Genomic DNA, 65,967 nt, shown 5'->3' with positions numbered 1-65,967 from the left:
AGAAGTGAAAGAACTTCGTAGAAGAGAAAAGTCAGGAAGAATATTGTTATCACACTTGTAGTACACGTGTTCCCATAAAAATAATATAAAGTAATAAGATAAAATTAGTAAATTATCCTTAAAAGAATACAACTATGGTGCATTTTGTACAACTGCATATAGCAGTGTTCGTATACCCTCAAGTGCTACTAATAATATAAAGATAAAGAAGATAAAGATTGGCTGGCTAAGTATAAAAAGACAAGACACATGTGACCAAATAGAGTACAGATGTCCTCTATTAAAATGAATTGACCAAAAGTAATCTTGACAATACCAAAAATGTCCTTATTTGTCTCATCACATTTTTCAGCACAAGGTACAATTATTTTAAGCTATGTTAGTCCTTTAGAAGTGACACTTCTAAATAAGCACAAGGTACAATTACTTTAAGCTATGTTAGTCCTTTAAAAGTTTCACTTCTAAATAAGGGTAATATAAATTCATTTCCTTTCGATCACTTATTGAATCATGACTTTTCTTAGGCATGTTTGGAAGGATACCCTGATAATTGGATTTGGTGTAATTGGTGTAATTACATTATCTTGTCTTATTTGGAAGGACATGTAATTACTTAGTCAGCAGGTAATTGGTGTAATTGGCAGGGGGTAATTACACTCTACAATTCATAGGCTGAGGTTGTGAATTGCTGGTAATTACACCACTGATTACTTTTAAATTTCTTTTTTTATTTCTATTTTTATTTTTTTGTTTTAATTTTTTTTACTTCTATTATTTTAAGTTTTTTATTTTATTTTTATTATTCTAAAAATTTGTAAAAGTTTATTTTTTATTTTATATATTTCATTTTCTTCTTGTTCTCAACTTTACTTTACGTGATTCTATGTAATTTTCTCGTATTATCTATTTCTTTATGACATGCTTATTTTCTCATTAGCATAATTTTATTAGTATTCTAATTTTTAAATTAAAATAGAATTTATTGTTAAGTAAGGTTATAGACTTACGTTTTCTTTATTAAGAAAAAATAAAAATAAATCATATTTATTGCTATGTTGAAATTTGTTATAAGAGTATTATGTTAAATTTTTTGTTTTGCATTTATAACGCATGTTATATTTTCAGTTTCATTTGTTTTAGTAATATTGAATTTACATTGCACGTCATTTTTTAATTAGACTTGATAGATTATATTTTTGTCAAACATTTAATAATTTATGACATTTTATTTATATATTATTCTTTTTATCAAACATGCATTTCACGATGTTCGTAGAAACTTCATACTTTTAGTTGTTACGATCAATTCAATTGAAATATATTAATTTGAAAAAATATAAATCAATTATTTTTTTCATAATATTAGTTACAAAAAATATGTTTATTAATTAATAATTTTCAAAAAAGAATATATATCTTAAATATTTAATTTAATGTCATTTATAAAGTTTCTTATCTGTCTAATATAAATTTTAAATAATTAATTTTTATTTTTAAAATTTATTATAATTTTATGATTGCAATTGTGCATTCAAACAGAACATGTGTAATTGCACTGTGGCATCCAAACAAGACATGTGTAATTACAGTGTAATTACACTGTGCCAACCAAACATGTCAGTGTAATTACTACCCTAGTAATTACACCAATTCCAATTACCAAGTGGCTTTCCAAACATACCCTTAGTAATCTGTCATATAATTTTCTACGTTAATAAACATGATGCGGAGATTTCTTCTGTTCCTCATAAATATCCATTATCACCATAACAAAAAAAATCGGAAGCAGAACAACATTTGAAGTTTATAAATTAAAAGTTCTAATTTTCTTAAGTTATCGATTTTTAATATAATAATTTATTTATATCAAAAAAAATTCTCAACACGTATATCGATATATATATACACTAAAATTATTGTGTTCGATCTAACTAGAGACACGATCTCTAGCTCCGTCCCTGACTAGTATAAAGTTAAATTTGGTTCTCCATCACCCTATCCTATCATGCTTCCCGATGTTCCGTCGTATCGTTTTCAAAAACTTTGAAAATCTGGTTATTGTTTTTATACATTGGAAATAACTTTTTTTTCTTCAATTGTTGCCATCTTTTTCCTTCATTAATTAAAGGTTGAATATAGTATTCCCTATGTCCATAATTATTTATTCATTTTTCCTTTTTTTAGTTGTTCTTAATTATTTATTTATTTTGACAAATTAAAAAAGTACAAACTTTTTTTACCTAGTACTCCCTCCGTTTCATAAAGAATGACCTGGTTTGACTTGGCACGGAGTTTAAGTAAATAAAGAAAACTTTTGAATCTTGTGGTCCTAAATTAAAGTTATGTCAAATGTACAAAATTGCCCTTAATCTTGTGGTCTTAAACATGCCACGTGGAAAGCAAAAAGTAAAATGTTACCAAAAAAGGAAAGAGGTCATTCTTTTTTAAACTGACTAAAAATGAAAGAAGGTCATTCTTTGTGAAATGGAGGGAGTATTTAATTTTAAATTGTCTATTTTACTCTTAATAAAATTATTTATAGTCACACAAATTTCTATCATTCACTTTAAACCACAAGTTTTAAAAATCTTTCTTTCTTTCTTAAACTCTATGCCGAGTCAAAGTACCTTATATAAAATGAGACGGAGGGAGTAGTATTTTTGAAAAGGTCGAACCTCTTTAATGAGTAAATTGATTTAGGTATTCTATCAATATATTAACAGGGGTAAAATAGTAAATTCACTATATCAATTATTATTTTCTTAATAGGTGTATCAAGTCAAAAATGAACCAGCAAGCAAAGACAGAGAAAGTATTAAGGAACATCTACTTATAGTAAGGATGACATGTAAATAGAAACGGATTAAATACTTTAAAAGTTCTCAATTACTCTCTTTGTTCACTTTTAGTAGTGCAATATTTCAAATACAGATTTTCATATTTACTTACTATTTTTTAACACACAAAAAATATATTAATTTTTTCCATACTTTATCTGTAGCACTAATACTAATTCTGAGGGGCGGCTCAACATATATATATATATACTAGATATGGAACCCCGTGCCAGCACGGGGCCCAATATATGTTACTGTTTCTGTTTTAATTTATGTGGTACCTACAAGGAGAGAAAATTCATTGTGGTTGAGAAATTTATAAGAAGGCAGATTAGTGTTTCAAAGGGTAAGAAAAATTATTTGGAGAAAAAATCATTCTATTTATGGAATTCTTATCAAATTAGGAGGAGAATAAGCAAAAATTTATTTTGTGATTTGAAAAGAGAGAAAATTAGATATTATTTCTTTCAACCTCATTATTCTTCTAATTTCTTTCTTCTTTTATTTTGTCTTGATTTTTTGTATCTTTAATTAAAGTTTTTTTTTCTTATTTATCTTTAATTAAAGTTTATATATATTTTCTTAAAAAAGAATTTAAAAAGATGATCATATTTAGTTCCTTTCCTCATCAATGCTATTAATCTCATAATTAGTGTTATTTATATTATTTTCTTAATTACTTTTTTTCTTACATTTAATTATTTATTTGAAGAAATTAGTTATTATAACTTTATAAGAATTACACATGTATTTTTACATAATTGATTTGTTATTTTAAATTTTTTTGGATCATTCTTCATCTTAAAGTTTCTATCTATATGTATTAATAAAGCTAAAATAGAAAATGTGGGGTGATACCTTCTTAGCAATAGATACTTATTTATTCTTATCAATGTTTTTGACATTTTTTGTTATTTTTTCCTTAAAATAATTGTTGCCTCGATTTTTAGTTTTAGTTTTTTTTTTTTTAGCTTTTTCTAATTTTAAAAGACTGAAAAATTCATATTGAAAATTTATAAAATATAAAAAATGATTTATTTAACTCCTATCATCGTCAATATTATTATTAATTTCTTTTACTTCTTTCCTTTATCTTCATTTCATCATTAATGTAATTTATATCATTTTCTTATATATATATATATATATATATTTATTTATTTTTTATTTTTTTTATTTATTTATTTTTAATTTTATTTTTATATTTTTTTTTATTATTATTATTTTATTTTTTTTTGTGACATTTCTTAAAAGTTAGGATTACTATTTACTTAATTTTTAAAAAAATTGAATTCTTTTGTCATACTAAATACAACATGTTTTATTATAATTACATTCAATATATTAATCAATATGTTGTACGAATGAAAAGAAAATTATCATTTCACAAAAACAAAGGTTAAAATATAATTTATTATGATTAAGGAAAGATAAAAATATTATTCCAATATCCATAACCATATTTAATAGATTAAAAATTAATTGAAAAGCTGTAAATGGAAAAGGAATCACCATTTAAAGAATCATTATTTTTAAATTTTTGGATCATTTCTTCTTCTAAAAGTTTCTATCCATATGTAACAATAAAGTTAAAATAGAAAATGTTGTGACACCATTCTTAGTAATAGATACTTATTTATTCTTATCAATTTTTCTGACAATTTTGATTATATTTTTCTTTAAAATAATTATTGCCTCGATTTTTATTTTTATTTTTAACATTTATTTTTAATTTTAAAAGATTGGAAATTTTATGTTAAAAATTTAAATAATAGAAAAAATGATTTATTTAACTTTTATCATCATCAATACTACTACTTTATTTGACGTTTTTTCTAAATCTTCATCTCATCAATAATGTTATTTATATAATTTTGTTAAATCACTTATTTTTTCTTTTTTAACTCTTTTATATATATATATATAAAAGTTGGATATGTAAATGATGATGTGACATTTCTTAGAAGCTAAGATTACTATTTATCTAATTTCTCAAATTTTTGAGTTATTTTATCATACTAAACACAATATGTTTTATTATAATTACATTCAATATAGTAAACAATATGTTCTAGGAATTAAAACAAAATTATCATTTCAGAAAAATAAATGTTAAATTATAATTTTATTATGATTCAGGAAAGATAAAGATATTATTTCAATATTCCATAACCGCATTCAATACATTAGAAATTAATTGGATATAACTGTAAATGGAAAATGAATCACCATTTAAGGAAAATAAATGTTTGCAATACCATAATAATTAAGGAGAGAGTAAGATATTATTTTAATATCCTAATTCGGAACTTTTAATCTACTACTCAATTAAAAAGAAAATGCATTTAATAACATAAAAAAGTTATGAGTTTAATATTTTTTCTCATTCTACTAATTCAATTCACTCAAACTTAATTTGAAAGATAAAATAACAGCTCCATTTTAATTGTTATCAATATATTTAAAAAAATTATCGTGAAAAGGCTTTTCTTGCACCTTATTTTAATTTTCATATACTATTATTATTTTTTCTGTCATTTTTCAATGATTTTTTATTTTGATTTAAAATTTAATGTTTATTCTTAAAACTCTGATGGTACAAATTAAGGTGGAGCAGAATATAATAAATGATGATTCTTCTACTAAATAACAAGATATAACAAAATTGAAAGGGTGAATATTTTTTTTCAAAAAAATAGATAGGAAATTCTATTAAGGTATTATTACGTCATTATTCAATATATTTTTAATATAAATTTCATTTGCTGATGCATTTGTTTAGTACTTCCTCTGTCCCTAATTACTTGTTAACTTTTCCTTTTATAGTTGTCCCTAATTACTTGTCCATTTTAACAAATCAACAAAGAGCAATTTTTTTTACCTATTATACCCTCAATTAAATCACTAATTACTTTGAAAATTGCAGAACTTTTCATCTACTTCATAATTAATAGGAATAAAAATGATAAACTCACTGTGTGATTAATTGATTTCTTAATAAATGTGTCAATTTAAAAGTGGACAAGTAATTAGGGACAGAGGGAGTATTACAGTGTTATTTCACATTACGAGATATTTCTTAGACATTTAAGGAGAATGGTACACCGAAATATATATTATATATTAAAGGATCAACTTCATGCAATGGAAGAATTTGTTATTAGCAAATATATTTGAACTTATTTGATAAAAAATATATTCTTCCTCATTTAATAGATGTAAAATTTGAAAAGCTTTATTTTTTTCACAATCTTCATAGTACTAAAACAAACAATAATATTACGACTAAACAACAGAGTAAATATAAAATTAATCAAAAATATTTAATTTTTAATGATCGCGCGAAGTGCGACCAAATTCTCTAGTTTAAAACAAAAAGGTAAAATTTAAATGGGTCTACCATAGAATTCCTAGAAATCCAACTTGAAAAATTATGTTAAAAATGGAAAATAAAAAGTGAAATAAATTTAATTGAGAGTTATCCTTCGTCTGTCCCATTTTATGTGACACTTTTTATTTCTCGAGAATCAAATAGTTTAAGTTTGATCGTAAATTTGCGTATGGTATCTTAAATTTTTTAAAATAAAATTTATATATTTGTAAACTACGTAAAAATCAAAATATTATAATTCATAATAATTAATAATTCAAAATATTTTAAAGATCTATGAAAAATTTAAGATCAAAGATAAACTAAAGAGAGTAAAAGGGGAGAATGGAAAGTAGAAAAAAAGGGAAAAAATGAATATGTATAGAGAGAAACTGAGGAAAAAAAGTAAGAAAAGTAATTATTCATGTGGGTTGTTGTATATGTAGAAAGACATGTGTACAATTAATGAGCGACAATGAATTTTATAGTACAATTTGAAATGCTTTGTGTACAACTTTGTAGTGCCATGTTCGTCCTCTAAAGTCTCACTTCTAATAAGGAGTAAAGTAAAGTAATATATATATATATATATATATATAATTTATTCTAAATTATAGTAATATTATTCTTATAATTAAAGTTAGATTTCCAAATATGCCCTTGGTGGGTTCTAAAGCAAAAGTTGATCATGGAATATTTTATCCATTAGTGGACCCATTTCAAAGGACCATTTACTGTTGCCTCTTCACACATAACTCCTTCCGTCATATAGTACCATATAAACTGCTTTTGGTACCATCCATTTGTGTTGTGTTAGTCCCATCAACTCTCTCTTCTATATAGGCTAGATGAGTGTTGCCCGTGCTAAGCACGGGCCCAACATTTTACGCTTTAAAGTAGTGGCGGCATGAACATATATACACAACTAAAAGGATTTCCAGCTATATTTATGCAAAAAGATTGTTTAATAAGTTTATGCGGGGAATGTCTTCATAGATCATATAGGCATAATGTTATTTGGTGTTCCTTCTCCGCCACCCTCCAATGTCTCCAATTCTACAGAAGCTGAACCACAATATTACATACACACATAAACAATATATCTAGAAAGTCAAAAACAAACCAACAACCAAAGCTGCTCCCATTAATATTACAGATACAACATTTCATCTTCAGCTAAAATGGTGCACATTGACGATAAAAATTGAGCTAGGAACATACTAAACAATGACAAAAAACACCTACCTTAGGGACTCCTTTGTAAACATCCTCACCAGCAGGATTATTAATGATAACTCTGGTCTTGGATTCTCTTCATTGCAAGCAATGCATGTCATCTTACATGAAGACAATAATATTTTCGACAACTTTTTCTCGACAGCTGATACAACACAATATCAAGGGAACTATGAATCTTTTAGGAGTTTAATATTGAGTCCAAATTAATTACTATTCAGCGAAATGACCACATTACACAAGCACAACGTTTGTACTCATAATCTGATTTAGTGCCAACAATGGGTCAAATTTGTAGCTTGTCAAATTAAGAGGGATAGTATCATGCTCTTCATGTTAAGTAAATATTTGCCAATATGATTTCCAATAAATATTTTCAAATCATTTTAAGAATCTCCCGTAAAATTCTGCAAGACAATTGAAGAAATACTCCTAAGCAAAAAGGGTAAAACACCATTGCAATCTTTTAGGAGAAAAAAATAGAATGTAAAACCAGTTATATTGTATAGGAACAAACTTCTTGTGTCACTACTGCATTAGCAAAAATAGAAAATCTCAAAGCTCTTCGAATGAGATGTTCAAGCAAGGAATGTCAGGAGTTACAAATAAATAAACAAATAACGCAAGAATTCAGCTGTTAAACCTCAATAAAGCTTAATGAGAGTTAATTGAATTATACATCCACATTACAAGGTAAATCATAGAAAAAACTATTCATGTTAACAAATAGAGAAGCTAGAAGGGAAATTGGATGATGGAATTTATAGATGGAAGTGAAACGTGTACTGACAAGGTGGTCTTCATCCATTTCAGATTATACATGTCGTACAAGTATTCAGAAGTTTGAAAATTTCCTCTAATACACATGTTAGGCTATTATGAGGATGATGTTTATAGTCATGGAGATGTGTCCGTAGCTTCGAAATAGGCATGGAGCTGTGATAACACAATACATGAAGCTAGCAGTTGTTATAGCTCTGTCATCAAACTGATCAGATATATAGCCTGTGAGGATTCCACCTACTACCCCTTTGACATCAAACAATGTTGATAAGTTAGCAGATTCCTCGTTGGAACATATCTAACATGACAAGCGTAGAACAGTTAGCATGCTTGTGTGGCTAATGTAGTATGGCAGCCACAATAGAGAAATGTGTAAGACACCAAACAAAGACAAAAAGCAAATGGCGCAACTCCTGGAATCCTCCATGCTCTCTAAAACCCACAGCGGATTTCTCTTCTCTGTTTGATCTTGAGAGAGGTTTATTCAATTCCTCGTCTTCTTTTCCTGGAGATAACACTTCATCTTTATTACCTAAATGATTTCGGATGAACGGGTAACAATAGGAGCACTATCATGTTACTAAAAGCAATAAGGATACCAGGAACAATCATTGACCGATCCCATCCGTATTTAAATAATATTGATGCGACTAAGTACTCCGTAAGGTTCCCAATAGATGTGTGAGCATTCTAAATACTCATTATAAGTCACCTCTTCTTTGCAAAACCAATTCTCGATCATTGCAACTACTGAAGGACATCTAGTGGGTTGGAACAATCCAGCAGCCATTTGGATAGTCAGATAGTAATAGGAACTATGGACGGTTGCCCAACATCCAAGTCTAAAAAGAGTTGTGAATAAACCTATTCCTAATGTTTCCACTGTAGAAAAAAATATTGAATCCATTCTATAACCTAAGTGCCCTGAGATATACATTTTGATGGCAGACACAAATAGGAAAGCCACATCAAGATTACCATTTCCATCAGGGCTATTAAATGGAAACCAACCATCTCTAAATGATACTATTACCTTGCCACGATAAATTAGGACCAAACCCATGGGATTGGGGATCAAGTGCTTGTTTCACAATGCTTGTGGTTTTTCAATTAGCATGGTAGCCAAAATCTATATGAAGTGGATACATTAATCAATTACCATAAGAATTTTCTGTATCAAATATGTATCTGTTAGCTTGGAAGAGAGGTTTTATGTGAAGGTCCAAATATGGCTTAGGCATACAGAAGTGCACACCACTTGGCATAGGATAAAGAAAATACCACTAAAGAATAAAAAGTCATTTTCTTTAGCTAGAGAGCGCACCTCATCACATAGATATTGCAGCATGGTATTCACTCGAGCCTGCACGATGTAAGGATCTTCGATCCTTCCGACAGTAATGATTAGAAATGCACAAATTAAGTTCTAGATGATGAGGCGGAGATCATGTAAGTATCTCCTCACAAGAAAAAAATATGGTAACTGCAGAAAGTGAGAGTTTCTCAGCAACTTGACTGAATTTTGAAGAGATCAAAGTCATCTTGAAAAGTAAACCTGGTACTTGATGTAATTATATTTTTTTTTATTATTTTTTGAGAATGGATGTAATTATATTTATTTGCAGAATGGTAGCTCCTTTGCTCCACTATCTACAGCCTCAAAACATAGCTTATTGTAAGACACTGGCAGGTTCCAATTATTGGTGCCATTGAGCATGCGATCCTGCTGGCCAAGCACAAGTCATATGTCTTCATTAAAACATGTATATAATTTTATAGAGAAGAGGGAAAATGTTAGAACATATCTTTCATTTTGATTACCTCTTTATTGTATTTAGAAAGGGAAAGTTCTTTGCATCATTATACTTACTGAAGAAGCAAAAATATAGTAACATCTTTTATAGAAGGTGAATTTGATTTGATATTTCTGGCAAAATTCTATTTCATAAGATCATGCTCACAATTATGTGGTTCTATTTTAGGCAAGTGTATGCAACTTCCAGGAATTTGAGAGTTTCCAAATCTAAATTATTGCGACTATGAGCTTCTAGAGCCATGTGATGGTAATCCTACCTTTCAAGCTCTGATTTTGTTCTATGCTTTGCATGTTTTAAATTTCCAAGACCAATGTCCCAGAATATAATGCAACTTTTCATAGATCAGGCAGTCAATATTTCATGATGTCACTGACTGATGACTTCTATAAGATGTTAATGTAATCATGTTAAAGTTTAGGATAGAAACCAACCTGCTCAGCAAAATGTCTCCAAACATATTGCATGAAGGGGATGTGTTTCAGCAGAGAAGAAAAATCCAGTGACATTCGATATAATAACCGTGTCTTCTATCGTAATATAGGTAATCAAACATGCAGTTGATGAAGCTGAACATTGCTTAGTGCTCTATCCCTCCAATTTACCTGGCTTTGAAATGCCAATGGTGGATAAAACCATACAAGGTGGTCTAAGGACCATATCTATTGGATATAGATCCCAATATCCTTGCAGACCAGATGCAGGAGTCAAGAACTTTACCAAGCTGAAACAAAAATTAAAGGTATATTATAAGTATGTAGACCTTCATATATTACACAATGCACAACTTGAAAGCATTTCTTATGTCTTAAAACTCACAGCTTGTACCAAAAAATTCAATTTTTCTGAAAAATCATATGAAAATAAATAGAAGAACAATCCACTCTTTTAATAACTATTGATTTATTACTAAACATCTAGATTATAAGCAGCATATGACCATGTCCATAACTATCTTGGGATATTCCATCCTTAATTAAAGGAGCATGTGGAAGATCCAGAAGATTGTCTAAAAGTAGTTCATGTTCCATCAGAAGTTCCATGACTATCGTCTATTTGCATTTTCAGTGAAAACAGTTATAAGGCAAAATAATCAAACATGTGTTGTAAGATAAACAACTGAAAATCTAATGGTAGTGATCATTTCAAACCTCTGCATGAATTTGAAATCCAGAAGGTCGTAGTTAAAAAGAAAGGGTAGATGCAGGTGGATCATTTGCTGGCCAAATCCATATCATTCCTTCTTGCTCAAAGCAGAGCAGTGCTTTGGTCTTTAAATTCAGTAATCTTGTTGATGGCATTGTCTCACACTTCCCGGCAGTGGAATACACCCATATTAAATTCATTAAACAAATAAAATTAGTGTCAGCTATTTCATGTCCTCCACAAAAATGAAAACGGGAGGAGAAATGCAAAATATATCTCTGATTTATTGAGTAAAACACATATATTTCATTAAACCCTCAATTAAGTTGAGTTGTACAGTTGAAGTCTTTACCATATTTCATTTAAAAAGATCAAATCATCAACGAAAGATAAAAATGGACAAAAAAGAAACAAAAAGATAAGAACCCAATAAATAACTCTCAAGAGAAATAGAGGAGACATTGTGAAAGAGGTTGTGAAGAAAAATGGGCTGATTTTTTGTAAAGTCACCAATAAGATCCCAAATCCTGTTTTGAGGCAATTCATTACAATTCCGACATAAATTGCTTAGGAAAATATACAGTTATCAATGCAATTTCCATCATAAAATGCTAACAGAATCTATTAACAACTATGAAGTAATAAAAAAGACTAAAAATGAAGATAAGAACTACCTCGTTTATCACTGGAATTTGACAGTCCAATTGCTTTATAGCCTTCATAAAGGTCCTTAAACACCATAGTGAAGGAGTAAATTGCTGGTCAAGGGGTTTGATGACGTCCATGGCCAGCAATTGAGTTTTTCTTGCTGTTACACTTTCTTTTCGAGAAGAAAATCATAGAGAAAGACAGCAACAGGAGAAAGTGGAAAGATGACAAAGGAAACCAGGGAAAGATCTTGAGAGCAATTGGCGAGAAAAAAAGCATGCTTCTAGAATATGCACCGAATGATTTTACTGATACACCCGTTCTATTATTCGTACTCTCATAATTCGAGTTGGATGGTGACTTTGGCAGGGGACAAGAAGTTAAGTTACCAATTTCTGAGTGAGAAAGTGAGGCTAGCATCACTTAAAAAGAAAGCGGTGGAGAATAAGATGAAGACTAACAAACTTCACTCAAAATCTATTATTGTACAAATATTAGCCATATTTTACTCATTATAGAAGAAAATCTAATACATTTATTATTATCACTAAGATGCTTTCACAATTGCTTGTTTATTCGAAGTCTATGTGCTCCCTTTATTAGTGTAGACCAACGTCAACATCCTGATTATAGTCAATTTCACACCATATAGAAGTCAACAGCATAATACCCAAGATTTTTGGGCATGTTAAATTGATGGCCAAAGCTAGCATCATTTCACTTTATTTTAGTAGACACCCAAATGAGGAACATTGCAACGGATATTACCGAAGAAGTTACAAAAAATACTAACCTGTTGAAATTTCTGGAGTGCATATTTGAACTTTCCATTGCAAAATTTGCAGCTCCTCGCCTATAATGACACAATAACCCCGATCATAATCCGTCAACAATTAGGCACACAACAATAACAACAACCTACATTGAAAACAATAACAAAGTAAAGCACACTTCTTTATAATATATAGTATAATTGCACTGAAACACATTGAAATCATAAATAGACTTACTATTTAGGAATATGCATAAACGCCGCAGTGAAATAAACTGCAAAAAAGTTCTCAAGATTACCACTCTGGGAAACAATTACCAAAGTGCAAAAAGCTCGAAGCATATAACTATTTTATTCAGAGAAAATATATTTATTTTATTTTTAAAAAAAAAGTGACATGAAATGTTGGCGTATAGCTGAATATACCTCTAATAAACTTACTAATGAGTTGCCGATTAGTAAAAGAACTCAAGTATTACCACTAAGTTGTCGGAGTTTGAAAGGATATTTATTACTTGGCATGGAGTTTTTTTATGAAAATAAAGTAATAAAAGTAGCAAAAGACGAAATGGAAAAAAAAACAAAAGATTTAGGCAAAGACATACCTGAACTTGTAACACCAGTTGAAAGGATAAGAAACTCGAAACTCGAAAGTCACATTGTTGAGGAAGGGAAATATATATTAAAAAAAAGATTTTAATTAAAAGGGATGCAAATAAAATTTCTAAGTGAAATATATAAGGCGAGAGGAAACATGGCTGCTTGAAAAATATGAAATTTGAGAATTTGAGATGAAAAATAAGAGTTAAAAAACTTGACTTTAGTGACGAACTCAAGATTCAGAGCGAAAGATTCACATTGCTACTTACTTTAGCTTTCGCCTCTTCCTTTTCTGTAAAATTTAGTCACTGTTCAGAGTAAAGAAGAGAAGAAGAAGAAAAAAGGAAAGAATGATGTAGAAGCGTGGTCAGAGAAAAGCAAATGTGAAAAGACGAAAATACCCTCAGGATTGTTTTAAATAACCAAAAATAGAGAACTGTCCAACTTTTCCTGCACAATGTACTATAGCATTAAGCTGTGGTCGTCCTTCCACTTCATGTTTCTATATGTACAAGGCTACTGCAGTTCTCCCAACTATTGCACTAAGAAAAGCGAATTTTGCACCTCCCAGACCAGCCATGTGCAATCTGTTAGTGGATGGTCATGAGAACTATGCTACCACTTCTAGAAACATATTTCACTCTTTAAACAATGTTAAAAGCACTTGATACTGAATATTAGATATAAGTTTGTCAAGAAACAACAGAGATGGCTTATGAATTATGTTAATCCCGATTGAGACTCTTCATGTTCTCCCCAGCGCACTCCTTTTCTTCCTTCATCTCCTATGTATTGTGTTGGCATGTGCATAGAAATATTCATTTTGCATTATCAAGTTATGAAAAAAATAAGTTCATTAACTTTGAAACTAATGCTATAACCTATACAACATGCTATATAACTTAACTCCTTTGGTTGATAATAGGACTTTTTGGGGTGTGGGGATTTAAAATGAAGAAAATAATGAAAAACTATAGAAATAGTATTTTTATTCAAAGTATTCTGCTATCACCTGCTTCTCCATCCATTAAGATCTGATACTGGAGTATATTTTTCACAAGTGATAGTTATTAAAAAAAGCGTCAAAAACATGATATTATTTCAATCGGTTATTCGTACTTTGACTATTGTTGTGTGATTCTTCTATGGTCTTATCATAAAAGACAATAATATAGATGTGAGCTTTATTTTGAAGCATCATTGTAGATTCCAAATATATTAGGATTCATATTAGGTGTACTGCAACATTTGAAAGATAATACATCTTTACATGAGTATAATGGCTTTACTTGAGTATTTAAAAAGTTCATGAACAGATGTTGCCTAATTAAGAAGTTGAAAAATGCACACTATAATTGATTTACATGTTTCATTTCAAAATCGACAGAATATAAAAGTTTAGATTCCATCTCTTACAAACATATTATCAAATACATTAGGTGCATTATCCGCCTCAAATTAGTTGTTAATCAACACAAAATACATCAAAAAGACATAATGCATGTGAAAATTAGGAACAACTGCTAACATGCGTATAAAACTTCTAGTAGACATATTGTAATCAAAGGAATTGTATCGCTCTAATTTATCATCTTCAAGTGATTGCACAATATATATAGAAATATAGTGAAAAATCTACAAAGAAAGAAACATAACAAAATATTGTTAGTGCTATCAAGCATATTATCGAATACCTTGAGTGCGGAAAGTGCCATAGCATAGACAAGTAGTGAAATATGAAATTCAGTTGCCAAAACTTCTCCAAATATTAACCCGTGCAAAAGAATTAGATTAGGAACAATACAAAGGCATGGAAAAAGTCTTCTAAAAACAGAGAAATTGAATCCAGAGAAGAAGAAAGCAGATGAAAAATTTAACATTCAATCAGGAAAAAAATGTATTGAGATGGAGGAACAAATTCGCCATTGAAGAGGTCAGAAGCAGAAGGAAGAGTTGAGAGAATACAGCGGGTTTAGGAAGCAGGAGAGAAATTAGGGTTAGAAAATTGTGAGATATATAGTAAGAAACTTCTAGAGGAAGTGTGTTTATGATGTACAATTAGTACTACCTTTAGTACAATGCAAAGATGCAGTGTTGGTCCTTTGTAAATGTACAATTACTATTGCCTTTAGTACAATGAAAAGATGCAGTGTTGGTCCTCTTTAAGTGTCATTTCTACATAAGGGTAATATATATATATATTTTTTTTTTATTTTTTTTATTTTTTTTTTTACCTTCCCTAGGAGCTCCCACCCCTTTTGCTCCCTTAGTGACTCGAACTCGCAACATTCGGGTTGAAAGTGAGGAGTGCTTGTAGTAATCTCACGTCTAGGATTAGAGAAATCAAGGATTGTATTGATAAAAATAATGTTGAGTTACAACATCCTTATATAGGAGAAAATTGTAGAGTCCTAAATTAACTATACTTAGAGTTCTACTACAATACATATTACTACTATATAATAATAATAATAATAATGCAAATATAAATAATCTAATCCTAGTTGTATTATAATCCTAATCATAATCAAATCCTAGTCGTAATATAATCGTAATTAATATAAGTAGTCTAATCCTAGTGCGATTTTAATTTTACAGCAGTGTTGTAAACTCGTCAGTCAGCTTCGTTGGACCTGTTCCTTTGACATGTTCCAATCGTCAGCTTCCTTCTTCATCAACACTTGTTGTAGACACGTCAGTCAGTTGCGTTGGACATGTTCCAATCGGCAGCTTCCTTCTTCTTAAACACTTCCCCTCAAGCTAGTGAGTAGAGGAACGGTTACTCATCACTTGATTCGAATACACAGCCAAAAAACTTTGAATACCCAGCAAAAACTTATTTTTGTCAATATTTCGGTATGAATGTGATGTTTGTTTCTCTGGAGTTGATGTTGTTGTTTCTTCTTTCCCTGCCTTTTTGGGCAGAGAATACCATGTTATGGTTTTGTTGTGACACATTTTCTTCATCTTCCCTTATATCAAAACTCGTGAGAGTATAAACAAATTGATTAAGGGTGGAATATGATGTCTTACCTAATATGACAAAGGTCTTGTATTTGAAACCTAAACCTCTAGCAAAATTAATTACTTTTATTGCTTGAATATAAGATTTTTTCAAGTATTCCCACATCTCATTGGCAGTTGAGCAGCCCACAATTAGGTACGTGCTTTCTTCGGTCAAGGTGCCTGAGATCCAACTCCTTAGCAACATATATTTTTCCTTCCAATCATCAATAGTGCCACTATCTTTTGCATCCTTCCTAACCGCTACAACTTCCCTAGCAATCTGTCTAGTAGAACAACTATTTTTATTTGGTTCATAGATGTGATACGTTAGTTTTATCACCTAAATCAATTAGGATATTTGTATCCTCTTTATGAGGTAGTTTGTTGGCTTAAGTTTAATGGAGCAAGCGACAATGATTTGGTGAAGTGAGGAGGTTGACATGTTTTTGGTAGAAGGGGATATTGCAATGTGTGGTTTTTTTTTTTTTTGATCAATACTCAGAGAGCGGAAGAGCTTTTATGCTCTGATACCATGTAGTAATCTCACGTCTAGGATTAGAGAAATCAAGGATTGTATTGATAAAAATAATGTTGAGTTACAACATTCTTATATAGGAGAAAATTGTAGAGTCCTAAGTTAACTATACTTAGAGTCCTACTACAATACCTATTACTACTATATAATAATAATAATAATGCAAATATAAATAATCAAATCCTAGTTGTACTATAATCCTAATCATAATCAAATCCTAGTCGTAATATAATCGTAATTAATATAAGTAGTCTAATCCTAGTGCAATTCTAATTCTACAGCAGTGTTGTAAACTCGTCAGTCAGCTTCGTTGGACCTGTTCCTTTGACATGTTCCAATCGTCAGCTTCCTTCTTCATCAACACTTGTTGTAGACACGTTAGTCAGCTACGTTGGACCTGTTCCTTTGACATGTTCCAATCGTCAGCTTTCATCTTCTTCAATAGTGCTTACCATCCGAGCAACTCCCTCTCGTCAACATATGTGAAGGCCTAAAGCGAAATTTTTATTAGAGGCCTAAAATCTTAACATGCCTAAAAAACCTAAACAAACATCATATTTATATATTTAAAATTTACTTTTCTTACACATTTTAGATTCAAATTATTTACTTAATATATTTTATTAATGATTTCTTCAAATATTTATTTTTTCAATTATTAATTTAACATAAAGATTTCATCAATTCAACGTTGAGAAACATCTTCACTAATATAATTATTATATGAACTATTAACATAGTTCTATAAGTAATAAACAACAAATTTAAAATAAAAATAAGAGCTATAACCACATAATCTAATCCAAAATATTGATAACTTGGTTCCCACCTTAATATGCTTGTTGTAAAAAGAATAAATTAATGTGTGTTAGCACAGAAAAATGTAAGAAGGTAAACAATATTTTCTTGATTTCTTCTATTTGAATGAGGTTAAAGAAAATAAAATAATGTATATGTATATGTTGACACCCAATTTTGGACCTTCACAATATAGATTAATCATCGAGCTTCTTAAATTCCAAACGATTTGAAATAATTTATTTTTATAAAGTTCAAAATTTATTTTTATAGATTAATCATCGAGCTTCATATGGCCATTTTGTTATTACACATCTAGCCAATATTGGATTCTAATTTTACAAAGGCACTTTGGGCCAAAACCAACCCACTTCCAATTCTCCCTTCAACTTCCAGCATCCCCTAGCAATATCAACCGACCCAGCCCACTCTTAATTCCTTTAAACCTTTCCCAGCCCAACACCAACTAAACAAACCCATCCAATATAACATTACAACGTACAACAACAATACAATACCCATTACAACAAAAATACCAGCCGACCCCACCTTGTTCTACTTCCTTTTCACGCGGAACCAGAAACCAGTGAACCCAGAAACGCTGCGAACGAAACCCAGTCCAACAGCCCATCGCGAACCCGAGGCCAGTCCAATTGCGAGCAGCGCGTCTGCTTTCCATACGCGAATCTTCGAGAATCAAGCCAGGTGGAAACATCGTATGGCTCACTCGTCCTTTCTCAGGAAATCAACGACCAGTCTCTCAAATCCATTGAGAATTGTACAATTTCGAGTTGGCAACCTGATCTCTAAAAGAAAAATTTGAAATTCGAATTCAAAAATTTCATAAAAAATTCCACCCGGATTTCCCCCCTTTTCCAGCCCAAAATTCCTTCTATATAAAGCCATTTTCTTCTTCATTATAGGGGTTGGGATTTTTATAGCGGATAGATACAGAACAACTTAAGCAAAAAACGGCTATAGCATGCCCACGAAATCCATTAAAAAAAACAGAGAGTTTCTTTGATACCAGTTTCTAAGAAGGGTAGTCGTTCGCTTGAGTTTAAAATTTTGTCTAGTTTTCTTGTTCGTTGTTTCGCTATTGTGGTGGAAGGATCGTGGTTGTTGGCTCGTTTCGTCTCGGTTCGCTGCCCGGAGAAAGGTAACATTTTCTCTATAGCATTCTCTTCGTCTTTTTCTATTTCTGATATGTCTCGCTCTCGTATTATTGTGTCACTGTAATTGGTAGTAGAGACTGGGTAGTTTTCTTATTTGTTGTTGTCAATATCGTTTTCCTTGCAAGAATGAGATCAAAATCTTGAGTTAGTTAATGTGGAGATTGTTTGTTGTGTTATTTACCATGTGTCGAATGTAGTACCTTATTTTTCCTCTATCTTTTAGGTCTCTGTTTTCAGCTTGCCTTAGTCCAAGTTTCCTTGTGTTGTTCTTTGTCTAAATGGCTTGTTTGTTTAAGCTTTGCTTTAATGGTTTCGTGTTTGTTTTCACTCTCTATTTCCCCTTGTTTTTTAAGTTCATTTAGTGGTCATTTGTCAAGTCTCGTTTTTTGCTTTCATTGTCTAATTTTTATCATATTTTTCTTTCTGTGTTCATTCGTTTGGAGCATTACCATCTGGTTTTTGAAGCATCAGTTTAGCTTTGTTTGGTTCGTCATGACTCATGATACTTTCTCAGTCTTTCTCCGAGTGTTGAAGCATGTTGTTTCCTCTTCCATTTCTTTACTTGAAGTTGTAAAAATGTTGAAGTCCATTGCTTATTCATGTCATTATTGTCTTACTTTAATAATATTATTTTGCTGATTTGTGCATGTGCATAACTTTTAACGTCATTTTAGGATCACATGGGCTGTTTATTACTTTGCTTAATCGTGTAAGATTATGATATGCATTTTTCTTTATTATTTGGAGTTCATTGTTGGTTAAGAAGAAAAGGTTTATTACTTGGATTTCATATTAAACTGTATGTGGGCTTCTCTTGTCAATACGTGCAGTAGCCTCATTATGCTTAGTTCTCTTTTTTGTTTACTTTGATTGAGAATTATGTTTATATCCATATTCCTTTAGTCACGTATTAATTACTTTATTCTTTGTTTCTGCATGAACTATGGATGAGTTCACTGGACTCCACTTTCTTTCTTCTCCTGTGCATTTCATTTTGAGCCAAGGAGGTTCAATCTCACCTTTTTGAGTCGAAAATCGAAGCGCAGGTTCCGTGGAGTTGACGTGTAGGTCACGGGGAGAAAAGATACATCGAAATATAGTGTGACACCCTAATATACAACAGTTGTATATGTTGTACAAATGCGGCAGAAATGGGCCAAAGCCCTCCTAAATTTTAGTTTTGTGTTGTATTGTAAATGGGCCGAAGACCGATTTATTTATGGTATTATTTGCTAGCTTTAGGACAGGTGGAAGATTGGGCCAAAATCCCATATTATTTGGCAGATTTGTAGTCTTTTAGGACAGGTACATGGCGTTGGGCTAAGAAGCTCAAATCAGAATTAGGCCCAAGTACTGGCCCAGGCGAACAAAAACCAAACTTGGGCCCGAATCTCCCTCTTTCCTTATTATATATTTCGTGTTAATTTTAGGGAAAGTTTTCAAAATAACAATATTTTAGCTTTAAGTGGGATTCCTTAGCAACAATTTTATTATTTATTAAAAATATCATTATTTTAGTTTGTTAAGCGATTAGTTATGTATTTATTTTATTTTGATTAATTTGAAAGAATACAAATAATTAATAACAGACTAGAGAAAATCATGGAACAAAAAAATTCAAAAAAGGTTAAAAAGATTTTAAATACAAATTAGTTACGTTTTGAAAAGAGCATAAATAGTCATCTTTCTGTCGAGCGTTTATTTGCTTTCTTCTTAAGAAGAGCAAATTATTATTTTTTAAATAATTTGGTTTGTCTTCCGAATCATTCATCTGATAACTTCCAAAGCTTCTTCAAGTCGAATACGGCATATTTTTGAAATAGAATTTTTCAAAATGGACGACTATAAATTTGTCGCATCCAGTGAACAATCGAAAAACAATCAGGTATTTTTTTGATTTTTTTATTTGTTTGGCTGAGATATTCATATATGTCGAGTACAAGAGTTTTTTTTTATTGAATCAGTGAAATCTTTGTATGTATTGGGATTTATAGTTTTTTTCGGACATTTTGTATCCAAATTATGATGTATAACGAATGAAATTGTTTTTTTTTTTAGTTTAGTAGCTATTTTTTTCTGTTTGAATGCATACAATAATTTGTATCCCATTAAGTTAATGTAACTAATCGATCATGAACTATATGTTGAATACAACAATATATGAATACAAAAGTGAGATGAAAATACAAAGTAATAAATACAAAGTGAGATTGAATATAAAGTTGTGAATACAAAAGAAATACTTTCTTCATTTGAAATACAAAGTGACTTTGAAAGGTAAAATACAAACTAATCAATCATGAACTATATGTTGAATACAACAATAAATGAATACAAAAGTGAGATGAAATACAAAGTGAGATTGAATATAAAGTTGTGAATACAAAAGAAATACTTTCTCCATTTGAAATACAAAGTGACTTTGAAAGGTGAAATATAAATTAATCGATCATGAACTATATGTTGAATAAAACAATAAATGAATACAAAAGTGAGATGACAATACAAAGTGAGATTGAATATAAAGTTGTGAATACAAAAGAAATACTCTCTTCATTTGAAATAGAAAGTGACTTGTTGGTATACAATTAGGTTGGATACAAAACAAAAGAGAAATACAAACTTGTTCACATATAAATTGAGATTGAAATACAAAATGAATACCCAATAAAATACAAAATTGTTAGCATACCGTTAGAATGAATACAAATTAAGAAGGAAATACAAACATGTTGGTATACTAATTGAGATTGAAATACAATGTAAAAACAAAAAATGTGAAACTTTTTGATATATAGATAGAATGAATATAGTCAGCCCACTAAGCTACTCAATTTAAACTATTTTTTTCAGCTATATTCTCCATAACACAAGTTGTAATTCAAACCCTTTTACCCGAATAAAGTAAGACTTTTTGTGAGTCATGTTGTATTCTCTTGTCGTAATTCCCACTCTTGTATCTCAACATGTTTGATTAAATGTACAATTCATCCAAAAAACTGTTACAACCCAACTAATATATTAGGTCCATATAGACTATAATGGAAGCCCAAAGCTACGTTTGAAATATATATTATAAGAACTTATGCCTCAAGTTCACTAGCAGCAAGTAGCCACAAATACACAGAGCAATAACTTCGTAATATGTAAAATATCATAACTATTTGATGAATATCTAAACAAAATCACATAAAAATTGAAAAATTCGACTGTAAATCCGTAATATATAAAATCGGTGATTTAAACATCAAATCAAAATAGATAATGAAAACTACCTTGCCAATCGAGAAATCTGCTTGAATTAATAAAGAGATATCGTTTAACAATAGAAAAAATTTCTTGATGAACAATAATTGAGCACCTTGAAGAAAGATAATCTTGAAATGTGGAAGGAGGGGAAGAAACGTGAAAGGTGGGGAGGAAACGTGAATGGTGAAGAAGAAGGTTAATGGGTATTGATTTAATTCTATTTTTCTTTTTAAACAGTTATTGGTATATAATTTAGCCTAATATAAGACTCTTTCCATAAATAAAATTAATTTTAAATACTAAAATCTGAATACATATTATTTTATAAAATTATTGTCATTCTGCCATTTTAAATAAATATTTTAAAGTGTTGTTAATTTAACTAATTATGTTAGATATTATGACTTAATTGCTAATTTTCCCTTAATTTTATTGTTAGTATATGTTTATTTGCTAATTAATTTTAAGGTTCTTAACTCATAATTCCCCAAAGGATACCCATTTTGAGTTAGTTAACTTATAGTACTTTATCTTAATAACTAAGTATATTTGTCTTTCCAAATTGATTTCTAAAAAATTTATAAGTTTTTCTCTACTTAGACCTTTTAGATAATATATTTCCTTCTCTCTAAATGATTTTAAGTTATAAAATTCGTTTATTCCGTAACTAGTCAAGCATGACTATTGTTAGCCAAATATTTTTAATTGTTGGATAACCGCAAGTAAGCGGGCATTTCGGGTGCTTTCAAATCCTTCACGAAATGCTAATATGAACCCCGAACCCCTTTATAATTTTTTCATTAGATCCCCTGTTTTAATCTTTTGAAAAGATAGAAGTGACGACTCTTATAAATCCGTTGTTTTCTATTTTAAATAAACAGTATATATATAAAAAAAATGTATCATAAATAATTATTTTTTCTATAAAAATTTTACATATAATTTATTCTTGGTAAAAATTTGAGGCCCCTAACGCCTATGTCTTATTTTTTTGGCTATAGAGCCGCCCCTGCCTATTCTTCAAATCATTGATATTGTAGTAAAATAGTTATGTTAATTATGAGCAAGTACATTAAATTTGGGCCCTCAAAGTCTTTGGCAGTACACATGATCAATATGTTTATGCAACTTTAATTTCTTGAAGAAAGAAATGAAGATGACCTTTCTGTTTTTTTTTTTTTTTTGTGTTTGATATTTATATTGGAGTCCGATCAAGTCTGAATTCGCACTGAAAGTCTCATATTAGGAGTAAAGCTCTCTCTAGCAAAGCGGATTTCATATTCAAGAAGACTCAAATCTGAAATTTCTAATTAAAAATGAAAAGATACTTATTAATCATTTCACCACAACCCTTTTATTAACGATATCCATTATATTCTGTTTCGTTGAAAGCTAGAGAGGACCAACCTGGTAAATGAATTTCAATATTTGTCCATCACTACTTTGAAAAATTATCCATTTTACTTATTAGGAGTAAAATAATAAATAATAATTGGTCCCCTCTATGGACGGTACTTTTTAGTCTTTACCTTAAACGTTATCAACCATGCTAAATCACGAGCCTACTCATACAAAGATAACATGCATATAGACCAGGTTAATTTTTATTTTTTTGGGGGACAAATTTACCACTAGACAAAGTGTCTAGTGGCCTATTATTAGAAATAAAAATCTCAATAAGGATATGTATAAGCAAGGGAGGTTAGGTTTTACATTACTAATCCTAATGCAGTAACAAACATCTACTAACTAACAAGCAGGAAAAAAATACGAGCTAGAAAGAACTAGGTATTTTGTGATCACCACAGAGTTTGTAATACACTCTATGATGATATTACAAATGAGGATGCTTAAATAGTGAAAAAAATATAACAACCAAGAGGAAGGTTGAGTTACCAATCTCAACCTTCCTTTTAATGATGCATGAATTAAAAAAAATTGATTGTCCATCTAAAGTAACCTGAAGTATTTTGTTCTTGTCTTATTTTTCAAATCTATACAACAACACTTGATAGTTCATCACTTCTTCTTGGAATTATTGGATCTTGTTGAATATGTTGACATTGTCAAATGAATTTGCTTTGTCGGTCACATCGGTAGGTGCCATGGAACAAACTCCTCAGTCACATTGTCATCCCAACTATTCTTTCTTCCATGTTTATTTTTGTTATTACGTTGTTGACTAGGAGAAATATTTGCATCCCTAGTTGTATTCCCAAAGCAGTGATCCAACGAATCCTCTTCATCACTTTCCTCATCTTGTAGGTTAGCAAACTGATTTGGGGAGAAAGTACTACTACCACTAACTTGTAATTGTTTGTTAGTGTTAACTGTTAATAGGTGTAAGAGAAACCAACATTTCAACATCAGAACTCCCTAATGCATCAATAAACTCCTTGTCATTAACATCATTTTTTTGAACATTAGAACTTGCTAAAATCAATTGTCGCCGATGTAACGGAGATGAAACATAGACAATGCTACTACCCTTAGGCACAAAGGTTGGTGCTTCAGGGCTCAATTTACTATGAGATGTGACATGCTCTTCCTCTTCTTCTATCATATTCGCCCATCGACTCTCATTTGTAACACATTTTTGCCTACTAGAAGTCATCAAACTATTTGTTAAAGTAGTTGTTGCTTTTTTCGATGCCACCACATTCCAACCCTACTGCCATGTTGAGCAGAGACCTGACCACTGGATTTTTCAACTCGTTGTGTTGCCTCATGTTCAGTCTCTATAGAATGTTTACCCTGTCCAACAACTAAATATTGCCTATGATTTTCATTTGATTTATGTGCATTAACATCGCCTAGTTGATGTCGAGAATCAACTAGTGATGCATCAACCACAACTCTTGAATTTATATTCTCCAATCTTTGAGATACACCATGATGTACATTCAATATAGTAGTTGCAGATGTTGAAGAACCAATTTTTGTCACATTTTGATTATCCTCAACGAAAATCAATTGTGATGTCTTAATAGTTTCCAAAGTTGAGGCATGCCCCTGTTTTTCGACGCGCCCCCCAAAGCCTTATCAGATTCGTGTTCAATGCCTATAGCAATTGAAGATTTCTCCTTAACATTAGGATTAAATTCAACAGTAGCAATACCTATTGGAACGTTGTTTGTAGGAACAATTTGACTTCCAACCGTTGTTTTGATATTAACGAGATTATTTTGGACCTCAACAACACATTGTGCATATTATCTAAAGTGTTTTCCTTGAACAAATCATAATTCAAGTCTGCTTGAGCTTAAAGATTTTTTTGAATCAAAATAGGACTGAAATTATTGTGCATTGCATCATTAGATTTTGATGATTCAGTTATCGCCAATACATTGTTTTTGGTGCACGTACTGGAATTTTTATCATCGTCTCTTTGAATAACTTCTTCTAGTCCCTTTTTCTCATTCAAAATTCTCATTGCATCTCTCTCTTATACTTTTGGATATCATGCGCAATTTCTTTTTCTGTTACACCTACTTTTTGATCATGGACTATGTTCTTTTTCAAGATTAGATGACAATTTATTTCGGCATGGCCTTGATGCTTGCAATAGACAATCTCTTGAAAGCGTTCCAAAATCTTACTAGATTCCTCATCCAAATACTGGAGTTTAATTCGTTTAGGATGTTTGTCCAATAGATCAAGTTCGACTTTTACTCTTGCTGTGCTAGGTCTTGATCGAACTTGAGTTGCTTTATCGATTGCAATTGGGCACCCCGCTGCTATGCAATTGATAAAAGGGATTTCGTAGCAAACAAACCAGTAGGCAAACCTGTCATGAATAACCAAGCTAATGCTCTTGAAGTTTCTTCCTTTGGATTGAAAGAAAAAGTCAATGGAAAAGTTCTATAACCATAGTGTTCACCGTTAAACTGAATATAACCAGATTGATGCGATAAGACTGATATATATATATATATATAATCTGCATCATATCGGTTGCAATGAATTAAAATATGTCTTGTAGCAAGTAACCCAATCAAACATTGACCTTTTGTTTTGGAAAAATGTTTCGCAACTCTTGAATTTATGGTGCACCATACGAGAACTTCATCACAATGGCTTGGTGAAGTCCCTCTTCAGTAGCAAACTCGTCTAACTCCTTAAACGTGAATTGTAGGGTTGGCTCTCCATGTACATATTTGATCGATTTCAGTTGTGTTTTTTGTACAAATTGTGTAGGCATTTTAGATATGATTTTTGCATGTAGGTTTTGGTACTAGTTCTCCCTCAGCCATAGGTTGGGGAGAGGACAACAAAGCCATGGAAGGCCTTAAGTCGCCATTCCAGTCGCCTAGAGAAAAAAGAGCGTTTTAGGGTTATTTTTAAAGTGTGTACCAGGTTCATTTGATATTTTTTTACGAGGAAAATAAATTTATGTGTAAAAATCTATTCATTTAAAAAATACAATTACAGGCCGGTTGAATACTAAATATCTACAACACCTTTTGTCCAATTGTTAAGATGTCGTTTGCTTTGGACCTAGGCCTACATAAATTTGACTCTTGGATTTTTCCCATTTCAATATGATATTTTGTCTAAGGTGTAATGTATATCCCTTCTTTAAAGGCTTGTCCTCCATCAATTACATGGTCGTCCCAAATTCATAAAATATTAAACTTATAAAACTTAAATCATGAATTCGCCTCCATGCATCGATGGTATGGGCTTATCCTCTACAATCTTGTAATTTGATACCTACAAACATGGGATAGCTAATCCTAGCTCTCTTACAAGGGGAAGTTGGCCACTTCTTTAATTTTCTTTAAGTTCACCATTTTAAGATTTATTGGTATATTGACAAAAATAGGAAGTTTTCGATTATACCAAAGATTAGTAAAATTATCCGTACTTTGCGCGAAAATTTAATATCATAAAAATTATAAAATAATACTTAAAACATATCTGACATTAAAACTACAACACTATATTATCTTACATACAAGATTACGTAGTAACAAATATTAATAATGTAAAGGAAAATGAAAATTATTACATGTTATCATTTATCCTTAATAACATAAGCATAAATTAATGATTGTAAAAATATATACCAGGATCTGTAACATAAGCAATGGTGTTAGTGAGTCACTCAATAGGAGCAAAGTACACAAATATTTAGTTGTGAAGAAGAAGAGGAGGAGGTTTAAATTTTTTGTTGTTTTAAAATGAGAGGAAATCCCTCTATTTATAGACAACAGAGGGTAATGTGAACAAATGTTTATTGCGCCTTATCAGAAAGGTTACAACTATTTGGAAAAGTTGCAACCCTTCAGAAAGGTCACAATCTTACCTAAAAGTCGCAACTTTTCATAAAAGTCACAACTTTTCATGAAAGGGGAAGGCTAGTTTTGGAAATAAAAAATTAACAGGGAATTCTAGTTTGTGGTGACGCCACGTAAGCGGGCCTAATGTTCTCTTTTATATATATGATATACTCCCTTTGTCCCTAATTATTTGTCCACTTTTGAATTGACACATCTATTAAGAAATCAATTAATGACATAGTCAGTTTATCATTTTACCCCTACTAATTATGAAGTGGATGAAAAGTTTTGCATTTTTCAAAGTAATTAGTCATTTAATTGGGCAAAAAAAAATTTGTTCTTTCTTGATTTGTCAAAATGGACAAGTAATTAGGGACAACTATACAAGGAAAAGTGGATAAGTAATTAGGACAGAAGGAGTATGCTATATGATTGGAAGACTTGCTAAATAAGGGCTCGGAGAGGAGAAAGAGAAGGAGGAACAACGCGACATATGAACTCTAAATTTAGAGCATGCAATGGTATAACAACCCAATACCAAATCAATGGGCAAAATCGAATGAAAAATTGGCCTAAAATCAAAACAAAAATAAAATAAATAATCGAAGAAATCGGTGTCCGCTAAATTCTCCACTGGAATTCTCGCGACAAAACGTACCATAACAGTTGGAGAAAATATAAACATGAAATCGATTTTATTAATAAGTAGAAACTGAAAGGAAATAAAAGTTGAAAAGAAAGAGGGAATGAAGGAGACCGTGTAGGTTTTTGTTAATATTCCAATGAAGATGACGAACAGAGATAGTAGCACGCGTGTTTCTTAAAACATAAAAAGCAATACACGTGTGTGTTAATAATATTTATCACAAATGGGCCCAGTATAATGTACCATTTACACTATTTTGGTACAATATGTAATTGCCGTGTTCGTCCACCTTTGTTCGCTTATAAAATAGTGAAAAAAACAGTCATGCTTCATTGTATTAAAGAAATTAAACTTTCATTTGCAGGACCAATTTAAGGTATGTCCCATTTTTTATTTATTGATATAACAATGTACGTAATTTTGCAAAGAATTAAGTAGCTTAATTAACACGAATATATTTTCTTCACAAATGTCCATATTATAGCGAGAGGGGAGCCTATCTTCTTGAGTTTCAAATGGAGTTGTGCACCCAAAGTGTAGCGGTTGATCATAAGATTATTACACGTCGCTCTGCCAATTATCATCCTACTATTTGGGGAGACCATTTTCTTGCCTCCTATGCTGAAGTAATCTCGGTAAATAATTTTGTTATCGTCAATAGAACAAATTAAATTAATGTAAGTTCTAAATAATAATAAATGTAGGGAGGCAATTATGAGGGGGAAGAGAAGCAGCATGAAGAGGTAAAAGAAGAAGTGAGGAAAATTCTAGTGATGGCTCCTTCAAAATCTTTGCAAAACCTTGAACTCATCAACACAATCCAACGTCTTGGTGTGGCTTACCATTTTGAACGTGAGATCGAGGAATCGTTGAGTTACTGTTATGAAGAAGAATTGATTAGCCATGGTGAAGATGATGGCTGCTGCCTTCATCATATTGCTCTATGTTTTCGGTTACTAAGGCAACAAGGTTACTATGTCTCGTGTGGTAAGTGGGCAGTGGCGGAGACATTCTTTTAGTAACGGAATGGCAAAACTGTTATTTAGTTATAAAGTTTTTATTCTTGCTCTCAGCAGATGCTTTTAGGAAGTTTACTAACGACCAAGGAAATTACAAGGAAGCATTGGTTAACAACGTGCGAGGAATGCTGAGCTTATATGAGGCAGCACAATTCAGAGTACATGACGAAGATATTCTTGATAAAGCACTAAATTTCACTGTCACTCAATTGAAACTAATTTTGCCAAAATTGAGCAACTCATCCCTTGCAAAGCAAATCAGTAACGCACTGAAGTTTCCAATCAAAGATGGTATAGTGAGGGTAGAAACAAGGAAATACATATCATTTTACGAAGAAGATGAATCACACGATCAAGTTTTACTAAAATTTGCCAAATTGGACTTCAACATCTTGCAAAGGTTACATAAAAAGGAACTATGTGATATCACAAGGTAATTGTCAAGCTAGATATTCAATTTTCTTTTCCCAAGTAAAATTCATTTCGAAACATAATTTTAATATACTCTGTCTCGACTTTAAAAGTATTATTTTTCTAGCTTCAACCAAATATTGTCCAATTTGACATTTTAGGTGGCGGAAAGAATTGGAAATTGTCATGAAGGCATTACCTTATGCCAGAGACAGAGTGGTTGAGTTATACTTCTTGAGTTTAGGTGTCTACTTTGAGCCCCAGTATAGCATTGCCAGGAAAATATTAACAAAAGTTTTATGCTTTGCTTCTATTACTGATGACACATATGATATTTATGGGACATTAGATGAACTTACTCTCCTCACGGACGCTATTGAAAGGTAATTTTAGCTTACAACATTTTCATATATAGTTCATAATTTAACAAAATTAGATTTTTTATTAATGTTCAATATAATTTGATGTTAGGTGGAATATTGAGGCATCAGAACAACTACCATCATATATGAAGATTATTTATCGTGCTCTTCTAGATGTTTACAATGAAATAGAGAAAGAGTTGGCAAATGAAAACAACTCGTTTCTGGTCAACTATTCCATATCTGAGGTAATAAAGTAGCAAAATTAAGATCGTCTGTATGAATTTTAACTGTCCATATCACTTCATTTGATAATCGATCTTTTTTCAGATGAAAAAGTTGTTATGTACTTTTCTCCAAGAGGCAAAATGGTATCATGGAAAGAATCTCCCAACAATGGAGCAGTATATGACGAATGGAACTCGATCAAGCACTTACCATTTGGTTGCAACCACATCTTGGTTAGGCATGGGAGAGGTAGCGACTAAGGATGCATTTGATTGGATAGCAACTGAACCTCTAATACTTGTTGCTTCTGGTACCATTGCAAGATTACTTAACGATCTTGTAACACATGAGGTATATACGTACAGTGTGTTTTAAATTTCTAGTGATGTATAACATTAATTTAATACTCCTATATATGAAGTAATAAATTATTGTGGGATCGATGCAGATAGAACATGAAAGAGGAGACACAGCTTCTAGTATAGAATGTTACATGAATGAATATGGTGTTACAAAGGAAGAAGCACAGATGGAGATGAGGAAAATAATAGAGAATTGTTGGAAGGATATAAATCAAGAATATCTCAGACCCACAGTCGTTATACCAAGGGTTTTGCTTATGGCTATTATCAACCTTACAAGGGTGGCGGAGTTCATATATAAAGATGGAGATGCTTATTCTTTTTCGAAAAATAAATTGAAAGATATCGTCTCTATGGTGCTAATTGATCCAATTATACCATGAAAAAAAGAAAGAGAAAGGAGGAACTAGGATTGCATTTCTAGATCTAGAATGCATTTTTTTGGGATAATTTAATTACTATTATTTACTACAATACTAAATAAATATCCCAATGTTGGCATAAATAATGAGGTGTTTGGATTCTTTTCTATGTTGATATGATATTTGTAAGAAATAAGGTATGAAACAACGTACAGTAAATGTATTAACAACTTACGATCTCTCTGGTTCACTTTTACTTGTCATAACGAAACTTTTCTTTAAGAATTAATAAATGAGGTGCCTATTATTTTATCATAATACACATATTAAGTGATATATGGTTTCAATGGACTCAGGAAATGATCTGGAATGAGTAGTTAAAGATATGAGGTTTCTATCGGAGAATTATATAGATCATTATGAGAGGGATTATATATATATATATATATTTCACTCGCAGGGAACCACATTTCGGGTAGTAGTCTTCCTTCCATTATAGGATCATGGATTACCTAATGTTCAAGAATTACTTCTAGGAAGAAACAATATAAATGGTGTATGTCTTACCTGCTTCCATCTCAAATTTGACTAAACTTACCTATCTAAATCTCGGTGAAAATGAACTTACCACTTGGTAAGAGGACCTTTTGTTAATCTCTCTTACCAATCTTTCATGTCAAATGAAGGATTGTGTGGTAACCCTCAAAAGCATGTCCCAGCCTGTCATTCAAATTCAAAGAATCAGTCCAAGTCGAAGTAAAGAAGACTGATATGGATTATAGCTGCCTCTTCAGTTATCTCTGTAATAGGGCTTGCTTCAGCAATAGTTTTCATGTTGATGAGATGTGGGGGTAAAAAAATCAATGCTGAAAATGTTCATGGGGGATTTGAACTTGAGAAGCTACGAGCATAATTCACTTCATCAGGAGCTGAACCAAATCATAGATGCTGACTTACTATCACTAGATGAAGAGAAGTTACGTCAAAAGCTGCAATGCGTGTCATCCATCATGGAGTTAGCCATGAATTGCACAACTAGTATTCCCACGGAAAGGATGAACATATGACTGATGTTGTAGCAACATTGAAACAGGCGCTTTCTTCCTGTTACCTAATGACATCTACAGCGCGCAGGTACTTTCTGTATGTACCATATACCTATTAGTAGTAGTTGTTCCTCCATTTTGGAATACACTCTGATATTGTACATGTTTAATCTGTTTAGGTGGAAGACATTACTATTGTCAATGTCTCTTGGTTGCTGCCAATTTTCTGCTCTTGCAATGTGATCTATGTATTTTGAGCTGTACACATTTGAATTGATATGTCAAAAACTGATATTCAAAAGTTAGCTGACTGCCTGTTTTGTACAAAGCAAATGAAATGGTCCGTGGTGTTAAATTTTGGGAACTAATTAAAGGTTGAATTGCTATAGCTTCTAGTTTATTTGATTTAATATATACACATAATTGTTAGCCTTAAGATTCGAAATATAAAGGGCAACTCGGTACTGCGGAGTTTAAGGGACAAATCACAAGAATCTATTATACACAATCTTATCATATATTTCTGCAAGAGTAATATAATGCTAAAAATGCTGCCTAAAACATGGCCAAGATAGCTCTTTGTTCCAAGAGTAGTTAATATTGTATGGTCAAGTTTTTGAGAAATCAAACGTTTTTATTTTCTTTTAAAAAATGCTTTATTTTTATTTATTTTTGTAAAAAAAGAGTTGTTTGACTAAAAAAATTTTAAAAACAAACTGTTTCTCTCTTCTTTTTTTTTTGAAAACACATTTCTCAAAAGTTTGGTAGGGCTATAAATTTGCTTGAATTGCTACAAGTTATTTGATTCTCTTAACGTCATTATTTTAAGAGCAACTTTCACATATAGCAAACACAAAAATTATATTTGTATGCTATAGTTATAGTTTGCATAATTGCGCTCCACAACAAACATATATGTGTATATTTCGCTATACATATACAAAAGAAAGCAATTATATATAATTTGTTTCTATTTCGGTATACATATACAAAAGATCAATTATATAATATGTGTTTGTATAAAGCGAGAAAGAGAGAAAGACAAAAGAGAACTGGGCAGAAGAATATTTATATTGTATAATTATAAGTGTATAGGACGAAGATATATATATTTGCATGTGTGTATACAATTTTCTCTCGCTTTAGACAAACAGAAACACAATTTATACATTTCTGTTTGTATAAGCGAAAGAGGCGAGGGAGAGACTGACAAGCGAGATTTGGGAGAGTGGCGAGCGAGATCTGGGAGAGGAGAGAGAGGGGAACGAAAATATATGTATATATACAATTTTTTCTCGCTTTATACAAACACAAACGTATTTTATACATTTGCGTTTGTATAAAAAGCGAGAGAGGCGAGGGAGAGAACGAGAATGACGAGCGAGATTTACCAGGAGAGAGGCGAAATAACAATAATTTGCTATGGGGTACAATTAAATTAAACTATGTTTATAACATTTAATTTAAATTAATAATTTGCTATTATACACAATTTTCCCTTATTTTAATTGTATAGATTACTAAGCTATTTTATTCTAGGAAAATGGAAGTACCGGAGAAATTCAATTTTAAAATATCTTATTTAATTTTACATTAAATTGTCTTATTAGGACTCTGAGATTGTTTCAGGTAGGTCATTTATTCTAATTTGTTTATTCTATTTTCTTTTTAGTTATTTTTTAAAAAAAAAAAAAGTCTTCATCCTTTTTAACAATTGTTTAACTTTAACTTTTCACATGACAAATTCAAGATTATAAGATTAAAAGACATTTTGGTAAAAAAAAAGTTTTTCTTTATTTTTTTGACATATTTTTAATTAAGATAAAATTACAAAATTCAAAAGTTTTCTTTATATTTTTAGAGCCTATCAAATTAAAATAAGACAAACATATTGAAGTGAAGTAAGTATTATCTTCTACTTATCTCATAGACTCATACATTGCTAGTTTGGTACAATATATTATCTTATACTTAAGGACCTAATCTCGGTAAGATGATACTTAATCCCATAATTGTGCTTCTTACCATAATTTATAAAATAGATAATTTGTTAATATTGGCCTGCTAAACATCTCATTATCAAGTGATAAAGATTTTCTTGCAAACGTCAAGTTAACATTTTTAATTATTTTTTTAAGAAAAAGGAATATTTGTTGGTTCAACTTGTTTTTGGAGACGACTAACTTTTTTTTATTATTTGGAATTGATCTAGAAAAGGCTAGTATTATATAATTTGATAGGTATTTTCATTCAACAAAATATATCGATGGTTGACAATTAAGTTGGATAAAATTATCGCAGAATATTTAATTACGGATAGATTTAGTGTTTAAATAGTTATGGTAAGTGTAAATTCATGATATTTTCTTTATGCTACATATTTTACATAGATATTTTATAAAATTGATTTAATATTATTTGTTGACTATTAACATTATGCTAAAAAGGAATAAAATTGTATACTTGATTAAATACTAAATTTATTGCATAAAATAATATTATTCAAATCTCACTTAATACTTTTCTTCTTCTTTCTTTAGATGTACATACATATGTATAAAATTCTAAATTTCTCCGTGATACTGACAATAATCCTTTGTGACATTAACGATGCTTGCTCAACTGATACTCAATGTCTAATACTGTACTTGAAAACATGAAATAGTGGCGTGGATTCACTAACTCAATGAATAATAACATTATCTACACTTATAATAAGATAGCAACATTTTAATCATATCCTATAATATATCTATAATAACATTCTTGAACATATATAATACTTTTTTTCTTCTTTCTTTAGATGTACACACACATTTGCAAAATTTCTAAATTCCTCTATGATACTTAACGATAAATTCCTCTGTGACACAAACCTTGCTTGCTCAATTGGTACTCAATGTCTACTGTATTTGAAAACATGAAGTAGTGGTGTGGGTTCACTAACTCAATGATTGATAACATTATCAACATCTACACTTATAATAAGAAAGCAACATTTTTAACATATCATATAATATATCTATAACATCTTTACACATATAATTAAGGGTTGTGATAGGGGTGGAGACACATGGTGTCCAATGGAAAACTCTTCGTCGGATTTTTTTACCATTTATACAAGTAAATGATACGTAAAGTGATAAAATAACATATTTTAAACACTCTAACATTGTAGCCCAATAGTTTCAAATGCCTTGAATGAATTTCAGACATCTTGAATAAGCTAGTGTTCACGTGTTCGAATCTCACTATTCCGCCATCGATTCTGTTTATAGAGGTGTCTGAAAAAAATGCATTATAAATACAACTGGAACAAATAATTTTAATTATACAATACTAATAAATATAATAATGAAAAAAAAAATATTCACAAAAATTTTAGGCAAATCATATCTCGTAAGTCTTACATTTTTTGTGCAACGTTTAAATGAATGATATCTATTATGGAAAAAATAAATAATTGCAACAAGTTAAATGCAATAAAAAATGTATTACGGTGGATTTATTATTTCTTTCTTAATCAACGATTTCAAATTCGAGCTTAAATAAGAAAAAATGTGAAAAAGTAGGGGAATAATAAAAGTGAAAAAGTCTTTAGGGAGAACATTAGATTGTCGGGGTCTGGTTCTGCGAGTCAAATTCGGCTTTCCAGTCCACCTTCAATGACCCTACCTACCTGCTCATCTTTTTCTTCCCCAAAATTTGACTGGTTAATTGGGAAAAATTAGCAATTACCTACAAATGTAGGGGCTATACCAAAATTTTCAAACATGGGAGAGGAGAGAGACAGGAAGAGAAATGAACAAGTTATAGGGAGAGAGAGAGAAAACCAAAAGAGGAATAGCTGGATTCACATGGCTGTTTTACTAATGGGTCCTCTTTTTCTCTCTCTCTCTTCACCTAACCGACAATTATGATCTTTGAATCTTAAACAAAGAAGAAAAAACTCAAGAAAATAATTCTTCTTCTTCCTCCTTGTAATTTTTCTGTTTTCCCCCTTTTATCTGTTGATTTTGAGCTGGAGAAGTTATGGCTGATGATAAGGTATGGATTTGCATTGTGGGTTTTTCTTGTGTGAAGAAAAAGTTCATTTCTTTACTTGTTAAAGCTGATTTAATTTTGGAAATTATATGGGGATTGTTGATTCTTGGAATCAGTGTGTATTGTGTCGAAAGATCATTTCTTTTTAGCCAATCTGAGTTCAAATAGTAGCCCTGTGCAAATCTGTTGTATTGGTTTTGATTATTGAGTATAAATCTGGGTTTAGTTTTGGTTTCTAGTGGAGAAAAGTTGATGGTTCTTTGTTGCATGTTCTTGCTCATCTGATTCTGAAATGAAATGAAATCTTTGTCTAGTATCCCTGGGCCTGAAATTAATAATCTGGACCCTCAAGTTAGTTTCAGTTTCAGATAGTTGATCTTTTCATCTTCAGGATGCTTTATTAGTTCAGGATCTGGTCTTTTTCGTTTATTTACCTGAGTTTTTTTTTTTGGAGAATTTTTGGTGATAGAAATGTCTCTATACTTGAATGTGTTGTTATAGATCTGATCTCAGCCGTCCATGATCCGTTGCTATTAAGTACTTGATCAAGTCATCCAGTTTTGCTTAGCTTTCTTATCAGATACTTGAGTTATGATTTTACTAAACAGGATAAAGTTTTGGGGGTTTGGAAGGGGTGGGGGTGTAGTCTTCCTTGTTTTTTTGTGATATGCTGTGTCTTAGTTATTGAAAATGCTGGTCTGAGATGTATGTTTGATGTGGGACTGTAGGAGATGTCAGCTCCTGTTATGGATGGGAACGATGCAGTGACTGGTCATATAATTTCCACAACCATTGGGGGCAAGAATGGCGAGCCAAAGCAGGTAGACATGATGTATTTATCAGAATCTTAAGTTTATTAGTTAGAGATAGTTTGTCTTTTTTATATGTATTGCTTCTCATGTTGGAGGTCTCAAGTTTGAAACTCCTTGCCAACAAAAGCAAGGGGGTTGCCTTCTGGGTCGAGCTTGTAGCACCAGGCTTGCCTAGTGCGGACCTCTATGCATAGGAGCGAGGATTTTACCCTGCGCGCACCCAAAGGGTAGCGGCTGCGGGTTTCCCTTGTCATAAAAAAAATAAAAATATGTATTGTTTTGTCACTAGAAGAATGATCAAAATAGTCCGGGCATGCTACACACTTTTGTAAATTGACACAAATAGTTTACACTTTAATTTTTCTTTTACATATTTGCATGTCTCATATTGAATCATGAGCATGTGTAACCTGCTTTATTACACGAAACTGAAAATCTGTTTGCCTTTCAATATTATTTGGTGCAGACAGTCAGTTACATGGCTGAACGTGTTGTGGGGACTGGATCGTTTGGAATTGTCTTTCAGGTATATGAACATGTATCTTCTTGTTTTGCTATTCCTTTTTTTTATTAAATTTTTAAAAAAGGAAAATCAAAAAAACTTTTGGTTTGACGTTATGCTTCTCTTATGAAGGCAAAATGCCTGGAAAATGGGGAGACTGTGGCAATAAAGAAGGTTCTGCAAGACCGTAGATACAAGAATCGTGAGTTGCAGCTAATGCGCACTATGGATCACACAAATGTTGTTTGCCTAAAGCACTGCTTCTATTCAACTACGAGTACAAATGAACTTTTTCTCAATTTAGTCATGGAATATGTTCCAGAAACTATGTATAGAGTGCTAAAGCATTATAGCAATATGAACCAGAGAATGCCACTCATCTATGTTAAGCTTTACACCTATCAAGTGAGTGAAGTGCTTTCCTGAGTAGTATTTTTGTTTCCCAAGTTTGAGCAATACAAAGTGGTATTATTGTTTACTAAGCTTTGAGCCATACTAAGATTTAGACGTGTTCAGGTATTTAGAGGGCTGGCTTACATGCATACTGTTGCTGGCGTATGCCACAGGGACTTGAAGCCTCAGAATGTTTTGGTAATGCATCTTTCAATCTGCTAAATTTGCATAGCAAATTATGGCTTTTTTCCCCTTATGTCATTGTTTGCTGTCACAGGTAGACCCTCTTACTCACCAAGTAAAGATTTGCGATTTTGGAAGCGCGAAAGTGCTGGTAAGTGTAAATCATAAGAGTTTCTGTAGCTATTCTCATTTTCGTACTAAAGGTTATGGATTTGATCCGTCTTCCTGAGATGTACACTGTTGTTAATTCAAACTTATTCAGTAATAGTTCTGACTTAAGTAGGCGGGCCTTTTGGCCTCATTGTATTCATTAATGTTAGAGTCAACTGTAAATTGATCCTTTCTAGATGTCCAGGATATGTTGATTCTTCGTACATTTGTTATTGAATACTAGATAACACATGTAGTTAAATATTTATTGTTGAAATATTTCTGAGGCATGCTAGTTCTCTTGGAAGAAGATCCTGTTAACCATGATTTTGTGATTGGTCAGATTCTGTAGAGTCACCTGTTTGTTGATCTTGTTGCCACTTTCAGGTGTTGTGTTTTATTATAAGTTGAGTCTGACCATGTTGGAGTTAGTTGATGTTTGCTATTTAACCATGGTGCAGTGCTATAATTCTAAGTTACCTCCCTTAGCATATCCCATGAACTGGCAAATTCATAATGTAATGTTTTTTTTCTTTTTCTTGGGAGGACATGTGGAAATTTATATTCCTGCCATGAATACCTTTGATGGGGTTTTCACCTTTTCAGTGGCTTTAAATAAGAAAGCAATAGGTTTCCACTTCCCACGACTGTGAATTCATTAGCTTAATTTTAACTATTGCAAGCCTATGGTGTAGACTATGTCATTTCAGAAAGGTTCCTTTGTGTGAGAATTACTCAATTTTAAGGTTGTGGTTGGTTCTTATATTTATGGAAGTACCATATATTATCAGGTTAAAGGAGAAGCAAACATCTCATACATCTGCTCGCGGTTTTATCGGGCTCCTGAACTCATATTTGGTGCAACAGAGTATACTACTTCAATTGATATCTGGTCAGCTGGCTGTGTCCTTGCTGAGCTTCTTCTGGGCCAGGTTTGTGGTGATCTAAACTTCTATAGCTTGCATACTGTCCATGAAATCTCTGCGGTCTTTTCTGGTGCACTATTCCAATTTTTAACCAATTTTTGCAATCATCTTCTTGCAGCCATTGTTCCCAGGAGAAAATGCTGTGGACCAGCTTGTTGAGATAATCAAGGTGCTGTGATAAATTCTTGTTTACTGATGCAAATATTGTAGCAGGTTTGTAGTGATCTAGACTTCTATAGGTTACTGATTCTTGTTTCATTTGCTTCATCTTATAGGTACTTGGAACACCGACAAGGGAGGAAATTCGCTGTATGAATCCAAACTATACTGATTTTAGGTTTCCACAAATCAAAGCACACCCTTGGCATAAGGTATGCTTTCACTTGACTTTAGTCGTACCTAGTGGAGCAACAATTTGTTGTCTTGCTGCTTGCTGTGTAGATCATTCCTGTTGAATTTTGTACTGAGATTGAACTAAGTTGTCAAGGGAGTTCTTTTTTTTAAAAGCAGATATTTTTTTAGTTGATAAGAGGCCCAAAAAAATGAAAGAAAAAGGAGCGAGCATCTCTGACGTAGCAAGCTTGTTTAAGCTATCTCCTATAGAATATAGGTGCTGGCTTGTTGATGGAATGTTTGAAAATGTAATTATTTAGAGATCCCTCGAGGTTCCTTGTTCATTCTAAAAGAAGAGATCCCTCGAGGTTATATCTTAGTTTCTGTAAATTGAAATTCGTTATAAATCTGCATCACATTATTAAGCTTGGATTTCTTGTTTTTCCATTTATCGTTTCTTCATAATCATTTTGGATTCAAAAGCTATGAATCCAAGTCTTTAATCCTTTAGGAGAATATGCTTTTCCATTAGTTGCGACTTGAGAGACAAAGAAGTTATACATGTCAATACCCCAACAAATACCAGACACGAGGCATTTCTTGAGTTTGTTCATACTCTTTGAGTATGGAAATAGTCTTGTTTAGTGACTTTGTTCTAAATCAGCTATAACCTTAGATTGGCTTCCCTGAAGAGTACTCATTCTGCCAAGCAGCATATCTATTAAATACCAAGGAAACAATATCAGTAAACCTTAGAAAAGTAATAGATACTGAAAGCCAATACCAATTGAAATCGGGTTTTCAGTGGATTTGTCCTCTGCATCCTGATGACTGTATTTTATTCTTGCAAAACAATGTTAATGACAAAAATGCAAATAAATTCTTTTGTTGTTTCCGAGCTTGTGTATATCATGATCTGCTGCTAACTTACTTGTTGTGTCTGGTCTCAGGTTTTCCACAAAAGGATGCCTCCTGAAGCAATTGACCTTGCTTCTCGGCTACTGCAGTACTCACCAAGTCTACGTTGCACTGCAGTAAGTTCAATTTTATTTTCCTGATGTCATTCGTTTAAACAACAGTTCCTGTAGCACAATTACCATTTCTCCATTCGGGGTGGCCATTTCTGTGGTCCTTTTTATGCTCCCACATCTCTGTGTTGTTTTTACTGATTTGTTACCATCGTTCAGCACGCACATTGTTTCTTTGTTTATTGAACAGTGAATCTCTAAATCTATTAAATTAATATGCTTCTCATTTTGCAGCTTGAAGCATGTGCTCATCCTTTCTTTGATGAACTTCGTGAACCAAATGCACGTCTTCCCAATGGTCGCCCATTGCCCCCTCTCTTCAATTTTAAGCAGGAGGTACGGCTTTCATGTGTTTATTCTTAAATTAAATGTTGTACCATCCATGCTTTATTCTTCCGGATCTCAGCTGAAGGGCACTCCAGGGTAGTACAGTAGGCATTCAATGTGATTAAATTCTTCAGATTACCCAAAGGCCAGACTATAGAAGTCAGTTTGGTACTTAAACGAAGATTTAGAATGATTGATTCCATCAACCCACTGGAAGGCAGTTACGGTTTCTGATACCCTGTGGCTGGTGGTAATAGTTGATCATTGATCCAAGTCCGTAGTATGCACTGGAAAATGAATGCGAGCACATTCTTATTCTGGAGCATGGATGTGTTATGCAATGAATCATCTTTATACAGGGGCCTCATGTTTAAAGTTGGTGTTTTGGAATGGGAAGCTTGATGAGGGTAATGCAATCTAGCATGTCATAAGTTATGCTTCTTGGAGGTATTGCCGGCCACTGGTATACAACACAATGACATAGGACTCATTCTGGATTTGGCAAAAAATAATGGTTCCCTGGCCAAGGAAAGGCATAATTGAGAGGACAATGAAGATGGAGATTGCGACAGAAAACAAAAGGAGAAAAAGGAGAAGAAACAAAAGCCAGAAACTCACAGGCATCCTTTATGTGTGAAGATTGACAAAAGGATCTGTAGCCATTCGTCGAACTCAAAGAAGAGGAGGTCCATTGGTCACTAGAGTATTTTTGTTTCTTTTTTTGTTAGTAGTTGAGGTAGATTAGGCTTCTAAGAAATGGACTGAGCCTATACTTAATTGGCCAAGAATAAGTTGGGCTACTTAACATTAAGGTTTATACAACATAACAATACCACTGGATTAAATGGCTTAATGGTGGTCCTTCCATATTGTTCTTTGAAACAAGCCTTTGAGGTTCTTATGATTCTGTGGGAAAGTTATGTTAGAGGTTGGGTGAAAATCATTCTAGCTAAGAAGTTCTGATGATTAAATTAGTGTCGATAGCGAGAACAAGTAGACTAGTCTAGTGGTGAGAAACATCTCTGGTGGACTGTGTCAGTATATTTATTGGGGTGGAGTGACCTTGAGGTGTTTGAGATTACACCTTGAAAAACAGGAAGGCCCTTTTGTCCAATACCATGATGTCAGATAACAGGTTCTAAGTGAGGTACTTGCATTGGTAAAGAAGCTATGCACTGTCACTGAATCTTAATTAAAGAAAGCCCTTTCATCCTAATCCCATATCTACTGACAAGAGGGCCAGGGAGAAGACTGAAGAGTCCTAATCCCATATCTACTGACAAGAGGGCCAGGGAGAAGCCTGAAGAGTTGAACTCCCTCAAAAAATAGTATAGTATCTTGTAAGATGCTGGGAGAAAGACGCGATAATATGTAATCTGTAAAGGATAAAACCTCATTGTTCAGTGATCTTCATTCTAATTGGTTACTAAGGAGATGTTAGTCACAGCAGCATTTTAATTATAAGGATGGGGAAAATTGTTAAAGCATGTATTTCTGCAAAGAGCCCAACTTAACTGTACATATCTTTAGCTGGAATTGCCATCTTCAATTGTCCATTAGAATTTAGAAGCATGTCAAGGCCATTAATATTGAAAAACTGTATTACTATGACAGTTACGCATTCTATACTTGCCTATTTTAAGTTAACTCTATTGCTTATCCACCTATATTTTTCCTGGTTTCAGTTGTCTGGTGCCTCTCCGGACCTCGTAAACAGGTTGATACCAGACCATATAAAAAGGCAGATGGGCCTGCATCTTTTTGCATCCCACGGTGACATGACGTGAAGTATATGCTTAGTAAAGTATACTAGTTTATGATCTATATATGAAGGGATCCAAGTTACATCCCTCCAGAGCAGAGGAGTCCTGCATAACAAGCGACAGTATCTCCTGGTCGAAAAGGACAATGTAATGGGCTGCAGTGCATTTTAGTTCTGTACTTTGTATTATCTTTTTTGTTCCACTCTTCAAAGTCTTCCTATCTTAGCAGCCAACTAGTGAAAAGGAAATATGTTTTTGTACATGTTTGTTAGTAGTATATTGACCAGAAAGCTTCCGGGGACACGATTGAATATGCATGGACAAGTTGCAAGGCTCCAAAAGGATTGCCAGGACTTGAAAGGGCAGTGTTTTTTTTTTCTTCTTAAGTTGATATCTCACTTCAGTTTGTATTTAGCAGTCTTGTACTTTGAAAGGAGTTGCAAGCAAATTTGTGTTACAGTTGCTCTATGTGATTAATCAAACATATCTATTTTGTTGCCTCTTCATCTGTTCTTGTCATAAAAACCTTAATTCCCGATGCTTCCTACTTTTCATTTCATGACAACCTTTGGTTTGGACCTGTTCTCTTCATAGAGACCTCATTTTTAAAAATGAATTAAGACATTGAGTTAAAAGATTTTGTTACTCTTTCCGTTCAACAATAGTTGTTCAACAGTACTTGTTCAATTTAGAAAATTAAGAGATAATTTACCTTTTGTGTCTATTTTATCCTTGTTATTAAACGCTATTTACCATCTAACACATTTTTTAAAGCATTAAATTTAATCAAGTCAAAGAATGATGTATTAATATTATCCCTATTATTTATTGTTTCTTAAGGGAGGTGTCAAGTTTATAGTGGACAACTATTATTGGATAGAAGAAATTTCTTATTTTTCTATACAATATACCCACTTACAATATTATTATGAAATTAAAGAAACTAAGCTATAAATGCAATAATCAAATATCATAATTAAACACAAACAACACAGAAGGGTTTGTATGGGTCTGTAACTCTGTATAACTCGTGAAAGAAACGAAAGTGATATTCGAAAGCAATTTCTCAAACGAGAGTGATTGATTATTTTTTGGGTGTGTATATGATTCTGTGCTAACAATCTGTTTCATTTTGTAAGGGTCAAACTATCCCCACAGTAAACACCAATGGCGAGCACTTCAAAACTTATATGAAATGATTCGCTGAGCAAGATCTATTTGGTACAAATTTAAATTAGTTGAGCTTCAATGTGATGAGGATTCAAAAAAAATACTCCATCTATTTCAATTTATGTGACTTACTTTCCTTTTTAGTCGGTTCAAAAAAGAATGACACATTTCTATATTAAGTACTCCCACTGTCCCAATTTATATGACTTACTTTTCTTTTTAGTCAGTCCCAAAAAGAATGACATATTTCTATATAAAGTAACAATTTAACTATAAAATGTCAATTTTACCTTAGTGAAATGATTTATAGTCACACAAATTTCTATCATTCATTTTAGACCACAAGTTTTAAAAGTCTTCCTTCCTTTCTTAAACTTCGTGTCGAATCAAAGTACCTCACATAAAATGGGACGGAGGGAGTAACAATTTAACTATAAGATATCTATTTTACCCTTAATGAAATGATTTACAGTCACACAAATTTCTATCATTCATTTTAGACTACAAAATTTAAAAATCTTTCACTCTTTTTTAAACTCCGTGCCGAGTCAAACTACCTCACATAAAATGAGACTGAGGGAGTAATAATTTAATGTTAGAAAGGAAATAAATAGTATAATATATATTTTTATTGTGTCTAATGAATATATTTAGAGAAAAATAGATTAGTTTTTGGGTGTGTATGGGATTCTGTACTAATTGTCTGTTTCATTTGTAAGGGTCAAAGTATCTCGCACTTCAAAACTTATTATATGAAATGATTCGGTGCTTCTTTACCCACAATACATTCTCTTTTAATTGGTTAAAATACAGTCCAACCAATGAATACCCTCTGTTCACTATCCTTACAGTGTTGCTTATCTAATAGGAAACACACTATTGCTGTCCTCTTACGGAAGACAAGGGGACACTCCCCAAATCTCAAGACTTGATCTTAATTTTCTTTTCCAACCCACTTTTAAAATCACTACGAGGAGAAGTTGCTAAGAATTTTCACATCGGTAGAGGGATAATTAATCTCTTTATATGAACTTGGATAAACATTTTCTCATGAGTTAACTTTTGCGGTTGAGTTAGGTCTAATTGTCATATCTTTACATGGTATCAGATCCAGACTCATATCAATTTGTTGTTCACTGATGTTGGACCCCCGTTTAAAGGTGTTCACGCTCCGATTGAGGTCTGGGTGTGCGGAGGAGTGTTAAGAATTTCCACATTAGAGGGATGGAAAATTGATCTTCTTGTATGGACTTGGACAAATCTCCCTCATGAGCTAACCTTTTGAGTTTGGCTAGGTTCAGGTGTCATATTTTTACATGAGCCAGCTTATCTTTAGCTTTTGGGATTAAGTTAGATTCAAGTGTCATATCTTTACAGTACTACAATTTGCTTGCATTATGAATAAGACTAATATTTTCCATTTATTCTCCCCAGTTTTTCTTTTTGAAGAATTTTTTTTTAATCGATCCGAATAATTCAGATTTGCATCATATAAGTTTAGAGGTGGAATAATAATTTAAACTTTATAAATTTTAAATTCAATGATAGAGATATTCACGGTTAGTAATTGGGTTCTAATTTTTATACATATATTTATATATAAATTTAAGATTTGAACTAAATTTATTAAATTCCATCCATCATATCATATCCTGCTTATGATACTAAAAAGTGCTTCTTTCTGCAATGATTTCGTGGGGTTTCCCATTTGGCCTGTTGAGGGACTATTTATTCAATGGACTATTAATGACTGTAAGGAAAAACAACAACAACATTTAGAAAAATTCCACAAATAGGAAAATGACAGTAAGAAAAAGAGAGTACAAATTTACATCTCTTAGTAGGATGAATCTGAAGAGTTTTTACAAAGTAACAAATTTTTATAGTTAAATTGGTACTAATACTTCGGATTCTCTTTTCTTAATTAAAAAATAAAAAACCAAACAAGACTTTTCAGCCATTTATAAGCTCGAGGGAAATATATTTTTATGTGCTACTCTACTGCTGCACAATGATGAATTCTAAAAAGGACTTTTTCTGAAAGCTCTGCACCAAAATCTTTCTTTTGGGTAATTAGCTTTTTGGATCCAAATGGCAACTTTGCTACTCATTTTCTCATTTTTTCTTCATTGGGTGGCCACCACTCCAGCTTCCATGGGTTTTCTTTCACCTAAAGGTGTCAACTATGAAGGTAAAGATTAAAACTTTACTATAATCCAATCATTCTTTTTTTTTCCAGTGAAAAATCCGAACTTTATTGCTTAGCACTTGTTTATTTTTGTTTTCATAGTTTAGAGTGGTAAAGATGAAAACTTTACTACAATCCAAACATTTGTTGTTTTTTTTCCAGTGAAAAATCCAAACTTTGTTGCTTAGCACTGTTTATAAGCATTTATTTGTTTATGTTTTCATAGTTTAGAGTGGTAACTTTACTTAAAGATTTGTTGAATTTATTGTGGGGTAAGCAGTGGCAGCATTGATGTCTATGAAGAATAGAATGAGAGATGAATACCATGTGTTAGATGGATGGGATATAAATTCTGTTGATCCTTGTACTTGGTACATGGTTGGTTGTTCTTCAGAAGGCTTTGTTATTTCTCTGTGAGTTTTCTCCCTTTCTGTTACATCTTGTCCATTTCTTTTCCCTTTCTGTGAAAATAATTTATTATTATTCTTTGGTTATATATTCTTGGCAGTGAAATGGCAAGTATGGGATTATCTGGCACACTTTCGCCTAGTATTGGGAATTTAACTCATCTTCGGACAATGTAAGACTAATTTGACATGAATTTCCCACTTTATTCTTATTTTGATGTGATGCTGCTCACATATATCTTGGAGATACTTGAAGTTAAAATCACATAGTACTTTTAGTTTAATAATTACTAATACTATTAAGAGTGACATTAAGTGATTTAATTGCAAGATATGTTGAAAAATATCTTTTAATATGATCTGTTGAAGTCATTTTTGCATTGGTTTTTGTTGTAGGTTGTTGCAGAATAATCATTTATCTGGTCCAATTCCTACTGAAATTGGACAGCTCACTGAACTGCTGACCCTTGATTTGTCTGGTAATCAGTTTGATGGAGGAATTCCTAGGGCGTTGGGTCGCCTGATTTATTTAAATTACTTGTGAGTGTAGGCTAAACTCTTGATTTTGTTCTATCTTTATTACTCGTATGTTACACTTCCCCTTGTTGGCTGTGTATGTAATCCTTTGGTGTGTCAAATTCTCAGGAGGCTTAGCAGGAACAGATTGTCTGGACAAATTCCTAAACCTGTGGCATACCTTTCAGGTCTTTCATTCTTGTATGTCTTCCATCCATGACATTTATATGTCCAATACAAGGGCTATATGAGAGTTAAATAAACTGTGGATGGTGTTGTGTAGGGACTTATCATTCAATAACCTTAGTGGTCCAACTCCAAAAATTTTGGCCAAAGACTACAGGTAAGATCCAAGGAAATATTATTATATCTGTCTCAATGTTTGGTCCTCAATAGTCGGTGAACTGGAAGAATCCTTCGGGTCTCTAGTTTGATGAATCAAGGAATTCAGGGTTTACACTTTTACTATGAGGAGGATGGTATATGCCACAGTACTGTGCCAGAATCTTATTCATTAATGGAGTTTAAGATAAACACCTTGATCTTAAATTCAACTGCAAAATAGAAGCTTGATTCAATATTGTTGCATCTGCAACATGCCATATGGCGCAGTGCCACACATAATGTTTCTCTCGTAATAAAGTTATGCTTTCTATAGTTTTAGTAACTGTTATCTTGCATTCCAATTTGTTGTTGTGGTATGTCCCTTCACTGGAAACCAGCAGTCAGTTCTTGCAGACCTGAAAGTAATATCTCAAATCTCATTATCAAAAAAAAGAAGAAAAGAAGAAGTAATATCTCAAATCTCCTTATCAAAAAAAGAAGAAGTAATATCTCAAATCTTATCATTGAAGTATTATCTTCTTACCTGGTCTAATGGAACTTCCATGATGTTTGTTTGATATAATTCCTATATTGCTAAATATGCTAATGTCAAGCAGAATATTTGCTTGAGATAATATCTGATGTTATAGAAGTTTTCTATTCTACTTGCAATGCTTGTTGATTACCTTCCCCCTGGCATCATACTAGCAACCCTTCGGGTTCTTTTGTATTCTATTTCAGCTTATAATTTGGTTGTTGCCTTAGTATTGCAGGAAACAGATTTCTTTGCTCTGCATTGACCACGCAAATTTGTGGGGGTGTGCCAAAACCAGTAAATGGTATTGTTGAAATTTTACCAGAACTTGTCATTATATTGAGGCTGATGTTTTTAATCAAACTCTATTTTTACCATGCAGAAACATCTTCAGACAAGAGGATTACCAATCATCATCGATGGGTTGTTTCTGTTAGCGTTGGGGTCAGTTGCACATTCATAGTTACAGTCGTGCTTCTGGTTTGTTTGGTGCATTGGTACAGATCTCGTGTCCTCACAGGATATGGTAATTACAAGATTAGAAACACATCTCCGATTTCTTGCAAATTAAGACTAGATACATTATGAGTCTCTGATCATTTGATCTGCAGTGCAACACGATTGTGAGTTCGCCACTGGCCACCTGAAGAGATTTTCATTTCGTGAACTGCAAATTGCCACTGGTAATTTCAGCTCTAAGAACATACTAGGACAAGGTGGATTTGGAGTGGTTTACAAAGGATACCTTCCAAATAGGACAGTAGTGGCTGTCAAAAGATTAAGAGATCCAAGTTTCACTGGAGAAGTGCAGTTTCAAACAGAAGTTGAGATGATAGGCTTGGCTGTGCATCGGAACCTTCTACGTCTGTATGGATTCTGTACGACTCCCGAGGAAAGATTACTTATTTACCCTTATATGCCAAATGGGAGCGTTGCCGATTGCTTGAGAGGTTTGCTTTGAAGTATATTTGCTTGGTGCTTTTGCTGAAGCATTCTTTTTTCTTGTCACAATGGATTTCGTAAACTGATCAAGTTTAACATATGCATTTCAATTATTCCTAGTGCTCTCAATGTTAATCTGGCAAAAACTCTTGAAAGGTCATGGTTTATGGAAATCGAGGACTTTGTGCTATATTTTTACTGTACATCTGAAAACACCAGGGCCCTATGATGAAAACAACTTTTGATTGATTATCTTAGATAGTTAAATTGGATTTACATTGTCAATGTTTCTTGTGAAAGTGGAATGAAATCTATTATCAACATATCAATCAACAATGCATCAAACCCAATCTAGTTGGGGTTGACTATATGAATTTTTTGTATCCATTGCAATTAAGACTCCTGATGTAGTGCATTACCTAAGTAGGCATGCCTCTAGCAATCTATTGCGACCTTACGTGCTATTAAGCTTAATTTTTATGTGACAGTTTCTATCCATCTTCTGAAACTCTAATGCCATTTATGGTATCAACTTACATTATCCATGAATAAAATAAATTGTTATTTGGCAGTAAGGTAACTGTCGTGTTGTCATTAATTTTTAGCATGACCAATTCAAGTCAATTTTTAGCTATATGAACACAAAATCAAGTTGGAATTATTGGAATGTAAACGCATTAGCTTGATGTAGTGACTGTGTATCTTTTGCTCTGTTCTCACATAATCTTTTGTTATCTACCAGACAATGGCCGGGATAAACCATTTTTGGATTGGAGAAAGCGCATGCATATAGCTCTTGGAGCTGCCAGAGGTCTTCTGTATTTGCATGAACAGTGTAATCCTAAAATAATTCACAGAGATGTTAAGGCGGCTAATATTCTGCTTGATGAAAGTTTTGAAGCTGTTGTTGGTGATTTTGGTCTTGCTAAGCTTTTAGACTGTAGAGATTCTCATGTTACAACTGCAGTTCGTGGTACTATAGGTCATATAGCACCAGAGTATTTATCAACTGGTCAATCATCTGAGAAGACAGATGTCTTTGGATATGGGATACTACTTTTGGAACTCATTACAGGACACAAGGCATTAGATGCAGGAATTGGTCAGGGTCAGAAAGGAACTATTCTTGACCGGGTGTGTAGCTTCTAACCCTCCTACTGTTTGAAGCTTTATATAGTTGTGCATATAATTTCTAGACTTTATTTGATTAACCGGTTAATAGTTAATCTTCTTGCAGGATTTTGTTTGAGTCATAATCAATATCAATATTTGACTTGAAATTTTTCACTAAAATTGACGCAATAACTAGTGTCTAACGCAGAAGTTGCTCCACATCTTATGAGAGAAGTACAGTTCCAAAATTCTGAATCATTGCTCGAAAACTTGTTCTTTTTACTGACTGCATAATCTGGTTCATGATCTGTAGGAATTATGGACAACATATTCAAGGTTTTTGAATCACTTACTGATCAGTGCAATAAAATTATTGCTGTGTATTACCTTACTGTTGCATACTTAAGCCCTTAAATATAAATTATTTGGTTGATTTTTTATCACATATAATGTTACACTTGCATACTTTAAGCCCTTGATTAACTTATTTGGTTGATATTTATTACATTATCATGTAAGTCTGAACAACCATGTGTTATGCTAGAATAGTTGTGTGAAAAAAGGTACCCGTTCTATGCTTCTTCAATTATGATTTTTCTTCCTTCTCAGTCTGTTTTATGTGGAGTAAAGATTTTCAGAACATGATAGAGCTCAGAGTTTGTTATGTCTATTATTCGGGCCTATTCATTCTGACAACCTGTCCAATTTACAGGTCCGGAATTTATTTGAGGAAAAGAAAGTGGAAATGCTTGCGGATAGGGATCTAAGAGGATGTTTTAATGCAGAGGAGCTAGAGAAAACAGTTGAAGTGGCTCTACAGTGTACTCAATCTAACCCCAATAATCGGCCTAAGATGTCGGAAGTTTTGAGAATCCTGGAAGGTGTTACAGAACAAATGGGGCATGTGGACGAATCACAAGGTGGAAGCAACACATGTCAAACAAGGGCTTTCAGCTTCTCTAGGAATTTTAGTGATATTCATGAAGAATCCTCATTTACTTTTGAACCAATTGAGCTTTCAGGACCCAGATAACTAAAGTAGCCTGCACTGGCATCGTCATAATAAGCGTGCAATCTTGATATATCTAGTTCAGCCATACATACGAGTATATTGTTGCTTTAAGTCAATGTCCTAGTACTCTGTAAGTTACTGTAATTTGTAAATTTTGTTGCAAAAACATTCATTATACTAGTTCTTGGTGGTTCACAACCTGTGTTAGAACTAGCTAGACTAACTTCATTTTGGAACTTCATTCTTTGGAAATGACAAACTTCCATACTAGTTCTGCTGTGTTCGTTGAACGTTTGTGATGACAACAGGTCTATGCGTTTCAGAAGTTTGATTCTTACTAGGATTTTGTAGTGAGATAAACAAGAATCTAGATTAAGGAGATGCTCCCCATGTTTTGAGCGGCTGTTGTTGGAGAGTTCATTATGGAGTTAAGTCAATGCAACTTATTTCCATATTGAACTTTTAAAGACACCTAGAACAAACCTATGGAACTATTGACTTTCATTAACACCAATAGCTGAAGCAAGCTAACTGAAGCTGCTAGGAAAACTGATGAGAGGAATACACAAATAAAACTATCGTACGGTCCTGAGATCAAGAAATTATAGTTGGTGTATAGAATAGTGTGGAGTTGCTTGTAGAGTTTCTTCATGGTACCAAGGTAACTACTATTGGACTCCTAACAAAGTGCTTGGATGAGGTCCATTTCACAAATCCTTGAACGAATGTGGCATTAATGTTTGAAATTGATCGGTTAAAGGTTACTTGATATGTTTTCTTCTGGTACATCTCTGAGAAGTGTAAGGTGGAAGGTTCAACTTTCACATCAACTCCTTGGGGTGGCACAATCTCCAGAGTATAAGATGATATAGGCTCCCCAACATTGGTCACAGTCCTTGTGTATTCTTGTAAATCAGATCCAAGTCTAATTGAAAATGATGGATAGTTTAGTTCTGCTTCAGGAGTAGTTGATGAGCAGTTCACTTGTTGCAAAACAATCAAACTTACAGCTCTACTTGGGTATAATCCGCATAAATAAGGTATATACTCATTTGGTTGGATGTCATAGATCAGTCCCGGATCATTTGCTCTTACTGGGTTAACGTGGCCTGCACCAGTTGCAAAGAAGTCAGCACGGAGGCCCCTTTCGTCTTCAATGGGATTATTTCCAAGGTTTACCAGATCAGCGGTCGTCATGATTGCAGACTTGATAGCAGATGGAGACCATTCTGGATGTGCACTCTTGATCAATGTTACAACTCCTGAAAGGTGAGGACAGGACATTGAAGTGCCAGACAGTGTGTCAAAGGTAGACTTTTTGTTGGTATTGTTCTCCACAGACGTTGGCCATGCTGCAAGGATGCTAATACCAGGACCGATAATATCAGGTTTCAATATGCCAGGGCTTTCTGGAAAAGGGCCTCTAGATGAGAAGGCTGCAACTGCTGGAGCATGATCATCTCCAAATATAGTTCCTTTAAACAAAAAGGAAGCCACAGGGGTCGATGTTGAATTTATGTAGGCTTTGATCTTCAGGCCATCAATAAAACTGATATGTGCTGCTGGAAGAACATGAGGTTCAGCTTGTATAGTGAAGCCTTGTGGTTCCTCATTCATGAGTATCATTCCAGCACCCCCAGCATCCTTCACAAAATGTCCTTTATCAAGTCTGTTTATCTTACCACCATCTTCGCAAAAGACTATCTTCCCCTTCACATTAATATTTTTCAAAGACTCGGCATTGCAGAATGGGGCCATCAGATCACTAGAACTTTTTCCAGGGTAAACTAATGGAAGCAGAGTTTGAGAGAAGTCTTCAGGTTGAAAAGCTGATTCACCATCAATTTCTTCACTGTTCCCCAGCAGTACTGTTGCCCTTAGTTTTCTATCAGTGGTGCTAGCACCAACAGTGAGAAGCCATGGAGCTCCATTTGCTACTGTGCCATGTTCTGGGCCCATATTACCAGCTGTGGTGCTCACCAGAATGCCATTTTGAATTGCAGTAAATGAACAGAGTGCAATAGAGTCTTCCCAGAAAGGTCTAGAGATATCGTCAATGGAAATAGAAATTACATCAACACCATCTTCGATTGCAGCATCCATAGCAGCAAATGTGTCACTCTCAGAACAAGCAGCGCTAGCGTCACAGACTTTATACATGGCAACATGAGCAAGGGGAGCCACGCCAGAAGCTGTTCCATTAGAAAGTCCAAAAACATTGGCACCACTAACAAAGTTTCCAGCAGCTGTGCTTGCAACATGTGTGCCATGTCCATTCTCATCCAAAGGCGTCCCATTTCCAAACTCCTGGAAATATCTAGCTCCAATGAGCTTGTTGTTGCAGGCTGTAGTAAAGTTGAATTCACACTTGCCCTTCCACTTTGCCGGTGGAGGAGGCACTCCTTCATCATTGAATGATGGATGATCGGGTGTTATCCCAGTGTCTAAAAATCCAATAATCATACCTTTACCATAGTTTATACTTTTCCAGAAGCCTAAGTTCTGGTGCAGCCCCATGAAATGAGTACTGTGGGTGGTCCGTGCATGCAGCAGCCTTTGTGGCCGCACTGATATGATCCCTTCTGTCTCCTGCAGTAGCTCTGCTTCATCTGGTGTTAGTCTAGCTGCAAAACCATTAAGGACATTGCGATAAGAGTAAATTATGTGCGAGGATGCAGAATCATTTAGACTCGTTTTCTTTGGGGGCAGAAAAGAATGGTGCCACATTTGTAAACTATCCAAGTCAGAGAAAAGTTGGCCATGAAAAGACTCAAGATGGACTATGTAAGTATCTGAGTTGCTCTGCTGATTGGTATTACTTGCCTGTATGGCTGAAGAATAAAGACTGAGAGTAAAGATGGCACTTAAAAGAAGTTTCAAATCCATGTTTATGAGTGCTAATTAATGAGACACATTTCTTGTAAACCACATATATATAGTGTTAATTTCTTATGATTGGTTTTGTCATCATTTTTTTTAACAGTGTCTTCAGTATTGAAGTAATCGAAAGAATTTGAGTGACACTGAAGTTTTGAGAAGGATGTGATTGGTTCTGAACTCTCCAATTGGCTTGAAACGCAATCTCTGTTTGAGCTAAGAAATGAAAGCCTAAGACAAGCCATTTGGAGCTTGCTTTGGTTTTTATTGCAATTAAAAAATCTTTTCAACTAGGCGGCAACAAACTAATTTTGATCATCTAACATGTTTCACTTGGGAATAACCAATGATTTGCAGGCTGAATATTTATTGTAGGAGGAATCTGTTCTGATGGAAATAAATCCAAGGACTTGCTTACAAGCATTGTGGATGACTTCAAGAATCACTTCTCTGCTTTGTGGTTAAAGTAGAATATTTGTGGGGTTTGCTCGGTTTCAACAAAGGATTTGCATTCTGTTATGAATGATAAGTTCATGAAATGCACAATGATTAGAGGCAATGAAACTCCAAAAGCATGAAATCCAATGAACCAGTAAGCACAAAGGTTTCACAAGTAACATTTGTTAAAACTTGGTTCCATTTCATTTAATTTTTCTACCTTTTTCTGTGAAATTTATGCAATTAAAATTAGCATATTCTAATGGACACCGTTTAGAGGTGTCATTAATCACCATGGACTAGGCGTTGACAAACTCATTGTCAACTAATTTCCCAGGCTGGGAAATATTTAGAAAATGATCTGTTACAGTGTCAACTGACATTTAGTCTGTGATGATAAATGTTCATATTATCGTATACAAGAAAATGTGTGTGACATATCTGTGAATTAGGAATAACTAGGTAGCTTCAGAGGCGGATTCAGGATTTAAGCTTGTATCTACAAATTTGTTGCAATTTTAGTGGATGCACACAATTTTATGCTCCGCATTGGGAGTAATGGATTTAGGCGAACCCAATAACTTAAAGCTGCATCCGCCTCTGAATGGCTTTTAAAATAGCCAGGTTTGAATAACTGTTGCACTATTCATGTCGTTTGGCTAGTTAAATCATGTTATTTGCCATTTATTTTAAGGTTACCCATGACAAAGCTTACATGTAGTTATCGTTTCCATGCATTGATTATGTATATATTTTTACAGCATTTCAGTAAAGTTTAACGAAAAGATACTCATTTCGATATGCATTTGAAGGAACGTACAATAGATGGACAAGTAAAACTTGAAACCAAATTGAGTGGCTTCTAAAAGTACATGAAGGTAAATCTAATCTACTAACTTAGAAAGAGAAGTAAGATATCCCTATTGTTGTATGGAAAACAGTTATGAAAATTAATCCTCCTCACTACTCTAAGGTAACTACGATTGGGCTCCTAACGAAGTGCTTGGATGAAGTCCATCTCAAGTATCCTTGAACAAAAGTGGCATTGATGGTTGAAGTACTTGATCGGCTAAATGTTACTTGATATGTTTTCTTCTGGTTCAACTCGGAGAAATTCAATAGAGGAGGGTCAACTCTCACATCAACTCCTTGTGGTGGCACAATCTCCACAACATAAGACAAGACAGCTTCACCAACATTAGTCACAGTCCTCGTATATGTTTGAGCTTCTAATCCAAGTCCAATTGAAAAGGAAGGATAATTTAGTTCTGCTTCAGGAATGGCTGATGAGCAGTTCACTTTTCTCAATACAAACATACTAACTGCTCTGTTTGAGTAGTTTAAGCCACATAAGTAAGGAACATAATCCTCAGGTTGAATGTCATAGATTAAGCCTGGATCACTTGCTCTTAACGGATTAACATGTCCTGCACCAGTGGCAAAGAAGTCAGCAGGAACACCCCTTTCATCCTCAATTGGTTTTTCACCGAGGTTCACAAGATCAGCAGTCGTCATGATTGCTGATTTGATAGCAGCTGGAGACCAATCAGGGTGTGCACTCTTTACTAATGTTGCAATTCCAGATACATGAGGACAAGACATTGAGGTGCCAGATAAAAGGTTAAAAGTAGATTTCGTGTCGGTATTGTTCTCAATGGATTTTGGCCATGCAGCAAGAATGTTAACACCAGGACCAATAATATCTGGTTTCAAGATACCAGGACTTGCCAAGTTTGGGCCTCTGCCTGAAAAGCCAGCAACTGCTGGAGCATGATCATCTCCAAATATGGTTCCCTTGAATAAAAATGTGGCCTGAGGTTTTGATGTTGAATTGATGTAGGCTTTGATCTTTAGTCCATCTGCATAGCTGACATGTGCTGCTGGAAGAACATGTGGATCAGCTAAGATAGTGAACCCCAAGGGTTCACTATTCATGAGTATCATTCCAGCACCTCCAGCATCCTTCACGAAACTTCCCTTGCCAATTCTAGTAATCTTACCACCAGATATACACAACACAACTTTTCCTTTGACATCAATATTCTTCAGTGACTCCGTGTTGCAAAATGCAGCAGTCGGATCACTGATATTTGTTCCAGGAAAAATGAGTGGTAATGGGGTCTCGGAGAAGTCTTTGGGCTGGAAAGCTGACTCCCCATTAATTTCTTTGCTATCTCCAAGACGTATCGTCGCTCTTAGTTTTCTATCAGTAGTACTTGCACCAACAGTGAGAAGCCATGGAGCTCCATTAAACACAGAGCCTGGTATGGGACCTGCATTGCCAGCTGAGCAGCTGACGAGAATCCCCTTCTGCATAGCAGTAAATCCACCAAGTGCAACAACCTCTGACCAAAAATTGGTAGAATTTTTTCCAATGGAAAATGATAATACATCGACTCCATCCTCAATTGCAGTATCAATCGCAGCCAATATATCACTTTCAGAACAAATAAGACTAGCGTTGCAGACTTTATACATGGCAACGTGTGCAAGCGGAGCCATACCAGATGCTGTGCCACTAGCCAGGCCTAAAAAGTTGGCCCCATCCACAAAATTTCCAGCGGCAGTGCTTGAAGTATGTGTACCATGACCATTTTCATCTAGTGGCGTCCCATTACCAAATTCATGGAAATATCTTGCTCCAATGAGTTTGTTGTTACACGCCGTAAAGTTGAACTCACACTTGCCCTTCCACCTAGCAGGTGGAGGGGCCACTCCTTCGTCATGGAAGGATGGATGATCAGGCGTTATTCCACTGTCTAAAACTCCAATTATCATACCTTTTCCATAATTTGATTTTTCCCAGAAGCCTAAGTTCTGGTGTAGCCCCAAGAAATTTGTACTATGAGTGGTTTGTGCATCCAGTAATTGTCGTGGCCGGACTGATATAATCCCCTCCTTGTCTTGAAGTGATGTTACTTCTTCTGGTGTTAGCATTGCAGCAAAGCCATTGAGGACATTGCGATAGGAGTAAACCATACGCGAAGAGGAAGAATTGTCTGTGTTTGAGGGCAAAAATGAATGGTGCCAATCATGCAAATCTTCAAAATTAGAGAAAAATTGATTTTCATCAGGTAAGCCTAGATGTACAATGTAAATCTCTTTGTTGTTTTCATAACTTGCAAATATAACCAAGGATTGAAGGAAAAATATGGAAACAACACTTTGATAAACTAGTGCTGGAGTCATGCTCTGTAAGTATGCTTCTTTCCCTCTGCAAGAGATTATGTTAAACCACGTCTATTTATAATAGTGCAAAAGTTATTTTGACTTGAGGTACCTACGTCCACTTTTAATTGCCATGGTTTTAGAGTCAAACGATAATAATTTTGATTAATATTTTACGATATATTTTTTCATCAATATGCAAAAGATGAGAATTTATAGTATTTTTTTTTTATAGTTTTTTGAATATTTAATTTTTTTATTTAAAATATCAAATTAATGTAATCTAATTTAAGTTTAAAAATTAATCAAATTAACTTTCGAAAATTTTGGTTTCGTATAGCTTTGAATTATTCATCAATTAGTGGATGTTGTTCTGGTGTTCTATTTAACGATAATTATTATATATTCTTTGTTTAGTAGTTACTTTTATTTATTTAGAAATTTGAGAAAGTAACTGTTTTTTAAATTATTATTGACGTTCCAATTGGATTAATTTAAAAATCCCTTTTGGGCTATGAAATAAACGCCCCATAAAGGCGTAGGCATCTGGAGCTTTTTGGGTTGTCAGCCGACTAGAAATTACTCCTATTTATTTTTTGTAAAAACCAATCATTTGCAGGCTGAAGACTTTTGTCACATAACATACATATAAATGTTAAATGGACGAGTTGAATTGAATTGAGCGGATAAAAATAAATTGAATTAATAAATGGATGGATTATTAACCCGCTTAAAAATAGTTTGACTAAAATAGGCTAAAATGCGGCTCACCTAGCTTAGTTCTTACTGAGTTTTAGTTACTTTATTTGTTCTTTTGTAATTTTTAGTATCTAATAAAACTATTTTTCTTTATTAGGACTATATATAACATATCAAATAAAAAAATATTTTTCTATAAATATTTTAACAAAATTTCTCATAAATCAACTTGGATTATATCTCACCCCAATTTTTGATGGATTGGACTGAAATGATCTCTACACACAAATGCATATTTTCCCATAATGGCCCACCCAAATTTAGATGAATTGAATGGAAAAAATGGCACAGCATGTACTCTCTTTTAACTAATTGGCAACATATAGCCCCTTCTTATTTTTATAACAAAAAAAGGATTTTTAAAAATAAAATTGGCATATTTTGGCCCTTTTTACCCATGTTAATATATGGGAAGTAATTTATATTTAAATTAATTATTTTTTTAAAGTTGGTGGCAGCATGTTGCAGTTTTATGGGGAAGTGGGATTTTGTTCACTTTTTTTTCTCCTCTTTTCTCATATGCACGTTTTCTTTTATTGGTGAATATTTATTGATAATGTAAACATTTATATCATTCTTCTTCATCCTTTTAAACAAAAGTGTTAAAAGTTGATGCTATATCTTCTCTAGAAGATTTGCATGTCTTCACTTTTTATATTGTTAATTTTTTTTTTGGTTTTTTAATTTTTCAAGTTGAAAGTTTTTATATTTGGGTGAAAATTAAGGAGATAGTAATTGGTATCAATTGCCATGGTTAAGAAAAATATTCCTAGAATTATTCCTAAAAAAAGAGATTCTAATTTTGATTTTGTTGAATCACCATCCAAAACTTCAAATTTTAGTCATGCAAGTTCTTCGCGGTAGCCGATTCGTAGTAAGGATAATTTAAAGGTAAACAATGTGAATTGGTTGGTGTTGTTGATAAAAAAAATTCAGAAAAGAGTTATTTCAATTGATGTTGCTAGAAGGAGAAGGATTATAGAAAGTGATGAATCGTCTAACTTTGAATAATTTTTACTTGTGTAATGTTGAGCATTTTAATTTCCAAGTGCAATCCTCATTTACACACTGAAGGAAGATTATGGAATGTATACAAATTTTTAGTGAATGAATACACGGATATGTATACATGAATTTTTGTGTACATGATTGTTCATTCAAATGATAAAAACTCATTCATGTGATAAAAGATTATTCGATTCAGTGTATATATTTTTAGTGAATGAATACACGAATATGTATACATGAATGCATTGTATACATGATTGTTCATTCACGTGATAAAAAACTAATCATGTGATAAAAGATAATTTAGTTAATTGTTTACCTATTAATCTAATAATGAAATCCAAAGGAATTGATGAAAGTATCGACATTTGGATGGGTTGAAATTAATTTGAATCAATCAAAATCAATATTTGTTGTAATAGCCACCCCTTCTGTTGAATAAACAAAATAATTTTTACTATCGCATTCTTCGCTATGATGAATCAAAACTATCAAAGATGTCATCTATTTTTCTCTGTTTGTTGTTGAAGTGCGTTCATTTTTTTGGATACACTGATTTTGAATTGGTGAATTTCATGGAAAATGAATGACCATCTTTATCAATACAAGAGTTAAATATACCCATGAAAAAAAAAACAATGTCTCCTTAATTTATGCTAATAATTAACTGCTGGTTTCATAATGGAGGGAAAAAATGCCTATTAATATGCCGAATTAATTTTAGGACAATTTGTGCTAATACTTTATTTGTCTATTTAATGCTTATTAATGTTGGGCTATGTGTTGCTAATAGTTATTAGCAGTTGTCTATATATGTCATTTCCTCAATTGAATGAATTATATTTTTATTAGCTAATTTTATTACCTTTACACACAAATACATACTTCCCCATATGTCCAATCATCTGTAGGTTCCCTACCATTTGATTTGACTAGACATATTTTGCTAATATTAAGAGGAAAAATTACCTAATTTCACGATTTATGTTATCATATTTTCTAAAATTTCATACCATTTAAAAAAATTTATAATTTTTTTATTCTCTCCTATTTTCAAATACATCGGTCAGATACAATGTATTGAGACATACACGATGTATAGGAACATTGAGTAATGTATTCGAAATCGAGACACGATGTATCGGGACGTTGAGCGATGTATCCAAAATCGGGACGCAATGTATCGCAAAGTTTTGGGATGTATCCGGATTTCACCAAATTTTAGGGATGTTTTGTAATTTGGAAAAGACTAGGGATAAGATGTAATTAGCTCTTAACATTAAGGGATTTGTGTAAAAAGATATTGGTAATTAAATTACCTAAATACACAACTTATTTTTCCATATTTTCTACTCTCTCATATTCTCAGATACATCACTTTACATGATGTATTGGACATTGAATGATATATCCAAAATCGAGACGCAATATACCGGGACATTGAGGGATATATCCGAAACCGAGATGCGATATGTGTAGAGGCATTTTGGGATGTATCCATATTCTATCAAATTTAAGGAATTTTTGTAATTTGAAAAAAAATAGGGATGAAATATAATTAACTCTTAACACAACAATAAAATTCAATTTTATTAAGAGAAATCTACCTAGTATACATACCAGTGTTTTAAAAGGTGGGTGCATGAGGCGGGACGTTTTATTTAGTATAGGGTGAGGCGTAAGCCTCGAGACGTGGGGCGTAAGCCCTATGGATCTTTAAATTTTTAATTTACAATATAGTATAATAATACATCAAAGTTTGAAATAATTACAAACATGATTAATGAAACTCATAGAAAATAAAACTTCTAACATGATTATACAAGTATAAATAATCTAATATCTTAACTTTTTAATAATAAAAGAGTCATTATTTCTAAATATATATTTTTATCATACTATACATTTCACCCCCTAAAAAAAAAAAAAACTTACTAGTATTATAATAAAAACATCACTCCATCATCAATAAAATTACTTTCAAATAGCTAAATAAAATATGATAACTTTGAGATTTATGACAAAACCATGAAGATCAATGATAAGTGAAAAAGTAAAATTTCGTTACGTATTTTTAAAAGAAATGTTATGTAATGTATAATCACTTTCACAATGTTATCAAATAGTAAAGATGTGATACTACAACTTGTTAATTGAGTTACTCTCAATCTTCTTATCTCTGTAGATTAAAAAATTATGAAGTATCATTCATTTATTCAGGATTTATGAGGGTCAACAATGTTAACTAAATATTTTAACGTATAATTTGTCTAAGATTTATTAGGTGAGCCCTGAGTGTTGGGCGTTAGGCGTGCTTAGGGAGTACAGTCGGGCGTAATTCTTATAGAACTAAGCCTCACACTTGAGTTTTGGGATGTTTTGCTAGAGTCCTGCCCCAGGGCGAGTCCTAACGAAGTCTTTTAAAACACTGATACATACCATATGGGAAAGTCACTTAATTTAATATTATAGTCGTATCGTATTTAAATTTCACCCACTGACCATATTAAGTTTTTTTAATTCAATTTCATCAAAATTGAAATTCACTCTATACCATCATAAAATAATTAAAGAGAGTTACTGCAAGAAGAAAGGAAATTGTGTTATATAGTCAAGTTCAAATCTCAAGCAGGTATACATAATTATCTTCTAGGATTTATTGAGAAGGCTGATGGTGCTTTCACTAATCCAATATAACTGCAATGGGACTTCGAACAGAGTGCTTATCTGATGACCATTTCAAATATCCTTGCACAAAGTTCGCGTTGCTGACAGTGCCAGACGCCGAACGTTTAAACGTTACTTGATAGGTTATCCTCTCCTTTACTTCAGAGAAGTGCAAATTGCTAGGACTCACAGTTATCTCAACTCCTTCTGGTGGTGAAATCTCCACAGTGTAAGTCGAATTGGCCTCACCGACATTAGTCACAGCCCTTGTATATTCCTGAGTCTCTGATCCAAGTTTGATCGAAAATGAAGGATAGTTTAGCTCTGCCTCGGGTATACTAATTGTGCAATTCACCTTCTTTTGTAAGATTGCGCTAACTTGTTGATCTGTGTAGTTTAAGCCGCATAAATAAGGCACGTAATCATGAGGCTGGATGTCGTAGATTAGACCAGGATCATTTGCACTCAACGGATTCACATGTCCTGCTCCAATTGCAAATATGTTAGCTGGTAAATGTCTTTCATCCTCGATTGGATTATTGCCAAGATTAACTATACCAGCAGTGGTCATAATTGCGGACTTAATAGCAGCAGGAGACCAATCTGGATGAGCACTTTTAAGCAAAGCTGCAACTCCAGCAAGGTGAGGACAAGCCATGGATGTGCCAGAAATCATGTTAAATGTCAAGTTTGTACGAGTATTGTTTTCTATGGAGGTCGGCCAAGCTGCAAGGATATTGAATCCCGGGCCAATAATATCTGGTTTTAATATGCCCGGACTTGTTCTGCTTGGGCCTCTGGACGAAAAGAAAGCAACTGTAGGAGCATGTTTATTTCCAATTACAGTGCCCTTAAATAAAATACTGGCCATAGGGGTTGATGTCGAGTTTACATATGCTATGAGATCTTGTGCATCGACATAGCTGATGCGTGTTGCTGGAAGAACATAATCGTGTGCAGGTATAGTGTAACCTTCAATATCTCCGTTCATTAGAATCATGCCAGCAGCACCAGCATCTTTCACAGGCTGTCCTTTTTCAATTGCTGTTGCGCCACCCGCTCCACACAACACTAATTTTCCTTCAACATTTGTAAGTGATTCTGGACTACAAACGAAAGCACCAAAATAAGTGCTGTTCAATGCTGGGTAGACGATTGGTAGTAATGTTGGAGGGAAATCATTTGGTTGAGAAGTTGATTCACCATCATATTCTACGCCGTTTCCAAGTGCCACAGTTGCCTTTATTTGTCTATCGATCGTGCTAGCACCAACAGTGAGAATCCAAGGGGCTTCATTAGATAAGGTAGCATTATATGGACCCGCATTTCCAGCTGAGCAACTTACGAAAATTCCCTTTGCCATAGAACTAAATGCACCAAGTGCAATATTGTCATCCCAAAAAGGAGTAGAAATTCCACCAATAGAAATGGATATTACATCAACACCATCTTCAATTGCAGCATCCATCGCGGCTAACATGTCACTTTCGGAACACAGGCCACTTGGATTGCAAACTTTGTACATAGCCAAGTGAGCACGAGGTGCAATGCCAGCCGCTGTGCCATTAGCACTGCCAAACACATTCGCTCCATCAACGAAATTTCCAGCAGCCGTACTTGAAGTATGTGTACCATGCCCATTTTCATCTAATGGCGTCCCATCTTCAACACTCAAAAAGTCTCTTGCTCCAATGAGCTTGTTGTTACATGCTGTGAAGTTAAACTCGCACTTCCCCTTCCACTTAGCAGGAGGAGGAGGCATTCCTTCATCGTCAAACGAAGGATGTTCCGGATAAATTCCAGTATCCAACAGACCAATAATCACACCTTCACCATAGTTAGACGTATTCCAGAAGCCTAAATTTTGGTGCAATCCTAAGAAGCTAGGACTGTGAGTTGTTTGTACTCGCAATACCCTTTGAGGTCTTATGGAAATAAAGCCATCTTTCGTTTCCAGTCCCTTCACTTCATCTGGTGATAATCTAGCCGCAAAACCATTGAAAACATTCCGATAGGAATATATTACACGCAAGGACACATCAGACAATAATGAATACTGGTGTGAGGCATGTAAATTATCAGATGATTCAACGCGAACAATATAGATTTCTGAATTGCTCTGCTGAGAAAGATGATCAGTAGCTAATATGATCGATAAATGAGAACTTACAACGAACAAGAGCGTAATCAGGAAAACCATCAACGCCATGTGTTTGGAATGGAGTAAAAACTCCTCTGTAGAACTTTGTTTTATATAGTTTTTTTCAGCTGATATAACTATGTCCTACTTTGATTTTATTTGTCATGAACTTATTGATAGAATATTGGTAACTTCGGTAGCTTTGGGTTACAACTCATCTTTTCATTGCATAGAAATATAAGTTTCCTAGTTAATAACAATCTAAGCCTTGTTTTGAAAATTTTAAAAGTATATACTTGTATTAGTTTTAAAGATGATTACTACATCTATTTTATGCACAGAGTAGACAACTGAGGAATTCATTTCTGCAGAGTCTGATATTTACAAATTACAGCTATAGTGATAGTGTCATGCAATTGAAATAAAAAATTTCACTGGGTAGATAAATCTATTGAATTACTAAAATATCCTTTAAAAGTTGATTAATCATTTTATTCTTTTATTAAAAGTAATCATAACTAAACTTAATTGAAAAGACTTTTCATCTCTCTATGTATAATATACACATACTTCATTTAATATTTAAATGATACACATTTAAGTTTTCTGTAATACCCAAAGAGTTACAAAATTTGATAAGTCATATGTAATAATTTAATTAGCATACATTACTAATTATAGGAGTAATGTTTCTGATTTCTATTTTATATCATCTTCGTTTCAATTTATTTATTCTATTTTTTAAAATTTATTTTAAAAAGAATATTTTTTAGAGATACATTAGTCCAAATAAATATTAACAATTAATATAATTGAATTAATTATTTAAGTTCAATAAATATGATTGTGCTAGTATATTTAATTGGGCTACAAATCATGAACCCACTTTCGTCAAGCCTAAGATGCCATTTTATCCCAAAAATTCAAATTAGTGGCACATGTCAAATGACGTGGAATGCCAAATCAGGTGAAAGAGCCAGTAAAATCATGCCACATATCAAGATGACATAGCATGCCTAGTCAAAACAAGGGTCAATGAAAATGTGTCACGTATATATAAGTGATATGTTTCGACCAATCAAATATTGTCTTGCCACTTAAATCTGATTGATCGAGAGAATTAAGCATATCCTTATCACAACTCATACATTCTACAACTACAAATAGGATTTCAAGAAAATCCAACAAAATTCTAACAAAAAAAACAAAGAAAATACGTGAATTAAATGTCCTAAATTTTTCTTCAAGTTACAAACACTCAAGCATATCCTTATCACAACTCATACATTCTACAACTACAAATAGGATTTCAAGAAAATCCAACAAAATTCTAACAAAAAAAACAAAGAAAATACGTGAATTAAATGTCCTAAATTTTTCTTCAAGTTACAAACACTCAAGTATCTTTATACAAGTTCTAAAAATCATCAAGATCAAGTTAAAAAATGATTGAATTATAATTTTATGGGGTAGTTTCCAAATTAGAAAAAGACATGATAATTAACTAAGGAAAACATAATAAGAAAGGATAAAATTTGTAAACATGAAAGATTTCTAATTAGACTATCAATGAAGAAGGGACTAAACTGAAAATAACATAACTTTGTGGACTAAAAGTGTAGCACCAAGTCACCATCACAAGTAGTGCCAGCAAAATGAACCCATATTTTGGTAACCCGTCCAATCCATTCATATTTTAATGGCTTGGGTGAGTGATTTTTTACATGGGTAAAATATGGGTTGATAACCATATTCAACCCATAAAAATATGGTAAAATATGGATTAGCCAAATAGATTAACCTTTTAACTTTTATTCACTCAAAATTCATGATATTACTAAAAATATTGTAACTTTCTTCCTTTTTATGTTCTTCTATAGAACTAATTATTTTTCTCTGTAAGTGAAAATGTAAAGTCTTTGGCCCTCCAAAAATATATATTTTAAATGTACATTTCTTTTGTTAATTATAATGATATTTTTTTATTTGTTTAATTTTATAGTGGATAATAAATAATAGTGTAAAATAAGCAAATCATGTAATTAGTATTGCCATTGTTCAAAATGGCATTAAGCATGTTTTAGTCCTAAAATGCAAATACATTTACTTTGAAATTAAAAATATTTTCCCCTTGTTATTCCATAATTTATTTTATATAGAAAAGTTATAGGATTTTTTTTTTTACTTTTATGATACAATAAAATTAAATGAAGCATTTTCATCTAAAAAAAAGCCTAAAATGTTTTCTCCATATTGAATTCTTAAGTAGAGTACTATTTACTCATGAAAATATGGTTACAAATATGGGTAAACTGATATTTTACCCAACCCATTTGTTACCCATATCAAAGAGCAACTTTCACATATAGCAAACACAAAATTCATATTTGTATGTTATAACAAAGTTTGCATAATTGCGCTCCATAGCAAATAGAAATATGTATATTTCGCTATACATATACAAAAGAAAGTAGTTGTATAATCTGCTTTGGTATACGTATACAAAAAGATCAATTGTATAAAGTGAGAGAGGCGAGTGAGCGAGCGAGATCTGG

The 65,967-nt window shown here is 32.8% G+C and overlaps 6 protein-coding genes and 2 pseudogenes across 8 annotated transcripts; 3 read left to right on the top strand and 5 right to left on the bottom strand.

Moving 5' to 3' along the window:
- Nucleotides 1–8,311: 8,311 nt before the first annotated feature.
- LOC125836331 (putative glycerol-3-phosphate transporter 1) lies at nucleotides 8,312–9,374 on the bottom strand (annotated as a pseudogene).
- Nucleotides 9,375–9,841: 467 nt separating this feature from the next.
- Nucleotides 9,842–11,386, bottom strand: LOC125836329 (chlorophyllide a oxygenase, chloroplastic-like; annotated as a pseudogene).
- A 17,026-nt stretch (nucleotides 11,387–28,412) lies between these two features.
- LOC125836328 (sesquiterpene synthase 16-like) lies at nucleotides 28,413–30,662 on the top strand. Its single transcript, XM_049515512.1, has 7 exons — nucleotides 28,413–28,532; nucleotides 28,602–28,884; nucleotides 28,974–29,349; nucleotides 29,489–29,710; nucleotides 29,799–29,937; nucleotides 30,020–30,268; nucleotides 30,366–30,662. The coding sequence occupies exons 1-7, from the start codon at nucleotides 28,413–28,415 to the stop codon at nucleotides 30,660–30,662; spliced, it is 1,686 nt and encodes a 561-aa protein (XP_049371469.1).
- Nucleotides 30,663–35,435: 4,773 nt separating this feature from the next.
- On the top strand, nucleotides 35,436–42,624 carry LOC125836684 (shaggy-related protein kinase eta). The gene is made up of 12 exons (XM_049515896.1): nucleotides 35,436–35,734; nucleotides 36,460–36,552; nucleotides 37,010–37,069; nucleotides 37,178–37,450; nucleotides 37,562–37,636; nucleotides 37,716–37,772; nucleotides 38,563–38,703; nucleotides 38,816–38,866; nucleotides 38,973–39,068; nucleotides 39,981–40,064; nucleotides 40,293–40,394; nucleotides 42,071–42,624. Exons 1-12 carry the CDS (start codon nucleotides 35,720–35,722, stop codon nucleotides 42,170–42,172), a joined length of 1,149 nt encoding a protein of 382 aa, XP_049371853.1. The 5' UTR covers nucleotides 35,436–35,719; the 3' UTR covers nucleotides 42,173–42,624.
- A 2,698-nt stretch (nucleotides 42,625–45,322) lies between these two features.
- LOC125836683 (probable LRR receptor-like serine/threonine-protein kinase At5g45780) lies at nucleotides 45,323–50,553 on the top strand. 3 transcript variants are annotated; one of them, XM_049515894.1, is made up of 11 exons: nucleotides 45,323–45,509; nucleotides 45,787–45,919; nucleotides 46,015–46,086; nucleotides 46,310–46,453; nucleotides 46,559–46,617; nucleotides 46,713–46,772; nucleotides 47,527–47,592; nucleotides 47,671–47,814; nucleotides 47,900–48,238; nucleotides 48,973–49,364; nucleotides 50,056–50,553. In XM_049515894.1, the coding sequence occupies exons 1-11, from the start codon at nucleotides 45,410–45,412 to the stop codon at nucleotides 50,374–50,376; spliced, it is 1,830 nt and encodes a 609-aa protein (XP_049371851.1). In that variant the 5' UTR covers nucleotides 45,323–45,409; the 3' UTR covers nucleotides 50,377–50,553. The 3 variants fall into 3 exon arrangements, with proteins under 3 accessions (XP_049371851.1, XP_049371850.1, XP_049371852.1); XM_049515893.1 differs by having other exon boundaries at nucleotides 46,559–46,630; nucleotides 47,519–47,592; XM_049515895.1 differs by lacking the exon at nucleotides 47,527–47,592.
- Nucleotides 50,554–51,003: 450 nt separating this feature from the next.
- On the bottom strand, nucleotides 51,004–53,241 carry LOC125836327 (subtilisin-like protease). Its single transcript, XM_049515511.1, has one exon. It carries the CDS (start codon nucleotides 53,239–53,241, stop codon nucleotides 51,004–51,006), a length of 2,238 nt encoding a protein of 745 aa, XP_049371468.1.
- Nucleotides 53,242–54,633: 1,392 nt separating this feature from the next.
- Nucleotides 54,634–56,859, bottom strand: LOC125836326 (subtilisin-like protease 4). Its single transcript, XM_049515510.1, has one exon. The coding sequence runs from the start codon at nucleotides 56,857–56,859 to the stop codon at nucleotides 54,634–54,636; it is 2,226 nt and encodes a 741-aa protein (XP_049371467.1).
- Nucleotides 56,860–61,288: 4,429 nt separating this feature from the next.
- On the bottom strand, nucleotides 61,289–63,481 carry LOC125836325 (subtilisin-like protease). The gene has a single exon (XM_049515509.1). The coding sequence runs from the start codon at nucleotides 63,479–63,481 to the stop codon at nucleotides 61,289–61,291; it is 2,193 nt and encodes a 730-aa protein (XP_049371466.1).
- Nucleotides 63,482–65,967: the final 2,486 nt, after the last annotated feature.

The sequence above is a fragment of the Solanum verrucosum genome, unplaced genomic scaffold (assembly GCF_900185275.1).
Source record: "Solanum verrucosum unplaced genomic scaffold, falcon-dt-bn FXZP01000278.1, whole genome shotgun sequence".
NCBI classification, from domain to species: domain Eukaryota; kingdom Viridiplantae; phylum Streptophyta; class Magnoliopsida; order Solanales; family Solanaceae; genus Solanum; species Solanum verrucosum.
This window is presented reverse-complemented; position numbering and strand designations above follow the sequence as displayed.

Coding starts and splice junctions, on each gene's coding strand:
- LOC125836328 (XM_049515512.1), top strand. CDS start 28,413: ATGGAGTTGTGCACCCAAAGTGTAGCGGTTGATCATAAGATTATTACA. Junction 29,711..29,798: donor CTCACGGACGCTATTGAAAG/GTAATTTTAGCT, acceptor ATTTGATGTTAG/GTGGAATATTGAGGCATCAG. Junction 29,938..30,019: donor TCAACTATTCCATATCTGAG/GTAATAAAGTAG, acceptor ATCTTTTTTCAG/ATGAAAAAGTTGTTATGTAC.
- LOC125836684 (XM_049515896.1), top strand. Junction 38,704..38,815: donor CTGAGCTTCTTCTGGGCCAG/GTTTGTGGTGAT, acceptor ATCTTCTTGCAG/CCATTGTTCCCAGGAGAAAA. Junction 40,065..40,292: donor CAAGTCTACGTTGCACTGCA/GTAAGTTCAATT, acceptor CTCATTTTGCAG/CTTGAAGCATGTGCTCATCC.
- LOC125836683 (XM_049515893.1), top strand. CDS start 45,410: ATGGCAACTTTGCTACTCATTTTCTCATTTTTTCTTCATTGGGTGGCC. Junction 46,454..46,558: donor CTGATTTATTTAAATTACTT/GTGAGTGTAGGC, acceptor TCAAATTCTCAG/GAGGCTTAGCAGGAACAGAT. Junction 46,773..47,518: donor ATTTTGGCCAAAGACTACAG/GTAAGATCCAAG, acceptor TTGTTGCCTTAG/TATTGCAGGAAACAGATTTC.
- LOC125836327 (XM_049515511.1), bottom strand. CDS start 53,241: ATGGATTTGAAACTTCTTTTAAGTGCCATCTTTACTCTCAGTCTTTAT.
- LOC125836326 (XM_049515510.1), bottom strand. CDS start 56,859: ATGACTCCAGCACTAGTTTATCAAAGTGTTGTTTCCATATTTTTCCTT.
- LOC125836325 (XM_049515509.1), bottom strand. CDS start 63,481: ATGGCGTTGATGGTTTTCCTGATTACGCTCTTGTTCGTTGTAAGTTCT.